This window comes from Apus apus, chromosome 4 (assembly GCF_020740795.1).
Source record: "Apus apus isolate bApuApu2 chromosome 4, bApuApu2.pri.cur, whole genome shotgun sequence".
Lineage (NCBI taxonomy): Eukaryota > Metazoa > Chordata > Aves > Apodiformes > Apodidae > Apus > Apus apus.
Window position 1 is genome coordinate 60,937,662 of NC_067285.1, and position 72,089 is coordinate 61,009,750.

General features: G+C 40.1%; 1 protein-coding gene across 1 annotated transcript; it reads right to left on the bottom strand.

Annotated features, from left to right (window-relative positions):
* Positions 1 to 9,627: 9,627 nt before the first annotated feature.
* On the bottom strand, positions 9,628 to 46,298 carry ENPEP (glutamyl aminopeptidase). The gene is made up of 20 exons (XM_051619017.1): positions 45,443 to 46,298; positions 40,397 to 40,538; positions 37,704 to 37,835; positions 33,531 to 33,651; positions 31,232 to 31,386; positions 30,493 to 30,606; positions 28,771 to 28,905; positions 24,493 to 24,558; positions 23,061 to 23,126; positions 21,613 to 21,761; positions 17,699 to 17,778; positions 15,869 to 15,996; positions 15,701 to 15,756; positions 14,715 to 14,865; positions 13,976 to 14,049; positions 13,777 to 13,878; positions 13,497 to 13,667; positions 11,416 to 11,556; positions 10,511 to 10,589; positions 9,628 to 10,281 (listed from the first exon to the last, which is right to left on the bottom strand). The coding sequence occupies exons 1-20, from the start codon at positions 46,054 to 46,056 to the stop codon at positions 10,132 to 10,134; spliced, it is 2,826 nt and encodes a 941-aa protein (XP_051474977.1). The 5' UTR covers positions 46,057 to 46,298; the 3' UTR covers positions 9,628 to 10,131.
* Positions 46,299 to 72,089: the final 25,791 nt, after the last annotated feature.

Sequence of the window (72,089 nt, forward strand, 5' to 3'; positions counted from 1 at the left end):
AACAAGTAGACCTTTTCAGCTCCTGTCCTGCAAATTATATCACACAGTTGGTGCTCTATAAAGAGAAGGCTCCTCTTTAGTGGACCAGATGGCAGGTTTAGGGCTTTTAAAGGCTGTATCCAAAACCCACCAGAGCAAACAGACTTGATCATTTTGCATCCAGCGACTCTGCTGAGCACATGAAACAAAGAGCTAGCTTCTTCACTCACATAGATGCACAAAGCTGATCATTTCGGCTTTGTGAGGAGGGATTAGTTCCTGGTGGCTGTGTCTTGCCTGTGGGACAGGGGTGCTCGGTATTACTGCACCTCTTGGAGGTCACTTGGGTTCCTTCCTAGCTCACAGACCCCCTTTCCTCCCTCCAGATCAGGCAGGGGGCAAAGCAGAGTGATTGCATTCCCACATTTCATCCCAACACAGAGCCAGGACATAGCTGAGGCAGACAGCAGGACCCAGGAGCTAAGCAGTACTCAGGGTCAGACTGCATAAACACAGTCAGTATTAAATCTGTATTATTTGCTTTTGCTGCAGTGCCTTGGGTCTCTGAGAACCTTTCTGTGCCAGGCACTGTACAAGTCCAGAACAAACTTACCCCGATATAGACTTTGAATAAGGACAGTATTGAACCATGACATATTTAGAACATAGCCTTTAAAGATATAATAAAAAATATTTAAAAACCTGGTTTTTTTTGAATAACACTACCCCCACCCCTTCAGAGGGGAGACCTTGTCAGGCACTAAATAAATGTTTACAGAAAGGTGTTTATGACTCAACATTAAATAATGATTTAAGATAGAAATGTTGACAGAGCTTGAATGCTAGCAATACTTCTAAGAATCCTGATGCATCAGGGAATTTTTATCCTTTTACAGACTATGATAAAAGAGAATAGCATTATCCATGTTTTAAAATAAAAGCAAAACTTCATATCAAGGGCCAATCAAAATTATCTGTAATCCCTGAAAGCAGAAACCTCTAGCAGAAACAAGGACAAAACCTCTACTGTAAATTTTTCAGCAGGAAAAACAACACCAAAAAATCATCTCCATATGTTGCATAGATTCCCTTTTCTGTTTATAACTCATTGTTTCAGAAATTAGGATTTCTACCTAGTGCTGTCTTTTCATTTTTCTGTCTTCCTTGTTTGTCTTTTTATCTTAAATTGTGTATTTGCTTCCGAAAATCATACTCATTTTGACCCACTGGTGGCCCGACTAAACGTTGAGCTAATATTGACTAATATTTCAAAATAAATTGCTCCCTCTAGTGAGATTGCAGCAGTACTGATGTCTAGCAGATGTGACTGAAAACCTCTTGAATGTGTTTTTCTATACCACTCGATTAAGTGGTTGGCTCATTATGGATTTGATTCTGCTCTCCTTACTCAGACAAAACTCCAGATGATCTCACAGAGGAGACTTGCTTGAGCAAGGAGTTCATGATAAGGCCTTCTGCATTTAAGATAGTATTATTTAGAAAGGCTTATGCCTCCTACACCATTAAAACCTTCCCTTAAACAATGCACCAATTAACTAGCAGACCTTTGGAGAAGCACACTAGCTCACAGAATGCTAAAGCCTTTGCCATGAATAAGTTTCATACAAACAATACTGTTATCAACATTTCATTTGTTTCTTTCAGCCCCAAGTTGTTTGGAAAAAAAAATAAATCCAGTTAAAGGTAGGCCTCAATTAAACATGAGCCAGATGCTTCACGATGCTCCTCTACATCCACTAGCTTTTAAAGTAAAACAAATATTAATATGGTATATTTGGTGGCATCTTCAAAAGTCTCCTGAGCAGAAATGTATTAAAAAGGATCAGCATTAGCATTCTTTTCAGCATACTCTATCATGTCAGCATGGTAGTATCAGAAGTAAAACATTTAATAGGGAAATCGGTGCCCCCTAGACCTACTCTGGGAACACTCTGGAATAACTCTTGGAGATGCAAGGACCAGAGTGCTGGGATCCTTCTCTGCTAATTCATGTGAGCTGCTCACTAGCAGCATTATCCTGAAGCTCACTACACAGTCACTGCAAGTGCTACAGACACCACCTCCCTCTCTGAGCATCTGTGCCATGTGTCCTGGGGAGGGGAGGCCATCGCCCAAGATGGCCCAGCCAGAGTGGCCTTCAGCAGCTCCTTGAGCACAACCATGCCAGCAGAGAAGCAGAAAAGCAGTAACTGGTGTCTCTTTATCAGTCATCCCCCCCTCAGCTCCCTGCTGTCTGCTGCACCGGGGCTGCTGCTGGCACAGGGCTTGAGCCTGTGCTGCCAGGGTGGCTGGCAGTGGACCCACCGCCTGTCCCCACTGGTGGGAGCAGGTCTGGGGGACCCTCGCAGAGGTTACCCACCAGCACAGCTGACCCAACCCTGTCGAGAACAGCAGCACTATGAAGCCAGGCTGGCTGCCACAGGGTGATTTCATTAGCAGCGCAGCCTGATTTAATTAGCAGGATGATTGGATTAGCATCCGATGAGTGGCTGTAACCAGAGCACTCCGGCCACCCGCCCTTGCCCTCCCTTACACGCCAGTGGTGTGGGGGACCCGATGTGCTAAAGGTCTGCATGTTGCCCAACCCTGTGGAGGGGGACAGGGCACTGCAGACCACACAGACTACCTTTCTTTTTCCCCTCACAGCCCTGCTGGCTATGTGGAGAAGAGGCAAACACTTGGCAGGCTACCAGGCCCCTGAGAGAGGTCTCCTTTGCGATGGTGGCCTCGGGAGGGCCAGGGACTCGTTGTGCCTGGGGAGGCCATCCCCTCCCTCTGGCTCAGATCATCTCCAGGCTCTGCCACCATCCACCACCGTGGTGAGAAGGCAGAGCAGGCTGTGGGTGACCCTGGTGGGGAGCCTATGAGGGGAGCTGAAGCAGATACATTTTTGAGGGTTGTGAAGGGACCTTACCTTCCAAGGGCTGGCATGAGGTGAAGCCAGAGCTGCCCTGGGTACTAATGGGAGTCCAGCCACAGGAGGTCACCATGCTGTGGGGAGGCCGAACTCAGTTGTCGACTGAGTCCCTGCCCATGCTCTCAGGGAGAGGCTTTTTACTCTGGAAGAGAAAAACAGCACCTTGACTGGCATCAGATGAATATCTCTAAGAGGCTTTACCTCCCTTGGACTGCTTAAGAGCAGGGCCACATCACCATATGAGGTAGGTGTGAGGGAAGGCAAGAGATATGCCTGGGTACAGGGACCTCATGCTCCAAGCCTTCATTTCTGTCAGGGTGAACTCTGCCCAACTGCTGGGCATGTGGTTTTGTTCACTGTAGCCTGTGGAAAGTCAGCAAGGGAGGCCTGTCCCTCTGGAAGCTTCTTCTCTGGCTCAGCAGCCTGAGGGAGAGGGACTGCACTACCTGTGCCAGTAGCCATCCTCCTGGCGCTGAGGGGGTCTGACACCTGGTGCCTGGCTGCTCTCCAGCCTGGGCCACCATTTCCTGGCCTATTGGTCTCCAGCCTCTCTTTTTAGTTCTATGAAAGTGTTGCTGAATTGCTGAAACTATAGACACAGTAGTGACCATGAGCCTGGGCCCGTTTTGTGAATGCAAAGTTTGACTGGTCCGAGCAGTTCTCTGAAGGTTCGAGTAGGGTGTGTGGGGGAGCAGCCACCATCGGAAATGGTGGATGAGTTGTTCTTCTGTAAATGAAGTAATGACTTAAAGGCCGTGCTACAGGTTCTTAAACAAGTATTTCCTAACTTCTTTTCAGCAAGGAATAAAAGAACATATGACTTTCAAAAGCAATGGATTAGAAAAAACAAACAGAAGCCCATTTTGGAAATGTTGAGGGCTTTGTTCTGAGGGCTTTGTTGTGGGCTACTGGCAAGCCCTGGCTGCCTCTGGAGGGAAGTGGCCCTGCAGCATGGCCCTGCCATTCCTGCCACACCGCTGGCAGTGACATCTCCTTCCCCACTGCATCAGGGGTCCTGCCATGGCCCCTCAGCATTTTGCTGAGCACAACGCGTTACCCAGCACGATTAGGGGCAGACGCTTGCTTCCACAATCCCTTGAAGCACAAGTGTGTGTGTGTTCATAAAGAAAAGCAAGTTTCCAAGGAAAGGTAGTGTTTTTTTAATGCCTTGGTTGCCATAGGTGAAAAAAGCTGATAAATACCTGCTAGTATAAGGGAGTTTATGGGCATTTATGATTGCTGAGGTGTTTTTTTACCCATACCAACAAGTTTTAGCCTTTATGATTGCCATTTAATCAGTTTAAGTGGCCTTATGTGATGCTACTTAGAAGCATCTGTGTGCTTAATGACTGGTGCTGTTTGTAAGATCTCTAAGGCAACTTTTTTTTTTTTTTAAGATGTATTACAAATAGTGAAGGAAGTGTTTCCTTAAGCATGCATACTTGTTTTAAAGCCGGTATAATTAAGTGTAATGGCGACAACCTGTCACTAGAGGCTGCTCTTAATACACCGTGAAGAAATAAAAATAGGGAAAACCTTCGCGCACGTCCTCCATCTCCCATAAAGGAGATTTTTTTTTTCTTTCTTTTCCAAGAGGAAAAGAAGTTCATCACCATGATGCATCTGCATGGTTACCCTGTTTAATTCAATTTCTAAACCATTTGTTTAAGCATAAAATCATTCTACTTAATGCAACCCTGTGAGATTAGGCAACACATGGACAAACAACATTTCCCAGACCATCAATATTCATTTTTTTTTTAAAGTGCACACAGAAAAAAATCCCAAAAAAGTAAAAAAGAAAAGTTGCATTTTAAGAAGTATTTGAGCAGTAGTTCCTAATTGTAGTAGGAAAATTATGTTTTACTTTAACGTATATTTTTTGAGCAAAATATTTCCTATAGTAAAAACTTAATGGTACTTCACTAGTACATTTTCTGATGCTTGCTTTTTTCTGTCCTTAATCTTCCCCATCTCGTTTGTCTATGACAAGTTGCATCCATCTCCTGTGTAAGGACTCTTAGCTAAAATAATAAAAATCTCTTTAATATTTTGCAAAGAACTCAAATATTTTGTGCAGAATTGTTAACATCTAAACCAGGTGTGTTTAAATAAGCAAAACACAGGCTGTTTGTGTCACTAGGACGTGTGTGTCACCCTGCTTTGGCAGCTTAATGACATGCCTGTTCCCCTGTCCTGCACATTGTTCCCCTGTTCTTTTGGACAAGCCCAGAAGGTACATAAAAAATGTTCTTTCAAAATGCAAAGATGGCCAAACCATCTCTTGCCCTGCTGTGGTCTCTTCTACATCTGCATACCTGATTTCCCCCTCCTTCAATCCAATCTGAGCTGTAGCTGACCTTCCCCTTGGTTGTGTGGTTTCAATGCTAATTACGCGTTGTTGGCTCTGCTGGAGGTTCCATTTTTGTAACACGTGGTGATTGACTCAATGTTTGTTAGAGCCAGTCCCTGCTCGCATCAGCCTTCCTTAAATTGCACAATTGTGTCCTTCTGTTTTGTGGCTAGGGCCATACCTGAGGTGTAGTTTGCTGTGGTTCACCCTCTAGTTTGTGTTCGTTCACTCTTGAGCCTGGAGCTTGTCTTTCCCCTGTTGCAGTCTGGCTGGGGAGCACAGCAGCCCATACATGAAGCCAACAGTCATGTTATTTTGGGAGCACATTTTTGTTTTTCTCCTGAACTAGGGAGAAGGGGAATGAGTTTGTGCAGCTTGAATTAAGCTTTGTTTTCTGCTGAGGAAATAAAAGCTGAAATTTTGTCTTGCCTGACACAGAAGTGTTCCCTCTCATAGGACTGAACCTTTTGATTTGGAGTGCTTGAGGTGGTAAAGTAAAAGAAGGGCTCCATTTACAAGAGCAGGGGAAAAGAGTAGCGCCCCTTAAGTGCAATGGTTGAATGTGCGGGATGTAGAAGACTTAGTGAATTACTGTTTCTACTGGAGAGAATCTTAAACCGTATGTCTGCCCTTTCCAGCTATTGTTCAAACCATTGTACTAGGGAATGGTGCTCCTCTAAATTTCTAATTACTTAGGGTCTATTAATGCAGATCGGAACTTATTAGCAGCCTCTGTTGAAGACATCCATCTTCAGTTAATAATAAAATACAAGGGTCTGAAATCCTGTGTTCTCTGGTGCTCCTATGAAGTACCAAACTAGAAAGTTACTAACTTGCTTTTGATCCTTGCTATTATTTAAGTACCATTGGAGAATTTGAAAGACCAGACCCAGTGTCCTGCCTTATGGAAGAGTTCACTTCCACTTTTGTGGAGGAGACAGAATTGAACTTTGATCTGCTTGCTTTCTTTGCAAGTGCTCCAGCCCAAGAAAAAGGGTGGTTGATCACTTTTCATCAGTGTGTTACTTCAGGTCCAAAGTGTTTTCTTCAGCTGAAGTTGCATAACAAACCTTGGTCGGCTATCATTTCGGTTTGCTGAAAGTGACTATTTGCTAAAATAAATTAATCAAATCAGTTTTTGGCTACTCACCAAACACCTGGAAAATCTGCTTCCTAGACTGCCACAGCAGCTCTTTTGGCTCATAAGAACTTGACCTACAGCTTAGCACCTTTTCTTTTTCTTTTTTTTTTTTTTTTTTTTTTGCCATAATATTGTGCAATGTTTTGCTCTGGCTAATAGCTGCATTAACTACCTTCCAGAAAGCAGTTGTTTGGTTTCAGGCTCCCTCTTTGTAAAAGACATTAAAAAATACTCCCGAGTTGCAGACCTGCTGTATGTATGAGCTCTGTAGCTCTGTGGTATGCTGTTCCTGGTTGGAGAGGCTTCTTTAATAACCTGCAGTGTGTGAATGCATTTGACAGCAGGCAATATAGAATGGGAATCCAAAATGATTGCAGACAAGAAATGACACTGATCATTGTGGGAAGACTGGAGGCATATTTCCAAATAATCCATAATCATATGTATAAGGTATTTTTTTTAACATCTGTGTGCTTTGTGCTGATCTTAGCTGCTGTTTTAGAAACCACCTCAGCTGGGGAGTTGTATTGCCTTGCTTTTTGCACTGGTGCTATTCATTTTTTGTTCTGTGCAGTAATACGATGTTTTCAGTTGTTTTTTCACCTGAGTCATCAAGATAAAGCATTTTTATGTGCCTATCAGTTTTACAGCTTCCTGGGGCCCATGGGCTCTGGCTCTATAGGACGTACAGCTGTAGCTGATATGAAAAAGATTTGCAGAGCTTGTGTAAGGCAGCACTGCAACAGTCACAAGTGGCCCTTCTTCAACTTCACCACATTGCACTTTGATTACTTGAAGCGTTTCTCTGCCTCACTGTGTGCAACAGTGGCACATTTTGCTGTGGCACAATAGGAGTAGCACAGCCTCAGAAAGCTGTATGGATCTAAGGAGCCAGCTGGTTCTGCACTCCCTCACTTGGCTTTATCAGTAGAAATTCCTTCTTCACTGATCGAATGACCGAGGGAAAATTATCTCCTTTTAAAACAGTTCACATTTCTTTGGATTCAGTTTCAAATTGGCATTCTTAACCTTATCACAGACCATTTGTAAATGCAGTAGTTCCGGACCGAAAGATTTAGCATGTACCAGATTTGTTATCCATCTAGGACAAACAGTCTGAAAGAGGCACATGCCATACAGTACATTCTCCATGAGCCATTTAAAGGTAGAAAGAGCGCTGTGTAATCTAGAGAACATTATTTAAAATTGACAGAACCTTTACCCTACCATAAAAGCAGCCTTCTTTTGGGGCTTTTGGGTTTACTTCCATGTTCACCTACCCACTTAAGACTGGTGTAGAAATCCAGCTAGCCTTTGTGTAACATCAAAAGTATCCAAGTATGAGCCAATTATCTCTATGATCCAGTGTGGCTCAGGCACAAAAGCTGCATATAGTCCCTTCCTAAACAGAGGAAGAATCAAGTGACAGTTGGCAATTGCTTGTTTCACTACTTTAAATCCCCTTCTCTCCTCCATTCACTCAGGGTCACAAGCCCAGTAGCTGTTCAAGCTTGTCCATGGCATCTTGCTCTCTCTTTGCCTCAGTGGTATTTTTCAGTTGCTATATCATTCCAGCCATATAGAAAATCTTCATTGTTTAAGTTTTCCTTGATGAAGGCCTACTACTATTGCTAACAATTTTGGCAAGTCCTCTGCCACTCAGTGGTAGTGGGGGCTACTTGTAGCAAAGGATAGAAATCTCTAACTATTTAATCATGTATCATTCCCATAGTACCCATACCTCAGACTTTTCTTCCTATGGCAAATTGTGGCAGAAGCATATGAATAGTTAGAGGATTAGTTTTTTTCTGCCAAATGTCATTAAATATTCTTTGAAAGGGGAAAAGAATGAGCTCTGTGCTTGAATACCTTCATATTTGTGTTGCATCATTGCATGGCCAGCTGTAGTTAAAAGCTGTCAATTAAAACATACAGCGCTGGCAGTGCAAAGAAAATTTTTCTGACCTGATCATAGTCTTGTATAGTCACAGTGATAGAACACACAGTCAGTATTACAGTGCAGTGCTGTCAAACCAGTTCATGACCCTGAAACCAAGAGAGCTTTTGTTTGCCTTCTGCTCCTTCATTCATCAAAAGTTTGAATCCTGAAGACAAGTTGATATGTGTCCTACTGTGCAGGGAGCTGCTGCTCAAGGACAGCTAACTCCCCATGTGCTGAGCTGCTGGTGGTTTGGGTGTGGACAGCGGCTTCGCTTACACTTCCAAGTGTGATTCTGACCAAGAAGAAAAACTGGAAGAAATTGCCTGGCCCTTTGTCTTCTCCTTTACCTTAAGAAGCAGCTGGTACCTGTAGCAAGTTGTAACTACTGTTAGTCAAAATTCTGTCATATTTTATTTGCATGAGGCAAAATGACTGATACTTTCCTTTGACAGGACAACTGGCTTGGTCACCAGATCTGCCTGGGCTTGTCACTGCTATTTGGGTATCTAGGGAGAGTCCCAAAACAGTACCAGCCCTGAATCTCCTGGGGGAGTGGGGTAAAGTTTTTCAATCAGGGACTATATAAGCTTCTCTTGAGTCCTCTGTACTGTAGCAAGGCCCAGAGGCAGACAGAGCCTGTACCCCAGGATTTCTGTACAGTAGAGCCATCTCCTCAACATCAGTATCTTTCCCTTTGAATAGCATTGCAGGATGAAGGGAAGTGCTTTTCCATGCTTCTGTCCTCCCATCTCTCTGCAGTTTCCCAACAGTTGTGCCTAATCTTTCCCTGAGCTACCTACTGTGAGATGCTCCATGGTCCTGCTCCCAGGGCATCCACGTAGGGACCAGTCTAACTGGTTCCCTTCTGCAGTGCTTTTCTGCTCAGGAGACAAATGAGAAGACAAGGAGGATGGGGCTGATGCTCACGTCTGCTGCCTGTACAGTGTCAGGACACAGTACATTGTAGGTGGGCGGTAGAGAGAGCAGTCCTGCTGCCTTCTGCAGCATCACAGCAGCAGAAGGGCATGGGGCAGAGAGTTGTTTCTTTGCTGCCTGCGCTTCTGCAGTAAACTGAATAACAGCAGTGGGACTCACCTACCCCCTCTGCCTGAATTTGCCATTTTAAAAGTTTTTTCTCAGAGGAGATAAAAGTATTTCCCGCACTCAAAAGTCACTGAAACAGTATGTACAGCATAGGTGGGCTATGTAACAGATGCTTTTCTGTATGCCAGGCAGTTTTACCACTTTATTAGGAGGAGACTGAGAGTTGCAGGTAGATTTTTAAATTTTATTTTTCCCTAAGAAAAGAGACAGTGAGTAGGGGATGATTTTCAGACAATGTTAACATTACTGTTTAATTCCCTTTCCTTCAGAAGAAAGCTCCTATGTGGTGTACTTGGAAAGAAATCCCTGAGTGTAGTAGATACACTTCATGAGAACCAAGAAACAGCTTTTCAGTGTGGTATGCAGAAGGAGTGAGACCAGTTTGATGAGCCTAGTTCTGCCATCGCTTCTGCCTTCAGTAACTGTGAACATTTGTACTGTTCAGGCAAACTAATCTCTCAAAATATAAAGCTATTCCTGCACACAAGTGCTGGCAGGATCTAGGATCAGCAACTGCACAAACATTGCTCTGGTAGTGGTCTCTTGAGTGTTTATAGAAAAAATATTAGGCCATGGTCCTCTAAGGTACCTAGGTGAGAAATCCACGTTGCTAAATACCTCTGATGATCTGAGTGCCCAGAATGAGTGTGTGGTATTTTTAACAAAGTAAGACTTTAGGAGCCTGGCCATGTTTCTAGCCACCTTCGTATTTCCTCCTTGTTTGCTTTTAGCCATTCAATATTGTTCTTCACCTGCTCAACTGACTGACTTCTGGGTGATTCTCCTGCCCCAGCATTAGGATATTTCTCAAAGAAGTTTTCCATCTGGAAAAGAGAGAGAAAAATAATTCACATGAAGCAAGTAAAGCTGCTATTGGGCAAGTAGCAAGTAATTGCTACTTTGCAATTTTGACTAGCTCAAGCTAGTAGCCCTGGGATAATTTTACAGTAATCCATAATTGCTTTATACATGTAGAGGATAAAAGTCAAGTTTCCTAGCTAATTGATTGTTAAATATATTGACTTAAACCCAAGAAAACTGCTATCACCATACCTGCCAAAGCTGGAGCTCAGTGTTGAAGGTTTGAGTAATAGTTACTATTCGACCAAGGTATCTGTCATTGATAGTGAATCTAGAAAAAAAGTTTAATCAATAATGTTTGATGCAAAACCATTAAAAAAGTAAAGGCACAAGTAATTACCTGAAACTTAAACTTCTAACTGCTGCAATAAAACAGATGCATTCAGATTTCAGCAGTTTTGGAAATACTTGAAAAATTGTACTCCTGTACAATATCTTTGCTGTTCTCAAATACGTTTACTAATGGAGTGATCTCTTCTGGGAGATTATATATATATATTTTTTTTTTAATTAATGACTTATTATGTCATGTTGGAAATTATGTGTATTGCTGCTCAAGAACACAAATGCTATTCACTTCACAGCTCTAGGCTTCTGGGTGTGCTTTGCTTCTGTGCTCTCACTAAGCTCTAAGAAAGGAGAAGGAAGGAGAAAGAAGTCTCAAATAGGGAGAAGCAAAGCTAAAAGGTTTGCTTTTCTTCCACTGCTCATATGTATACCTGCTGCTTGCTGTTACCCCTAGAAGGAACTGAAAATAATTCTATGCACTGTCTTCTTGTTATGAAGTCAATGGAAAGAGTAGACACATGACTGACTCCTTTCCATGCAATAACCAGATTTCCATGACCTTGGTAGAACTTTCTATACTTTTAAATCAGCATTTATTGGTAGCAGTCATTTAGGGAAAGAATGGTCTTCAAGTTAGCAGCAAGATACTTTTTCACAGCAGATGGATATAATTGTGTTGAATATGCTTTCAATTTTCATTGTAAAAAGGCCAGTGATTATAACTATGTAGTGAAAATATAGACAGTTATGGCATTTTAAACGTTAAACAGGTGGATGTAGACCTGATTTTTCCAAGTTCATTAGTGTACCTGTCAACTAAGAACTGCCAGTTAAGTCGTATCCAGTCCCAGGCCATCGTTTTCCCATAGGTGTTATATGAGATATATCTCAGGACTGTGAACACGTCTTGGCTTTTGATGAGGCTGGTGTTGTAAATATATCCCAGATACCTAAGGGAAATGCCAGAAGAATCAGTGAGAGTCTTTAGGGAAAGACCATGGAAAGCAAATAACAAGTTAACACTCTCAGTGACTGATGATTATGTGAAATAACGTAATGCTAATATCTGTATTTCTCAACTATTTGGCACTACAATCTACAGCCCATTTCCAAGCAGGAGTATTATTTTAGTGTACAGAATTTTAAAGGTGGAATACACTGATCTAAAACAAAAGTGTCTGTTGAAACTGTGTCAAGATATACTTGTATTGAAATTGAAGCAGTTAGTCATCTCTTTAGAAAATAAGTAAGATCTATGTCTCAAAGTTACTTGAAAACATCAGAACCCCATTATTATTCCTATATTTTGATCAAGTAGTGAAAACAAGATTGGATTGGTCAGCAGTCCATCCTGTTTGGATACCCAAGTGCCAAAAAAATAGTAGTCTAGGCTACGAAGATCTTATAGGGACCATGAGTATGCACACAGATGGCTCGCTCTTGCTGAAATCTGTGCTTTGTGTTCTGAAAACCCTTACTCACATAAAATCAAAGTTCAGTTGGGCATAGCATGCCTGCAAGTGCTGTAGTTATACTTCCAGTTACAGCACAAATTGTTTTGACTGACAGAGTGGAGGGATCCCTCAGCATGCACATTAGCAGGGAGAGGAATAGCATGAGTAACAGCAGCAGCTGCAGAAGAACACCCTTAAACTGTTACGTGCTGGGATGAAGGATTGTCTTCTTTTTTCCTATGTGTAAGGGACATTTTTCTCAATTTGTTTGCTCTTTTCCCCTTCCTTGTTATTTTAATAGTAAATTAAAAGAGAAGTTCTCCCTGCTTTGGGGGGGGGGGATTTTTTATTTTCTGCAAATACAGGTTTATCTAGCTAATTAATAAATGTCCTAATCATGTCTGCAATTGGTTATTTAATGGCTTCAGACTGTGGCTGTTGTGGTCATGAGAATTTAGAAGGACAGCTGTCTCCTACAGTTATTTTAATTATGCTAACTTTTATATTTACTCTTCCTGAACCTCCTTTACTTCCTTGTTTCATCTGATTTAAACCTGGAACTCTGCCAGGCAGAGGCTTCTTCATCTTGCGATATTTTGATAGCATTCCAACAAAGTAATGAATGGCCCTGGTGAAGATGTTTGCCTGCATCTCTGTGACATGCTAAAACTACATGCAAAGTTATCAGAAAAGCTCAAAGGAGCTGGTGTGTCTATGCAGAACAGCAGCCTGGGGAGATGCTTGCCTAGACTGACAGCTGGACCAGCCTGGGGTAGTATCGAGGCTACTCATCACTGTCATGGTGGCAGGGATATATAATTTCTGGTTCTAGCTCAAGTGCCTCTGCAGAGCACTTCAGGGAGCATTGCAACTTCACACGGATGCCTTCATAGGACTGTTAGTAACAATTGCTCAAAGTTGTTTCCCTAATTTTGGCAATTTAGAAGGTAGATATCCAGTCTAAGCAAATTCCCCCTGTAGCCAGTGGAGAGTGACTGGCAACACCCAAAAGCAATTATTCCACTTGATTTTAAATCCCTTTCCTGGTCTGGGATTAACGGTGCTCTGAAGGTCCTGCCCTTCCTTCCTCTCTTCACTGATTGTAGAGGAAACACAGAAGGCTAATTTTCTCCTGACACTTAACTATTAGGCAGCTAAAATTATACAGGGTGAAGGTAATGTTGGAAGAGCTGAAGGCTGTTGATTGTGTGCAGAAACTACCATGTGTTCAATATCTTTGCACTAAAGGAGCAAGGCTTTTTTGCTGCTAGTACAATCTTAGATTGGATGTTAGATAACTGGTCTTGAAAATGTGTTGCAGTCCTCATGCTATAATCTGACAAAAATGACAGCAGCAGGAGAGAGGAGAGGGGAATGAGCAAATGGTGACCAGTTGCTTCTGTAGGGAAAGAAACATCTTTGAGTGTTTCAATCACCTGTCCAAAAGGGTGATGTTCTTCACTGATGCCAGACCATACAGCAGCTTTTCCTTTTCTTGCGCTAATGAAGTTTCTTGGTATTTATTGAACATGTAATTCCATGATGACTCATCGCCTGAGCTCTGCATCCCATAGCGATATACTAGGAGTCGGAGATTTGCAGGAATACTAAAATAAAGAAACAGATAGTCAATATTCTTCCTGCTTTCCTGCTTGACATCTGTGACCAAGTCACATGCTGGGTTCTTCACCAGCCATGAAAGCCATGAACCCTCACGTTTTTCCTTGTAGCCATTCCTTGAATTCTTGAGAAGCACTTTTCAAACATTCTGCCTCATTCATACTGCAGGCAAAGTCTAGAACAGATGCACGAAGAAGCCTTTAAAAGAGAGGAAAAAAGATATTTTCTTACTGCTCAGCATTCTTTGCAGACATCAATAATATGAGAAAGAAAAAAAAAAAAAAGTTTATTTAACCTCTGCAAATGGCTTCCAGAATCATTCCACTGCAGTTCATCCACAATGGCTTTTACCAGGTAGCGAAAATATTCCTGAGGTAGAAAAAGGGTGTTGGTTGCTTGTGTAGATTTCTTTAAATAATAATATGTTTGCATTTATAGTTTCTAGTCCCTGTTTTTTTCCCAGAACTACAACATGCCAAGTGTGAATGCTTGCAATATGGATGTGCAGATAGGGCAAAGGCAACCTGCTTCTTTCCAACCTTGTCTGTGCTCCCAGATGGAGGTTGGGGTACAGAAAGGACACACTGCCACAACTGTTTTCCAAAGATAAAATCAAGTTCAGGACATAATTTAGTAACCATTAAATCACATTCAGCATGTTAGGTTGACTAACAAACCTGCTCACTGCCACATTGAGATATAGGCGTCCTTTGTGCTAAGGACAGGTGTCAGAGATTTTGCTGCCCTATACATTCTTCATTATTGGATGCAGGACTGCCTTGACTAACAAATATCTGTCCTGTGAGTTATGGTGATGGATTATAAGAAAATCAGGCATAATATCTTTCCCCCAAGTAATCCAGGTAATTGAGACATCAGTACTAAGCAGATTTCAGCACTTTTTATAAGAGTACAGTTAAAAAAAAAAAAAAGTAAATACGGATTGCTCAGCAACATTGAAAATCTTTTGAACTTCAATATTATTGCTGTCTGATCCAGTGGTCCCCTGAAGGAATGTTTTTTTGCGTCATCACCTGAAACCGGAGATAGAGATTTGTATCATCTTGAAGCATGTCTGTAAGGTAAGTTACAGATGATATAACTCTCTGCCAAGGTAAATAGTCTCTTTCATTTCTTAGGTACTTTGTGAGGTTCAGGAGAACAGAGTAATTAATGAGTCCAGCTCTGTGAAAGGAGAAAATATAACTTCTGTTACTCTAATGAATTTGAAGAACTTGCTTCTTTAAAGATATTAGAACACTGTTTCACTGTTTTCGTTCAACAGTTTGAAATAATTAATTTTGGGAGGGGGAAAATTGTCTGGAATGTAACTTGGGAGGTTTTTTCCAAAGAGACCACTGAGGATTACTGTCAGTCAACACCCAAGTGCAGGGGCTCTCACTGCTGTGAGGAGGCTGCTAACATTGTGCAGCAGCCCAGTATGCCCGGAAGTGGGTAAACCTCAGCTGACCGCATTAACTCCTGTCCCACAACAAGGAATTACTAGTTCTGGAGACAACCTGAAAGGCTGAGGAGAGTAAGACCTAAAGGCTGTCACAGAAGGTCACCTCAAGTTTATCTGTCATCATGGTTGGGTACAAGAGTTAGAAGTTTCCAAGCAAGTTTCTATACAAGATAGCTGAAGTGGTAACTTCCGAATGCCATGCTATGCATTGTAGGCATGCCTTTGATTTTCTGGATACCTTACTTCTTCTGGAACGCACCTACCATTGTTACTTACATGGAAAAAATGCCCCTTTCTAAATCCTGTCCAATTACAGCCCTCTTTTTTCTGCCACTGAACTGAAGGGAAGCGTTTCTCTTGACTGCATTGGTACTGCAATTTGCCAATGTACACTTGAATTTGCCCCTTTTGGAGGACAACACAAGCCAATACACAATTAAGACTCAAAACCAATTCAGAAATTTTCTTTCAACCACCTGAGTTGCATTAATTATAATTAATAGGCAATGGAAAGTGAAGAACTTATATTGAAATCTCTGCAGGGAATTTGTTTACCTTGCTAGAGAAAAGGCATCATCCAAAATCCCTGCACGGTCAGCAGCTGAAAAATCCTGCATGAAAAGAATAAAAGAGTGATCAAAAATATATAGATTGTGTGCAGAAAATAAAGCCTCTACAAACCTCTTTAAGAGACCCACCAGACAAGTTTGTCATGACACTCACTTCATGGTTGCGGACCAGAAGACTGATTAACCTGTCCCAGTTTTGGCTATCATAGTTCACACGATAGAATCCAACGTGGTCTGGATTAATGTTTGCAAAAGAATCAGGAGGCTTTGCTATCATAATACCTGCAAAACAAACAAACAAACAGGGATCAGTTTGTGCATCTTGCATGACACAGAACTCACTGGGGATTCTTTGATGCCAAAAGTAATATTTGGTTTTAATGAATATCAAAATAAGATACAAATAATAACTTTATTTAGGTTTTGTTTTGGTTTTTGGTTTTGTTTTGGATTTTTTTGTTTGTTTTTTTGTTTGTTTGTTTGTTTGTTTTTTAAATGGCCAGGAGTAAAGATAAATTGTTATAGACTTTGATGAATGCCAGCACTTTCATAGAATAGTGAATTGTGATAATTAGTTGGACCAGCTGGTTTGTTAAATTTAAAATGGAGAACATTGTAGCTAAGGTAAGGATGGTGAAAATTAATGCCGTTGTATAAAGTAAAAATATTGCAAAGAAACAGTTCTTGCGAATATGTATTTTAAAAGGTTTTTCACCCTGCTGATTACTCTTAGTTTTAAATTTCTCATATTTTATCCTCTGTTTATTCCATTTTTCAGTTTATTTCAGCTAACATTTTAAGGGTTTCCTTCCCTGTACTGTTTCCGCATATGTTGCTATAGAGAAAGGAATTACAAAATAGTCTGAGATTTTACTCAAGCACTCATGTTTAAGGAATTTCCCATTTAAAATGAATCACTGAAAAATGTTCCTTTCTCAGAAGTTTTACTGGGTCCAGTTGGTGCTGGTAGTTATGAAATTTTATGAAATTATATCAAGTTTTTCTGTTGCCCATTGAAAGCAGTGGTCTGTAGTTTCAGAGTGGCTGGATTTAAAAGCAGTTTCCATTTGGATGACCCATACAAAGTATTTCAAAAGACAGTTTGTTGCTACAGTTGCAGTTTGTCTGACTAGCCAAGATTTTTACAGATGTAAAAGTAAGCATCTAATCATGCCTTTGCAGACTTTGCCAAGTTAATAGCTATGTTCATCCTATCATAATGTCACATGGAATTTAGAGAAGGAAAATTTCTTTGTGTTATCGTTTACTTGTATATTGACATAAGACATTTTGGTTTGCATGGATACTAAAAGCAACTAGGTTAAAAAAAAAAAAAAAACAGAACAAAAGACAAATTACATTTTGAGTAGGTAACAGTCAAACTAGTACAAGAAGAGAAGAGCTGAAATTCCAATGTGTGATGAAATTAAAAAACTCAAAAAATCCGTAATTTTTTTTCTTTTTCATCCCATTTTTGGCCATTAGAGTTATAGAATGAGAAATTCAGATTTGACTGCATAAAAGAAAAATAATAAAAAATACCCATGTATTTCTTCATTCCTGAAATCAGCATTAGAGAACATGTTTGATAACTTGTAGCTCTTTATTGGGACTCAGATTTCCAGTTTACCATGCCACAGATGGGTTCATCAGCCTCCAATTTTAACTTTTTTCTTAGATTCCACAAAGGGCAGATCTAAGTCCCATTGTCTAAGCCCATTTTAATGAAGTGTATGCTTAGATGCTTCCTTGAATAGGGCTGGATTTAAACATGTGCTTATGCACTTTACTGAATTGGGCCTAAATTGACATTGTGTGTCAATCATTTTATTGCAGAAATTAATACTAACTTCAGCACAACTAAGCTGTGTGTGGGTTCCCAGATATGAAAACTGAAAAGCATGAAAGTTAATTCTGTATTTTATTTCTTGTTAAGGACATTGAAAAGCTTTATCCATTCATTTCCCTTAAAAGAGAAGTTTACCTGCAGAATCTGATGAGTTGTAGAATGTATAATTTGTCAAATTCCCAAGTCTCCATTTCACTGGTATATTCCACTTGTAACTGAAATTATTTGAAGGGAAGGAGAATCAAATTACTTTTGAAACCAAATGCTAAAAATAAAACACCAATGTGTTTTTTTATTTTCTTTAATGCTTACGTCTTTTTTATGAAACCTACTGTGTGCTTAGGTACATGTACATTTACAAAATATCCCTTGTAACAGAACACAACGTTGTACCATTACTTTTCAGTGTTGTAAAGATGTTTCTGTGCTACGATACTCTATTCAAGCAACAAAATATCAGCCACTGGTGTGGTAGGATTCTGGCAGTTATATTCCCTGAAAGGCAAAATTCCCTGAAGTTTCTGAGCATGTTCATGCTCTAAAGATGGGGAATAGCAATAGCTCCTCTTACTCCTTTGTATGTGTCAATAGTTCTCAAAATGTATCTGGTGGACTGAGCAAGGGAGTGGAGTAAGATTTTGACCAGTGTCCAAAGTTGATATATTAGGCATGTTAAAATGGTGCTGTGTTAATTATGTGCCTAAAGTTAAGTCTGAAGACTGCACAATTTATCTGGGCTTTTTTTGTTTGTTTCTTTTGAAAAATCAGTGGAACTGCTAGGCTCATGTCCTTCTGAATGCAATCTGCACCTCTTGGTGATTCCATGTGCTGGAGAGGGTAATAATTACTCATAATCAGAGAGAGATCACATTAATTAATTTCCATTGTGCTATACTGTGGAGCTTATGGCCGCTGCTCTGGAATATGCTGCCCTGCTAAACAGTATCTTCATGTCATCTCAGGTAATAATATAGCAGGGTACAAAGCAATTTAGTAAAAGATGTTTTTATGTGGATGGTCGGTGTCAGTGTTGATGTGTCTAGAGCTTTGTGCAGACACCAGTTAATCTTTGCAATACTGACCTAAGTGGTTAAGTATTATGAAAACTTTTTTACAGATGGAAAAACTGAAAGAGCTTAAACAACCACTGTGATACAGTCAGTAGGACCTCTTGCCTTTTCAAGCCTATCTTCCTTCTTCAAGACAACTCTATTTCCTCCCATTATAAAGCACTGGAAGCCAAATGTAACCTTACCTCTTCCACTTCAATTCCTTGAATACCTTCAGTGGGTAGGTGCAGGCTCCTCAGTCTGGGGCATGCCCAGGATGAAGCTGAGCATTTGGGCTGAAAGGGAGCCACAGCACAGCCTAACCAAGGTGGTGACCAGGCAGTTAGGGAAGCAGGGTGGGAGAGGATGCTGTGAGTATACCTGCACTGCCCCCTGCATAAGGCTGTTAAAATTATTAAGCTCTTCTGAGCAGGCAGCTGCTGTTCCATGTTAGCACATTACAGTCCATCCCAGGGAGATTTTTATTCCATCCTAAATTCCCTGATGACAAGTGGTACAGGAACACCTGAGTCCTGAATTAAGTCAGTGGTCATTAATTTACAGAAAACACCAAAATGAAGGCTATGGTATCTCCTGCTGCCTCCAGGAAGAAAGATCAGCTATTGTGTTGCATCTTCTAAACAAAAATATCTTACCAGATGTAAACACCTCTAGATTTTTCTAGTTATTTTTTCTGGCTTACTGGCACGGAATTTAGAGAGGTTATTTTTTGGCCAGAAGTCCCAGTATTGTGTTTCCCCAAGGGAAAGCCTATAAAAGATACATTAAAAAAAATAATGCTGGTTTTGTAAATGCATCTAATGAGTGGGATTTTATTTCGTTTTCTTTATATGCTCCTGAGATTATGTACATAAATACTTTTCCTGAGCATAAGATACAATAGTTGTGTCCTTTTAACTGTGCGTATTGAGAATATGTTCCTGACATGCTATGCTGTAGCTACATATTTGCCCAGCAGTACTATTTTAAGAGCTCAAGTTTTTAAACTTCTATTTCTTATTAGTTTCACATGCAGAAGAAGACTCTTTCAAGCCAAACAAACTAGAAACAAGCACACAGCTCAGAAGACTACCCCTGCAGGGTTCAGGGAGTAAAGCATACACAAGGCCTAGAGTTGTGACTGCTTAAATCAAAAACCTGCATCTGGACATGTAATAGGTCAGGCTTATCGGGGGTGGGATCCCTTCAGGAGATTACTCATCCCCATCTGTGAGACTGGAATGAGGTATTCATTTCCAGTGGGTTGACTTTTAAGCAAGGGAGTAAGTCTGTCTCAGGATAGATGATATTGGCATTATGGTAGGGATTTCTGCATTTTATTTTAAAGTAATTTATAAAAACTACACATTCAGAAACAAATTACCCTCTCACTTTGTGAATAGAATCGTAGAATCATAGAATCATTAAGGTTGGAAGGGACCTTAAAGATCATCAAGATTCAGTCACCCTGCCATGAGCAGGGAACCCTACCACTAGATCAGGTTGCACAAAACCTCATCCAAAATGGCCTTAAAATAGCTGTGGCAGCACACAGCTCAGCTTCTTGAGAGGTTAAAGTAGAAACAGTGCTGGGATTTCTACCCAAGAAATGACAAATGGCAATGTATTGTAAATCTTGGAAGTCAAGCAAAAAGAAGATTCCTGAGTATGCTGCCTCAGAGCATAGTGCAATAAATAACAGTTTTTAATGGAAAGAAGTATTTTTGCCTGAATAGCTTGTAGCACCACTCTTCAGATGACACAGTGCTGTAATTTGCATCTAGAATGGCTTCAAAAGCCTGCACGCTTTTCTGCTTATGTTGGGAAACATACAGCGTTGCAGATACGTGGGTAATTATCTCATGGCATCTCTCCTGATCCAAAACTGCCAATACCATGAGCCTTCTCATTCATCAAACTTTTTCTTTTTAATGAAATAAAGTGGCCACAACTGCTTCTTCATTTTCTCCTTGTTCTTGCTCTTTGTATTAAAATAACTAGTAGAAGCTAGTGGAAAATTGTATTTGGGTAGATTTAGTTCTAGTTCATAAAGGCATGTTTTACTGGTTTAGTTGCACTGGACTAGTTCAAGGAAAGAAACCTTCCTAATATGCGTGAAGTTGAATCTGTTTCTCAGAAATATTAGCAGAGTTCTGTTGACTTGGGGCTGGCTAAGAATATACACAATGCCAGCTCTGAGCACTTATTCAGCTGGTTAATATGATGATGCAGCTGAGCTGCTTTTCTGTACAGGTCCACTAACCCAAAGGTAGGGTTTATCTCCCATTAGGTTAGTAATCTGTTAATTAACAGGTATTCTCCTGTGTGCTATCCCATCTGTCTTGAATAGAGTAGATGAATGTCTGCAGCTGACTGTCTGGCCACATAAGAGCCCAAGATGGCTAATTTTGACTAGATAACTATCTTTCAGATGGATAAAATCAAGCAATACCGACCTAAGTTAAGTACGAAAAAATAGCTCTTGATGAGGATTAATAACATTTATACATGACTAGCTGTTTCATAATAATTCATGGTTTTAAGACATGTAGAGAAGACCCTGTGATGTATTATAGATCCTATACCATGTAGGAAAAGGAATATATAATAATGGTATAAAGTTTCTGGATCATGGTATCTGATTCTGGCCAGAATCAATTTCATGTCAGTGTTTCTTAGTGTAGCAAATTGTAATTTGCAGTGGTTGAACAGATTACTTCAGTGATCACCTGAGGTGTTTTCAGAATCATAAGATCTTCTGAGACACCCCATGCAATTTTACTTGGCTGTTTGAAAATGAAACCCTGAGACAATGGGCTGATGCTGTCCTAATTTTGAAATACTTGTATCTAACTTCCTGCTGGTTTCTTTTTAAAACAAAATACTATGAGTAAGCTTAGCAAAAATGGGTGTAACACTGTCTACGTGTATGCCAGTCAGAGAGAGTATCTGTACAGTATTTCTACCTGTTTTAGATAGACATTTACAGCAGGAACTTACCCAAGATCAGGAGGATGAGAAGCATCTGCATTGGGATCCAAGAGAAAACGTTTCTGTATGAATACTGAATTATCTCCCATCTCTAAAACAGGGTAGCCCGTCTGCCTAGTCCATGTGTCCATGACTTCCCTCACAGGTTTATTACTTGCCTATGAACAATAGGATAAGGCTGCAGTGAAAAAGCAAATTCAGTCCAAGGAGGGAAAAAAATTTAAAAATCTCTGATATTGAGAGGAAGGAGAGCAGAAAGGGGAAGAGAAAAGAGCAAGTTCAGTACAAAAAATACTCCGTAATATCGTTTTACGGTGTGTGTCATTGAAAGAAGGAATGAGCTGGAAAGCTGAATATAGAGGAAATGAGAAGCATGTGGGCAGGAGACTGTCCAATAACATGGACAAGGAATACTGAGGAACTTTGAGGCCCCTTGCCTGCTCTGAGATCTCGCTAGTTGTTTTGGTTTTTGTTTGTTTGTTTGTTTGTTTGTTTAGGAATTAACCAAACAAGACAGCAAGAACATAAAGAGACTTTTCAAAGCCAGAAGTCTCCTTGCAGTGTGCTGGTTTTGAGTGTGAAGGAGGAGCCAGTATTAACCACCAGCAGCTGCACTAATATAAAGTTTGATCCATTCTGTGGACCATGAACTTCTATCCTAGAGACAGGAGCTGAAGAAAGCTGCCACTGCTTCTCCAGACTGCCAACTGTGAGGGGTGTGAGCTAGAATCACTATTTCCTTCTTCTGATGAGGTAGATGATGTGAAGATGCAGAGCACCAGAGAGAGCAGGAAAAAGTCTGGCACCAAGTAGATCATGGGGACTTGAAAGAACACACAAAATGTAACTGGGGCTGTGTTAGTTTCCACAGTGGTGGAAGGAAAGGAAATATCATCAGGGGATGAACCTGGTAATACGCAGGTGGGCTTCTGGAGGTAATGAGACAGATGGAAAGAAACGGCCCAGCCACAAGGAAAAGGAAAGAACATAAAATGGCATAGAGAATAATCCAACTGGAAATCAGAAGCTAGAGACAGAGATAACCACCAAAATTACTTGCAAATAAAAACTGTTGAGATCTTCCAAACAGCTGAACCTTGGTACAGGTAAGGGAGAGCATGGAGTGCATGTGTATGGTTGACAAGGGGCCTTTTCACCCATGAAATGAGCGGGGGGAATGTTTCAGTAGCAGGCTGGTTTTTAGCAAGGCCTCCTTTCTTGTTTCTAATTCCACTCCCACAGTCTTATGCCAAAAAAAAAAAAAGAAAAAAAAAAGAAAAAAGAGGAAATAATATATATTTGCTAGAAATAAGATGTCTTGGAAAATACTGGGAGGCTACCTAGCTTGTGGTCTCTCTCTGGCAGAAGAGGTAGAGAATATAAACATTTTGGGAAACTGAAATCAGCACAGCAGATATGAAACATTTCTTAGCAAGGGTTTGGGTTGTAAAACATACCTCTTCTAGGGCTTCCCAAAAGTGTTGTGTTTTGGCATTCTGAAATTGGTATTTCTTCAAATACGCCTAGAGAGAAGTAGAAGACTGTGAAAATGCTACCAGGTCTTTCTTCTTTGCCTATGAAAATAACACACATGTTCAAACAGAACTAGTTGTACAGCATATCTACCCATGAGTGGTAGTATTGTGAGTAGGAGGTTAAATGGATCAATATTCAGCTGATGAACTTCCTTTGTTTTCCAGTGTACCCTGTAATGCTAGAAGTCAGCACTTTCCAGTGTGACTTGTTACTATGAAATACGTTTGTTCTTGAAGAGTTATTATTATTTTGTTTGAGTGGACATCAGCATACCATTTGCAAAGTTCTGTCTAATGTAAGATGTTTTTAGGAAAAGGAAGTTTTTTCAGATTTCACTAGCTGTGAACTCAGAATGGAAGTAAGAAAGTCTGGTCACCTCTAAGTTGCGATCAAAATTACTATTACGAGGAATAACAGTATTTGGCTAAGTGCTTGCACTTCATTAACATTATTCCTCTACTGTGTTTTACCATCCTGCTTAACGAGTGCTTTCCTATCCTATTATCTGGATCCTGGTAATGTCTAGTCAGTAGATGGTGCTGTTTGTTTCACTGCTAGCCACAGCTAACTATAATGTTCTTGAAAGCTCTGAGGGGAATAATCAGACTCTTACAGCCAAGATGGCTGTCTTTTCCCATCTTGTGGACCTGTCCTGATTGAATATATGAAAGGAAAAATAAAGGAAAGAAAAACTGTCTTGTAGTGGCCCATAAATTGCTTTCCTGGAGAAAAGGGGGGTAACAACAATTGTGCTAAATCTGCTCTATGACTCTTCAGAGATGACAGATGTTGGCTCAGAGGAAAGGACAGATAACCTTCCTCTTTCTGGAAGGGTTCCTTTCTTGCATTTTTTCTTTCCATAGTTTTGTAGTGTCACATATTTTCATCCATGAGAAAGGACTATGAACAATGAAACATCTCTCTTTTCTACTCCCCATTATCGTGGCCCTCTAGGACTGAGTGCCCCAGCATCAAGACTCATGACATGGAGGAGTTTGTAAGATTTAAGATTGTCCCTGCATAGCAGGCTTGAATGGGTTGGAAGACTGTGGCCACATGAAGCTTCACAGAACTGAATGAAGAAACCTAGATGACGATACAGTAGCAGCAGGGTGGAGGTTTCTCCACTAAAAGCTATCATGAATATAGGTCCTCGCTGGCAGGCTATCAAATCTTCATGCAGCTCACATTCCTGCTTCTGTGCAAGTGTGAAACTTCTTCTAGATATTGCCCAGTCAGTACTGAAATTAATGAAATACTTTTGCTACCAATACCAGAATCTCTGATATTCACTTTGTGAATAATGGCTTTGCTACTGGCTACATGTGTGGCATGCTTTGTTGCCACCATTACCTGGCAGCCTTTCTGGAAGAGTTCTGGTGTAATCCAGTCTTGAATCATTCGGAGGATCGATGCACCCTGAGGACAAAGGAAAAGGGGGGAACATCATTTCACACTGCTCCAACACTGGATTTCTGTTAATCTAAAAAGCAATACGTCAATGAATATTTTATAAGGCAAAAATAGACACCATCCGTCTGACTAAGGAAATGTTTTTTTCTAGTTCCTTTGTGGCATGGCATGCCTGCTTGCTGGAGCTTAAAGGATGTGAGAGTTGGTCTTTAAGCTGTGATCAGATGCCTGTTTCCAAGTTCAGCTGTGCCTGCTGAGCCCTGCTGCTGGGGGTTACTGTCTGGCTCTGCCAGTCCATGTAAGCGGGGATCCCTGTGTCACTTTTGAACAGGGCTGAGAGCAGCTGGGGAACTAGCCCTGTTCAGCAGCACAGCCTGATAGAGAAAGTGACTTCTGCTGAATGCCCAACAGGTAGGGAACTCCAAAAATGCTGCAAGTCTGGGGCTTTGCATTTTGGGGATGACATTGCAAGTTTCAGAATGAGCTTTGCTGAGGACTGGTGTAAGAGCTTTGGCCTCTGAAGCAGTGTAGAATTCGGAGCAGAGAAGTTACTTACTCAGGTGTCACAGAAGAAGAAAAGCATAAGTTAGGACCATGAAAGAAGAAAGAAACAAAGGGAAGACAGGTGAGAGAAGTAGAAGAGTCATGTGGAACAAAGAACAGATTGGGCACAAAATGATGAAAAACAAAAGCAGTGCAAACCCAATCTAAAACACAAAATACGATTTTAGGATTAGCATGTTTTCATTTTCTGAACTAAATCAAAGGGCAGCTGAGATTCTAATGCTATGAATGGTTTAAAAATCCAGTTGTCCCATGAAAATAAGAATTATATCTATAGCCTCAGGAAATACTGTCTCCCCTATTTATGTGTCTGAGAATAACAACTTGACTGTGTAAGTCATGGCAGAGGGACTGATATGCCTCAGACTGCTTTCCAGATTTTGCTACAGAGTGAAGGTGGTCAACAGATTATTCTTCTCTGATGCAGTAATTTAATGTCTTTGCCATGAAATATCTCAAAAATGATTGAGTAAAATTTGTAATAGACGTCCATTAGTGGTAATCATAAGGCTGCTTATGATTAATAGTGATCGTAAGGCTACTTGTACGTAGTAGGGTACCTCAGTTCCTCAATTTTGTCTATTATTCAGCCACTTTTGCGCTATATTGCTGCTCAGAGACCATCCCCTCACATTTATGTTGAAAGTCAGAGTAGAGATATGCACTTGTGCATGCATTTGGGAACAGCAAAGATTTCTTTTGCTTTAAACTGCAATGTACAGTTAGCCCCTTACATCTTCCACTACTGCTTTTCAGTCTCTTTCCTGTACTCTCATTGCTTCAATGTAGTCCATGATGGAGTGCATTTGAGAAAACCTCATCCTGAAAAAATCAGTGGTTATAGGAACTCCACTGTTTTCATACCTTTCATACCTTTCCTTTCTTTCAGCTGTTTGGGGAGGTTCAGGAAAGTGGCCTTGATGTGAATAGCTGGCCTTGTCTGATGGTGATGTGGGGGCGAGTCTTTTATCAACACCCACATAACTTCTAGAGAGTTGTAGTAATTGCCAAGTATATGACAGTATTGTATGTGGTAGAATATGGAATGTTTAATCCAAAAATGTGGGGGTCCAAGAGCAAATTTCTAGCAGAACTTATCTATGTTCTCTGACAAGGTAATCAATGTTTGAACTCCAAAGACAAAAAATCTCATTGCTGCTTTAATACAATCTTTCAAACTAAGAGAGGAGATTAAACTGGAAAAGAGGTGAGATGCAATTACTTTTTAAGAGCAGATTAAAAAAATTATATACATTCATTGTGTAGTCACCAGGTCTACTCTAGTACAGCTTTCCTAGGTGCATAATGCCTTACTGATCATACGGCAATTAGAGGTTCCCTTACAGAAAACATTGCAATGACTCCACAGAACCCCAGGCAATTCATTAGAGTTTTAGGATTGGGTAAGCCCTGTTATTGTTCTGGTAAAACAAATGGAGAGTATTCCCAATTATGCTTTGTTTAGTGATTAATATTATCACAAAGCTATTGTTTTTATAAGAAAAATGCAAAAGAGAAGGCAAAATAAAGCCAAAAAGAAACAAGTTGATTTTGTTCCACATTTGTATGTAAATGTCAACAATAATTTGAGCTAAATCTATGCAAAGACTTTCTCATTCAAGCCAGATTATATCCCAAGCCAAATTATATCTCAAGCATACTGTTCTCAAACAATACACAAGTCCTCAAGTGTTTTCACTTAAAAAAAAAAAAATTAGTTCATGTAGCAACTATCTAGGCACAAAGAAATTAGTAAAGCTAGGATTTTTTTTCTCCATTGTTTTTTGAGACTGTGGAAAAGTGTCTCTTGCTTAGCTCACCACTAAAATACATTTTGGCTCAAAGTATTTGATTTAGTTTTTTTTAATTTATTTTATTTTTGTTAGCTTGATTTAAGAACAGTGGTGCACAATTCAGGTTTTCCCATGGTTTATGATTAGACTGTGAGGCACTTCTGATGCATGAAATACTGGTCATATTGCTGGACAGAGGATTTAACAGTTGAAAACAGAAAACTGATGGAAATGGATGTATCGGGTCTACCTAATAAAAGTAATATCTATGGCTACAGACTCTAGCATAGCTAAAGTCAATGCAATACATAATTTATGTTTAGCTGATAATGGGAGGTTGGAGGGAAAGCAACAAGCAGGAATTAATAATGGCAGATTTTGTGTGTTCAGAGGAAACTTATTATGGCATTAGATAGGAAGCACTGACAGAGTCATACAGGAAGCTGTCAACACAAACATGGTGTATCAAGGTCAGAAGCAACATGGGAGATGGCTGGTTAAAGAAAGAGTGAGCGAAGTCCCAGTTCCTCCTTCACCTTGGTGGCATATATGGTGGTAAAAGAGAAGAGGGACAGGGTTGTTCCCTCCTGTACTTCTTCAAACTTGTCTCTTAATGCACTGAAAAAAATAACTAGAAACCACAGTGCTGTGAGGGCACTTGAGTCAATAGACACCCTGGTTAGATACTGGAAAGTCTGGGAGAGATCTGCTTTGTTCCTTGTCTAATGGTTGTCTAAGGACAAGATGACTTAGGCTATATCTGATGTGGAGAGACAGGAGCTGTCTTCTGCCTCTTAGCCTGGATCCTGATGAACACATCAGTGGCGACCCTCTGCTGGCCTCTCTAATGCTCTGGACCTCAAAGCACTTTTCCACAAGTGCTGAGCTCCTGGCTGCTGCCCCAGACAGCTAATACTTTCAGAGGCCGTGGGTTCAGGAAGGCCTTTGTGCCCCCTGGTTACAACAGCAGCTGGTTGGCACCAGCATCCCAGCATCCTTCTGCTAAAACAGACCCAGTATATTCTTCCAGTCAGTTCCAGCTGGCTCCTTAGCCTTTGTAGGCACAGAACCCACCATCACTCACAGAGAGAGCCCCAGGATGAGCAAAATCCTTGTCAAATATCTAATGGGATGTCTTCTACCACCTCCTGGACTATAGACTACTGTACTCCAAGTTTGTCCTGAGCTCTCCAGCTCTCAGTGAAATCTAGAGCTGACTTATCTTCCAGTTTAGGGGCAATGCCAGTAGAAGCTGGTATAGCCCATTTTTGCTAAGATGGCTGGGATACTGTGAGCAACATGAGACAAAAGTTACTTTCTCATTTTTACTGCTTGGTCCCCTTCCTTGCTTCCTCAAAATAGGAGTTTTGAGGAAGCCCCAAAAGTGTGACGGAGAAACGAGAGAGAGGATGCCTGGACATCTACCCTAGTATCATCTGCCCTTGCATTAAATTATGAGGCTTGATATAACTGTGCTGTATCAGCACATGAGGTGGTGGAAGAGGGATGTACTTAGTATCTGGTTTAGCATAATTTTAAAACTGTCAACTCTGGTGGCAGAAGCTGCTGGCACTGTGACTTCCCTGCATCTCTGCATGCCATGAGCAGGTTTGCATGGCACACAGTGGCTGGCTGAAGGTCTGGCTGCACTGCTTCTCTCACAGTCACTTTTGACTAATTCATCACTGACAACAGTTGGGAATGTCCCAGACTGGGAATGTCCCAGAAAAAAGATGCACACAGACACAGCCCAAGTGGGTTAGGATTTATGATTATGAGCTCCCATAACTTTTATCTACTCTCCCTAGCCTTTGCACTCCACTGTATTTGCATCCAAAGTCACAACAGGAGGAGGTCCTACCTTACTGTAGGATATCCCATCAAACACAGAGGTTATTTCAGCTGGAGATGACACGCTGACCACAATTGGGTGGGAAGACAGCAGAGAGTCATCTTTCATTACAGGAAGCACATCCTCAATTAAAACCTGTTCAAGCTGAGAAAGAGAAGAAGTTAGAATAGAAACAAAGGCAAGCCTATCACAGAATAAGTGGCTTGAGCTGCAGCTTACTTTATGTCTGAGAGGTGAGGGATACATTTTTTCCCTAACTAAGATAAATTGTCTTTTGCTAATCCTGTTTTCCCATGTGTATCATAGCAGAAAGCCCCCATGTTAAGCAAAAAAAGAAGCCTTTGTTACCAGTTTCAGCAGTGTGACAATATCTGCAATGCATTATGGACTCTTCTTGCAAAAATGGAGCTGGAGAGGAAGAGAAGGAGGGAGGGAGGCGGCAGGGTTCCCCATAGAGAGGTTTATAATTTTTTTAAAGTGATCATAATTTAAAAAAAAAGATTAAGTCAAAATCCCCATATTTCCTACTCAATATTGACCAAAAAAGACTAAATTTCTATTTATCTTTTCTCTTCTAATACTCACTAGGATGATAACACTGAAATAGCTCTAGATTTTAAATGAACATGTTGTCTAGATACAAAAAAATATAGATTAAATTTTAGGATCAGTAATTAAATTTTTTCTTATGGAGTTAGCGCAACAGATCCTCTACTTCAAAGCATAGAAGATGTGACTCAGGAATGATTTTTTTTCTCAGCCTCACATAACATGGATGAAAAGAGATATTTATGAGGAGCAGGGAGGGAGGCAGAGGAGGCACCAAATAAGCACTGCCTGCTTCTAAAGTCACTAGTCTCAGAGGATAGTTTGACAACAGGTTCAGCCTATGCAAAACTCACCCTGCTTCCTTCCGCTGGCATATGTTATATATTTTCTGGTAGCCAGAATCTCATTACACCTGGAGAGCTGGGGGAAATATGTGTGCTATGCACCACTTCTCTTTGGGAGAGGAGGAAGGAGAAAGCAAGAAACCTTCCTTTGTTCACACACTGTTGTCATTTCTCAGAGTGTATTGGATATTTATGGCTACCCTCTTTGTAACCCCCTAAAGTGGCTCGAGTTGGTTTTGCTGCATAATTACTGCTCTTGACTATCCACTATCACTACCTATTTTTACACTGTGCAGAATAGAGATGGTCTGACTTGGAACATTTGAAATGACACCCACAATGTCAGCTGAATGGGGGATCTGACACATAGCTCAAGCTGTGGAGACAGGCCTAGGTTCCAAACCCTCACTAGGTCAGATGATGTTCCTAAGACAAGTCCGGTATAGAGACACTACAACCTAACTAGATAAAGAAAGTCGAATCTCCAACTTCCAGAGCCAGACCTTTAAACAAACTCGCAAAATCTCTAGGGCTCTGTCCAGAATCCACATAGGTTTTAATTGCCATTATAATAACCAAACACTTAACTAATTTCTAAAAAAAAAAGAATTACTCTTCTTTGCAGAGTAAACCTTTACAAAGTTTACTTTAACTAGTTGCAGACTATAAAATAGGTAGGTGAAAAAGCTTAAACCACCTTTTTCTTTATGTTGCACTGCACTATGTTATTTTTTTTTATGTATATACTTTAAGTCTTTATTGTCCTTGTTTAATTTTAGTTTTGAAAGAAGATACTCCCCCCAACCCCACCTACCCTCCACAAGACAAAAATAATTACCATTTGCCAATCTGGTTCTGTAGCATTTACTCCCAGGAACTCAAAATAACTGGCAAACCCTTCATTTAACCACAAGTCATCCCACCAGTCCATGGTCACAGTATTTCCAAACCACTGCAATTATAAACATTGAAAAATGCAATGTTAGCTAAATGGTAAAGGTATATCTCAGTATGTCACATCTCCACACAGAACATGCATCTGTTTCTTCCTCTTGCTAGACGAAGATTATTCTAATTCTGGAGTTTAAATAGGAATTTGGGCCTTGTGTTAAAACATCACTTTTATAATAAAATTACACATTACTAGGAAGATTGCTAATGATTGCTAATCATGTGCCACTGAAAATATTATTAGTTTCTTCCTCTCAATTTGATGATTTGTGCTTGTAAGGATGTGTTTTCAGTCTGCCTTCCACAGTGTATAGTTGTCCCTATTTGCTTGCCCAAAAGAGACATCTGCACATGCAAATAAGCTCCTTTAAGACATTTCAGACAGATTTTCATAAGCTGGCTCACAGTCTGGACCCAAGCATCTAACTTCCTGAGAAAAATTCAAAGACAGTAGTTTTGGTACTTTAAAGATCGAATGGGGAACTTTTTAACAGCATGTTTTGCAACCAGATTATGAGCACACTTTGAAGATGCCAAGACAGAGTTAGTGGCAGTATTTTCAAGATAAAAATGTTTCAACTACACATTTGAAACACTGTAAAAATGAATCATGTGCTAAAACGTACCTGATGAACGAGCTCATGGGCTACCACAGCAGCTACTCTCTGTTTGTTGGAAGTGGCTGACTCATTGGGATCATACAGCAGGTTTGTTTCTCTGTACGTGATCAGCCCCCAGTTTTCCATAGCACCTGTCCCAAAATCTGGAATCGCTATTTTATCTGCATTGAAAGAAAGAGCATGGTTACCACTGTATCCTTTAAGCCACTTAGCTTGTCCTCTTTCTGCATATTCACAATCTGTTTCGCTTACTGGTTTTGGCCCTGGGTTAGTGCTGTGCACTGCAGTCTGTAACCTGTGTTTAAGAAGCAGGAGACTGGCCTACAGCAGCTGACAGCAGGTGCTCTGGCTCTGCGGAGATTGATAGTGCTAGTAGGATCAGTTGCACTAGCTGAGGATCTGTCCTGCGAGGTGATGTTATGCCACCTCCTGGGAGTATGTGTATTATACGTTACTTTGGCTCCAGAATTTAATAGTATTGTCTGGGGATGTGCTGTACGCAGTAAACCTCCTGAAACTATCTGTAGCATAATGAGGCATGTCATTGTTTGTCACACTGCTGTATTCAAAATATTTATTGACAATGTTAACTGAAGTAAATCCCCTGTGCAGTGAACAGCATCTGCCTCTACTCCTGGCAATTTGTGGCGGTCACTCATTTATGGTCAGTAATCAATATGGCTTTAAATGAAAATTGCAGACTCAATTGGACTGGCATTTTCTTCTGCAAATAACTACAGCCTTTGTATGTGGGTTAGTGAAAAAGTACAGATGGACTTAAAACTGAATAGAACAAACAACCCTCACTTCACCCTAACAGAAGACAGGAATTACTTCTTTTAATTTAAACAACTTGATTACAGAATCAAAGCTGATAGTCTGGCAAGGGCTTCACTGACAGTCAAAATGAGGATCACAAGGAGAACTGCAAAGCCAGAAGCCATAAATCAATGTGAAATACAAAATTAAAAAAAACCCAAAACATTTATGTAGAAATGTGTTTTATTCATCAGGTTTGATCTAGATTATTTCGAATACTGAAGGAACAACATAGTAAGTCAAGATTTGTGATTCAACAAATAGACAGTATAAAATCTAAAAGAGCATCTGCTCTTTGATACTGCTGTGCTGGGGTTACCAGTCCACCCTGTAGCACAGACAGGCCCCTATCCATACACTGATGTGGTGAAGTCGTCAGGCTTATGTGGAAATGAAAGTTTGAATATAAAGCATTAGTGAAATATAGTCCCAATTATTATTGAAGACCAGTGTGTGAACATATTGTACTGGTTTCCCTGATTCACTTGTCATTGAAAATGCAAACAAATCTATATAGTAAACTTAGATGATGTTTTGAAAGGAGGAGGTAAAAATCTGTTGTTGAAGTAATACAGGCTGGCTTGATAAGTCCATGTATGAATAGCCAATAAAAGGTTTGCGTAACACTGTTAATCGTGTTCAAACTTTCGGGTTTGTTTGTTTGTTTTTTTAACCCTGTTACGTTGCCTTAACTTGTTTGTAGTTAATGTTTTTCCATCCTTTTAAGTTAATGAACCTAACTGAACTACCTATTTGGAGACCTTAGGAGGGAGCATTTCCAAAATTCTGATTACATTCCCAAATTTATTAGTTCAAACTGCACAAATCAGATCCAGAGTCCAGATGGCCCAAGCTAAAGGTTACCCAACTGCACTACTTTTTCTTTGTTTTGTAACCATGGGCTAAATTTGATAGCGTGCCCACTCTTGTTTAGCTCTGAGTCTTTATTTAGCCCAGCAGTAGAAACTACAAATTATATGCTGGAGCACATTCATCTTTCTAAAAAGTGGACATATACCCACTTTGCACTAAGGTTAAGAAATAGTATGACACTCCCTGGCAGTTTACATCTTCACTTATCTCACTGCTGACTTTTGTCCAGAAGTTCCCATGGAAGTGATACATATTTTTCTCAAACATCTTCTGGCTCTATTTAACTCATGATGTTCCTTTATTGATGACACCAGTGCTTCCTCTTTTTTTTCACAAGACACTTGAAAATAACCATCCCAGGACCAGTACTTCTGTTCAGCAAACTGAACTGTGAGATCTGATAACTTAATGGTTACTGAGACCACCCCTCCTATGCTGACATTTAAACACATCTTGGACTACACTGGTACATTTTTAAATCATCCTGACATAGTATCAGTGGTTAGCAACAAATGTTTTGATGATGTTTTCCATCAAAGCACAGAGACCTGTACAAGAAACATAACCATGACAGTGAATTAACAACATGAAAAATATAAGTATAAATAATCACCTAGTTTTGGAAGAGGATAGCTCAAATTAAAGTAATCTTCAAAGAAGTCAAATACAATTTTTGTTACATTTGCTGCATATATCGCCGTGTCTTTTTGCTGGGGCTGGGCATAAACTCTCAGCTGTAAAATAGAGAGAGACAATTAGGGCAGACTTCAGTTTAAAGAAATTAGAAGGTGGCAAGTGTTGAAAAGTCATTTAAGATACTGACCTATAGCACTGCAGGTTTTCTCTAAGAGGCTGTTTGGAACACTGAATTTTGTTCCCTAACACATTTATTCAACAAAGTTTTTCAAATGTTATACATAAAGGAGACCAACTTAGCATAACCTGTGCATGTTTTCCACAATATGCCTAAATTGTAAAACTAGCCAGGTCCATGTCCAGAAGCTCACAGTGGCCAAGCTTGGAGTGGGGCCCAGATACAATCCAGTGTCTCTTTCCCCAGGGCCTGGTTTTCCCAAGGAAGCCTGGGTAAGCACAACCAAAGGGAAATTATTTTTCTTCTGAGCAGCTCATTGATCTGGACTGATCCCATCAGGACAATCTTTAGGAACACATCTGTCCTGACGTTTGTCTGAAGCCCAGAATGCCTTAGTTTCTTAAATTTCTTCCTAACTTAACTACTGTCATCATAATTTCATCTAGTTCTTGTATGTTTGAAGATCTCAAAACCACCTCTGAAGACAGTGGTTTTACTATATCTGTAACTCTTTCCAGACATGCTAGCCTATGCAAGTTGAGTGGCCAGTTGCCCAGGACCTCTGGCCATACAGGCATCCAGTCACAGCTGTGGTGCCTGATGGGCTGCTGTACCTGTGGAAATCCCAATCAAAAATCAGCTCTCTCTCTTCCCACCAGGCAGGTCCAGGAAAACTGGCATGTTTTGCAGCCCTGTGTATGATGAGTGACCATTTCTGTGTTCTACTTTCAGCATTTTTTTTCCTTGAATGCAAAAAACAGTGCCTTAGTGCTGACCTTTCCACCCCTAAGGCTTGGTGCCTGGGACTGCTTTGTCTCTTACTGTCAAGCAACAGGAAACCTCAAGTCCTGGAGGACTAGAGGCACCCATAACCATAATGAGGTGGCCTATAGCTTGAAAAATCCTTTTGGAATGTTATTTCTGCGCTCTGAAGACAAAGTTTGCCTTAAGAATTTATGGAATCTTTCAAGGGTCTTTCCCTTGATCTCTTTGTCCCAAAGCTCACACAAATCTCTGCCCCAGGGCAGAGCCATGGTGCTGGAATGTCCACTGGCAGGAACTGTAGGCTGCTTTCTTCACTATCCCCCAAAATCTCCAGTGTGGAAGGTAAGAGATCTTTACATGGAATGAAGTTCCTGGCTTCAGGAAAACCAGTCCATCTCATTTTGCAGGCTGTGCTTCTCCTGTGAATGGTCCACATTCTTCTGGCTGTGTTGGTGTGGCTTGTTTACTCCTCAATGCTGTATTACAGCCAGGAGTTTAGGGTCACAACTGAGCAAAGGAGCCAGCCTACTCTAAGAGCCCTCTTGGAGCCTGATAATGCATTTATTTCAATACCATGAAATTATACTTCCTCCAATGAGAGGGGAGGATGGGAAAGTGGTCAGAAATAAAGCTGGAATGAAAAAAAAACAAAACAAGAAAAGCTTATGAAATTCAATTGAGAATCCATTCCAGCCAGGGCATTTCCCTCAGGGTCAGTATGCAATTACAGTCTGCAATTTCCACTTCAGTAAGCTCTTTACCCAATTTAGCAGTCTTTGGTCCCCTAGCTGATCCATATTAATGGTTTCCAAAACCTCCAGCATGCACTAGAACTGACTTTGGGTTTAATCTGTAAAATCTCCTCTGCAATTTTCCAAACCAGACACTTGGTGCCTGACAGGTAGTCAGCTCAGGAGCATCATTTCCAGCTGCAGGTGCATTTCCCACTATTCCTTCCATTAATGCCTTTGTTAGGGCAATGGTTTTCAGAGTGAATGACAGTTTTTTAAACAATTTTCCATGTCATGTGAGCTGTACTGTGTTGCTGCTGTTTAAGAAAGCAATATATAGCTCAGACGGATACTTTATGTTGAATGAGGGATTCATTGCTAGCAATATATACAACAAACTATGGAATGTTCTTTTCAGCAGTCAGTGAATCTAAATATCTCCTTGCTTGGCTGGGCTTCAAAGCTTTTGGAAAGAAACTGGTTAATTAGGAGAAGGACTTCTAAATGTCTGATTAAAAACTCTAAAGATAGCCTTATTTTCCTGGGGAAAAGGTAATTTGTAGTGATGGAGTTATGTGGCTCCCTGAATTTAAAACAGTCTTATACATATAGTTTATATTGGTTAAACAATGGCCATGCTGAGAAAAAAGGAAACAGTTATGATTTTAACCTCACTTAACCAAGTTTTCCAGTGCAGGCAAGCCCTCAGACATTGTGTACTGAATAGCATTAATAAAATAGGTAGTAATCAAGGTCTGAATTAGTTTCTTCAAGCAAATTCTGCACTGACATGAGTACCCCTGCTTCTACAAACACGCACACTTATTAGCACATTTCAGTGAACACTTGCTTCTATTTAGAAAAGCTACAGTCAGGATCATTTTGTGCTTTAGTGTTTTGCTTGGGGGAAAAAACCCTAGTGTCCTTAGAGCCATACTCTGGAGTGTGCCATGGACAACAGAGAATGTTAACTTTTGCATCTAGAACACAGAGCTTTTTTTTTTCCTACCACACAATGTTCTACAAAAGAGGCATAAATTCCAACTCTTAAAATAACTAAACTCTAGAGAATATCTATCGAGGCCAAATAACCAAAGTCCTGTCCCTGATAATGAAAGGAGCAGCTGCACTGGAGAGCATCTGGTTGACAAAATTGTGTGGCTGAGTGGCCTAAAACACTCTTCTGTTTTGCAAATTACTCAGCCAAACAGCAGGGATCTAAGAATTGCCGTGTCAACCTGGGCTCCATTTGCTTGGCTAAGTGTAATTTAGCCTTAGTTATTTGTCAAGAAATAATCTAAGCATACAGTGTGACACTAGCAAGGGCGTAGGAGAAGGGGGCCTCAGCACGGCGCTACACCAGGAAGTCTTTGCTGATAATTGGGATCAGCACTTTGGGGATCTATACAAGGCAGATTTTCACATCAGTGGATAGCCATAGGTAGGGAAGGATTTGCAAAGTTTTTTTCAGATAGAAAAGCTCAGGAGGAGCTTCCTTGCTAGAGGACCAGTGGTTCAGCTGGGGCTTTGCTCTGGATTCCCTGTCCATTGGTGGAAGGGGAAGCAGCAAGATCACACTGGGTTCATCCTCTGTCTCAGATGAAAAAAAGATGTAAACCAATTAAAATTAACAGTGGGTTGAGCAACCCAGACTAGTTTTAGACTAAATAAGGCATTTATGTTGGGGGACAAATTGTTTTCAGGCTTTCAGGTTGTGATTCAGCATAATGTCTTGTGGTCTTCATATGCCTGGTCAGCTGCACCTTCAGGAGGTCTGTATCTAAGTGAGAACTGGATTGAACTGCCTGTTGCATCTAAACAAAGGAGCTATTTTAATTTTATGGATTCAGATTCAAACATACTCACTTTATTAGGGCACCTACCAAATATCCAGCTGTTTCCAGCCTGTGATGCAGGCACTTTCACTTCTACACTTATTTATAAAGAACTTACACTCAGCAGTTATCTTTAGCCACTGTCATAAAATAATGAGTATTAGAGCCAATACATAATGGCACATAGTATTGTAGTCCTACTTTTCCATGACTATAAATAGGAAGACATCAAGTGCACAGATTAACACCTTTTAACCCACAGAAAATTGCTAAGTATTTGTAACCATGGCCTGTGAATCATTTGTACCTCTGAACTTACAGTTTCCCTCAGACTCTGGACCTCAGGTCAGGGGTGAGGTTGGAGAAATAGTGCTCCTTCCTTACCCATGTGCCTCTATGAGAGGTACTGACTGGGATCTCACCAAGATAGGGGGCAGGGAAGTACTGTGAAACACTGAGTGTAGTCAAGGTCAGAAGGACCACTGTGAGCACCTATTCTGATAAAGTAAGCTGCATAAACTAGGCTATAGGAAAAGGAAAAATATGTTCCTGTTTGTATTATAAAGAGATATCTTTTTTAAAAAATGCAAATCACTGTACATCTGTAATCTGAACCATGTTTAGGCTACAACAGGACTTACAGGCTTTCCACTAGCAGATATTCTCTCTATTGGCTGAAACTGGTGCACTGCAAAGCATACCAAGTAGGTGCTCATGGGAACTGACTTCTCAAAAGTTGTCCGATTCCAGCCATCACCCAGCTGTACAGTTTGCTGCAGAAAGAGAAAAATAATTAATTTGATTTTTGGAATTGTAAACACATGCAGAAGAGGGTACAATATTTCTTGAAGCCTACAACTACACAGAAATGATAAATTATCTCTCCAGGTTCACCTCTTCTGGCATCCCCTTGCTGATGGCAAGAGAACAGACAAAATGTTTTTTTCTGCAATACTGCAATACATTAAATAGGACTTTGTTTTTCTGCACTAAAGAAGTTTACCTGGTTTTAATTTTGCATCAAGGATTTGAAAGCCTTCACATACATAGGAATTTTGCCAACAGGAATTTTTCCATGTATAATAGTGTATTTTGTTGTTGAAATAGTAGCATAAAATAACATCACTTTGGACAGACCAGAGAAGAGAATGGATACACTGCTTTCTTAAATACATGCATCATAGAGGAGTCAGGGATTGCAGAGATGTGGTTTAGGATAAAGACCAGCCTAATTAATCTATCCTGAACTCATTCAGATATGAATTAGCACTGCTAATTGGTAGATTGTTTAAATGTACATCATGATTTAGTGCTGATCATAGTTTTATTTAACAAATTTCCCAAATGTCCTGAACTCTTAATTGAACTGTATGACCAAACTTGACACTTGTTTTATGTGACTCGTCCTCTATTTATTTCTGCTATTCATTATCTGTATTGCCATTCTGATAATGTTTTGGACTTTTTACTGGATTACTAACTTGAATAGGACAAAAGCAAGCAGCATATAAAAGACACTAACCTCCTAGAAATGCAATACTTCAAAAGATTTGTTTGATATAAATACAGTGTAAAAAAAGCACAGATAGTGAATGTTGCAGGTAATAAGATTCCAGGAGCAAAAAACGCTTTTCACAGATATATTCTCAAACTCCTTTTCACAGAGATATTTGCAATCTACTTTTCTATTATTTTATTCATTTTGAAGATATTTTGATATCTTTTGTTTTTTCAATTAAGTTAGAGCTTCAGTGAAAAAAAAAAAGGTAAAAAAATTCAGTGAAAAATGCAAATTAAATGTACAAATTTCCAATTTTGCTGAGTTGATTTTGCCAAGTTGATTATAAAGCTCTACACCACCAAAACTATTACACACTTGTAACACACAACGTACCTTGCATTTACAAACTGTTACATTTCCATCCATTGAAAAGATTTCCCAGAGATCTTTCACTACTAAGAACAGAGGTAGTGACCTTGTGAACATATCAGATGAAAAAGTGCCCTGCTATCATCCTCTAGTAAAACCTGAATATGAACACAGCATAGTCTACATTTCCCCACCTATACTTGGATTTTAGCAATTAATTAACAAGTGATAGTTAGCCCTTTGAAAGCTTATTTCTTGTATGTCCATACTAGAGGCAAGGTCCACATGGAAAAGTGTAAAGTAAATCTGAGAACCCACTAAATCTTGATAACATCTAGTCTCATTCCCTCACCTTCCTTGCCAGTATCTTCACTTACCTAAGGTGTGTGAGGAAAGATATAGCAAACACTCTTCTTTCATGAGTTTTTCATCGAAATGCCCAGTGCTCTTTGATATACAGAAATATTTTTAGTAAGAACAGGTCAGAGCTTTACATTTGCAAAGTGTCTAAGAGGCAACTGGTAACAGTTGTCTCAGCTGTATTGCTAGGGGATAGTTAAGGTTTGGGGAATTCTTTAAATAAAACAATACGCAGTAAAGCAGACCTTTGCTTTCCGGGTGAGGGAGTGACTGGAAAGATGCAAATGTCAACAGCCTGGAGGCTGGATGCTCTTTTTTTTCTTCTTTTTTTTTTTTTTTTTTTTAACTTGGCACTTAATCTCCCACTTCAGAACATATTCATTAGAAATTATACGTTGCACTACACATTCAGTTAAACTATTTATTAGAAGCTCTCTCAGCTGAATGCCATTCCATTTTCCTCCAGAGGGCCCAGAGATAGATAATTAATGCCACTGAATTTCCTATAAAACTTGAAAATTGACCCACTAGGTCCAGAAATAGATTATTTCGGAAATTACAGTCATGGTGAACTGACAAGTGCCCACACCCATGAGCTCAGAGATGGGCTTTCAGACCCTGTATTATTAAAAATAATAAACCTAGACTTTTTTTGCCATTAGATTGTAGTCAGCAGGCTTTTGCTTTGGAGCATTATATAGTTTCAGTGATTATTTTATACTTCTCATCTGGGAATCAGCTGTCTTCCAGAGTAGTCCTTCTTATAGTCCTCTTTGTTTGACTTAAGAGCCTGCCCTTACCTATTTATAGTTAGTAGAGGATACTTATCTAGAATATTTGAATAGAGGGCCAGCTTGTTAAAGACAAAAGAGACGTTTCATTTCTGCTTTGGATTTGGCTCTGAATTGCCATGTTGTGCACTGGTGGACCACTGGGAGTTCTAAACAACTGACCAGTCCTGTTTTATAGAGTATTTATTAAGCATTAGATTTGCAGTGTCTGGGTGGTAGAGTCTGAATGCACAAGGACCTTGAAATCCATGGTATCTTTCCAGTGACTTTACAGAACCATTCCACTTAGGCAGAAATGTTGGGAAATACATACCTGTACTGGCATGTTTGAGAGTACTTGGTACGTGTCTTGATGGATGAGAGTTATGGTGTAAGTTGCCTTTTTGTTGGGCTCATCAAAGCAAGGAAATGATTTCCGTGCATCTGTTGGCTCATGATCGGTAGCTGCGATGCTCCTTAAACAAACAACACATTGGCAAGCCTTCATTATATACAACTTTTAAATCTTATCTGCAATTTCTAAGCTTTTTTTTTTTTTTTCAATTTCACAAACTAAAGACAACTACAAATATTTGTGTGTACTTGTCCATTCATAAAAGTAGATTACATCAGAAATGCACAACCTGACATCATATAGGCATGTGTTACCTGAAAGTCTGCAAACTTCTAGGTTCCAGAGCAAACTAAAGCCATATTTTTAGAAGCCAGGCAATAAGATATGTGACCCCTCATGGATGGTAAAAATTTTGCTCACCTTTCTGATGAGGCTTCCCTTTTACTTTTGTGCCTAAAATAAACTACTGATGGAAGGAATTCTACAAGGAAATTAAGGTTCTGGTGTATGGATATTTACTTAAGTCACTCCATGTGTTCTTTACCCGCTAGAGCATATCTGGGGATTAGAGTCTTGAATGTCTCCTGAGAAGACACCTTGGAATTGCCTAAGTGCTCCCAAAGTCTCATCCTGCTTGTGTGTTTCTATTTCTGCTGTTACCACATAGTTTTCTGCTGGTGCTGTTATGGTCCCCTGACTCCATTAAGGAAACTGCTGGAAAAAGTATTGAAAGTGCAGGTTAACATCCTAGTACATAACTGATGCTATGCTAGCCATTTGGGGGGGGGTTAGAAAGTCATCTCAGTTATGCAAAAATGACTGGAGGAACTAGACAATAGGGGTCAGATAAAAAAAATAAGGTGAAGGTTGTGAATATTTGTATTATGTGCGCACTTCTCACAGTGACTTCGGACTCCCCCATTAATGAACCATACAGTGGCAGAACATATTCTCCAGTGATTGATGGTGAAAGGGGGATCACAGATGCTTCTTCAATTAATCTGGAATGTTGAGCATTTTCTGACAGCACTTCTACAGCTGCTCCAACTATATTAAGGTTTTCTTTCCAAAAAGTAATTAAAAGTGTACATCATAAATTACAGGTCTGCAGCAATCCTACAAGCTCACTTGACAACCAGTTTTTCAGTGTTTCTCTTGGCCTTGGCATTTCCCTGTGGTGCTTAAATACTAAACTGGTCATTAAGAACTTGTAGCAGCAGCAAGGGTCATTTACAAGCCTGATGGAGGTAATACGTCTGGGTTCTTACCATTCATGTTCACTGGAAAAGTAACTCAAAAGTTCATGGGCAGAAGGCATAATGAACATTCACCTTAACATAGCTTCAGGCTTAATAGTTTCTTTTGCTTGGTAAATTGTTTGATGTCACTCTCTACTTTTTGCAGGATTTGAAAGCTGTTTCACAATTAAGTTAACTTCAAGTCCTGAGGGCAACACTTCACGGCTATGTATAAAAAATTTGCTATATATTTTGACACATTTTTGTCTTGTTCCTATAGACTGATAACACCGTGATATCTTTGTTGATTTATAAGGTAATAAACCATCTATCCTCATATATTTATGGAGTCAGACAGACTGCAGCAGTGCAAAACCTGCAAAAATGCAACTACCATTCCTATGGGGTAGACGATGAGAACTCCAGGTAATGGCATGGGTAGAAGTGGCACTAGAAATGTGAAATGGTGTAATTTCATTTCAAGTGTATCATGTAGTTTTAAGAGAAGATTTTCTTCACTGCTTGGAGGATTCTGCCCTTCTGCTGGCTGTTCATGTCCAGACCTTTAAATGTGAACTAGAGGTGACAGTTGTAAATATAGTAATAAGAAGTAAAGATCTGACTGAGGCTGCATCTAGCTGTTGTTCCCAAAATAAAATAGGGCTGTGTTTAGGAGCACAATGAATTCCCCTCATCTCCCCCCTTTTTTTTCCTTCTCCCAAAGCACAGGGAGTTAGGGCAAAAATCTTCCCTCATGAACTAATCAAAGCATTTTTCTCTCAGTCTTTCCCTAAATTCAGATTTATTGCTTCTTCTAAGACAATTTTTTCCTTGAGGAAGAAATCCAGAACTGCTACTTCTGTACACTAAAGAATATTTTGCCTTTTCCTAATCACTAAAATCCTTGCATAGTCTCCCTGTTAGGGATGTTCCCATCTAAGTATCTTTTTAAGCTTCTTGTTCTCCTCTTATAGAGAACAGAGATAATTTCTATAAAAGGGAAGCAATACCTTGTCACTAATAGTAGTGCAAAATGAAAAAAGCTGCTGTGACATGTTTGTACTTTATTTTAAGAAAAAAATAAAAGGGAATTTTAGTACATTCCTTGAGAGGAACTAATGAGTTAAAAGAAAACATTACATCAGGCAAGGACTCTTGTTATGCTTCCTTTCCTAATATCTGCAGATAACACAATTGTAACATATTTATGCAACGTGCAAAGTAGGGAAAGAGTGTTATTCCCCTTTTATCAATGGAGAAAGGAAATGTGCAGAGAGAGGAATAGCTTTTCTAAAAGACTTTGGTTCTTACACTGGGTTCAGGCACTCACAGATCTGTTTAAAATCAGCATTCTCAAAGTTCCTGCTTTCCTGCTCCCTACCAGCACACACATGCCAATTTAAATACTTGTGTTCCCAAGGTATCTCAAGATCCACTTCTGGGCATGTCCAAAAGAACCTTTGTCCTAACAGTGTGTGATCTGTCTGAACAGGATTCCCAAATGAGGCATTCTTCTCCCTAAGCCTCCTAAGGATCCCAGATTTGCAGGCATGTTCAGCACGTCTACCTGTTTCCCACAAAACGTGGTGGGAGATTTGAATCTAAGCAACAGCAGAGCCTGGACTTGTGCCCAGTTTGTAAACAAAAGGCATTCTAGCAAACCTTTGCCCTCGCAAATAGACAGCTGGGGAGCAGCTCAGCGCTGGGAGCTGACTTTCCAGTGTTACTAATTCTCTCCAAAGGTCCTGCTGCTTCTAACACTGACCAGAAGGGATGGGAGATTATATTAATTACATCTTGGCTCATATTTTCACTCAGCCCCCTTCACTCTAACATCCGTTATTAATAGACTTGCTTGACTTTTGCTACTACCTGATTCAATTTGTATTTACTTAGAACATCACATAAAAGGAACTATCTAGGTTGAAACTGTCCAAGGGTGATGTTTGTACCAGGCAAAGGCAAAATAAAAAAACTAATCCTAGCCAGTATTGGTTTTGAGTAGAAAGCCAGGGGGAAATGCTGTTCTAGTAATAAAACCCTTCCCTCACCATCCTCCCTCATCCCATCCTGTCACCTACCCTCATTCTGCATAGCACCAATTTGCTGGGTGGTTGCTTTCATTTCAGAGCTGTACTTACCACTATCCTATACATCGCCTCTTCCACCCCCACAAACAATCTGCCCAAACTTAACCACACAAAAAGCATTTCAGAAATCATCATTCACTCATTCTTATTAAAGCCTTTCTCAAGCCTAACAAACAAACTCATGCTCAAGTTCCTTTCTGTATTGAGGATTTTCAGACTGCTGGCTAGGATCATCTTTGCAACTGTAACTTCTAGCATTCAAATCAAGAAGTGGGAACCCTCAAGGTGAGTTCACATTTTAAGATATCTTTATCTTACAAAGTTCTCCTTTCTTCATGATGTCAGATACTTGTCCTTCTACACTGTCTGGATCTACGGGATGGCACTCACCACTCCTGCTCTGTGACTCAGGAAATCTGCATTTTGGTCCTGCTTTTCTGGTGTTGTAAGAAACCTGGGACAATTAATTTAATATCTATATATCCTTCACCAATAAAAAGGACGTAACACACCTCAACTTAAAAATATGCTAAAAGGTTACTAGAACTGCTTCAGGGATGTCAGATGCTCAAAATATAAAACCAAAGCACCTTCAAATTCAGAGCAGTGCTGGGCTGATAGATGGAAGAAAACTAGGGAAAGAGCTGGCTAGGTTTTGAACAGTTCTCTAAATGGCTTCTTCCCAGATCAGGTAACTATGTTTAAGTATGAAAAATCAATGCTTGTTTTTTCCTCTGCCTCTTGGTTTTGCTCCTGGTGGTGCCTGTTGCTAGTGCTACTCCTGGCATTGTCAGTCAGAAGCTGAGTGGAGCTGATGTGCCTCTCTCTCATGACACCATTGTCCCAGTAGGGCAAACGGGCTGTGAAAACACACCAGTGTTTGTCTCCGTATTCCTGTTATGGGTCCTTGGAAAAGCCTAGCCAAGTTTATCTTATAGCTGTAAAGGCTAGAATGTGTCACTTCAGAAACATAAATATTGGACAATTCATGAGTGTCCACTCCATATGTTAACTGTGAAGAAATACTTCTTAGCTGAGGGCAATGGCTTTTTCAAGCTTCCACCTTGAAGCAATGCAAGCCTGGGAAGTGGAATGGGTTAAATGAACTGGCAGAGGCTTGGTAATCTTTCAATAACTATAGATGTATTAAAAGGGAAGAACTGCAACACAACCTTCATTGTTTGGACTTTCCTACCCATAATTTAAATCAGATGCAGGAGGGACAAGGAAGTTCTGGTATGCATATTCCTCAGGTTTACAACATCAAGAAGGCATGGTGTCAGGAAAACTATCACAGGGGCATTTTAGACTGAAACTGTTACCTTGGGGAGTGACAGGAGGGAGGAGTGAGAGCTACATGCTATTTATTGTACTACAGAGATAAAACGAGGCCTCAATCCCTCCAGCTCTCTAAGGAAGCCATTCCTAAAGCTCAAAGGTAACCTGGGACCAGCAGAGTTTGAAAAGTTTTTCAGAATAACAACAACAAACCATCTCTCCAGACCACTTTCACTTGTCAACAGCCAAAGGATTTTGAATATTGCATCATCTTAGGGGAATGAGAAAATGAAAGAACAGCCCAGAAATGTCAGCAAGTTGGTGAGAGACAAGACTGAAAATCTGAAACAGGAATAGAGCAGACCTGAGGAAGAAAAATAGAGAAGAAGGTTTAATAAACAAGACAAAAAATGCTTTACTTGATCTGTCCATTCTCAGTGTAGGTGGTCCTATAAAACCCAACCAGGGAACCATTCAGCCAGCCTTGAAACTTCAGGGTGAGTATATAGGGATCACTTTCATCAGTGACAGAGAGGTCTGCTTCTGCCTTCATCACTATGTACTCTTGTGGCTGATACCCAAAGCAGTCGGTCAGAGCAATCTGTTGACCTGAGGATTTCCGGAGTGTGGGCATTTCTGTAATCTTGGTCTCTCGCAGGTGGAGCCACAGGTGGCTGGTAGATTTTTCCAAAGCAATGGAAATACTGACTGTCCCAGTGTAAAAGTCTTCCTCCATTTCAGGCTTCATTTCCAGATCGTAGTGAAGAGGCTTGACATAAGTGGGTAGCCTAAAATGTCTCCAGTCTCCAGTCTCATCAGTTTTAGGAGGACAGGGACTCAAATCCACTGCGGGAGGAGGGTTTGTTGGCTCATCTGTTTCCTCTGAAGGTTGTTGAGATTTAGGTCTGCTCAATCCCACGCCAAGCCCCACAGCAAGACCTACAACGACCACAACGCCACAGATGACAGCCACATGCTTTGTCTTCATGCAGTACCTCTTGGACTTCTCATCCTCAAAATGCATGCCCTCCATCTCTGCTCCCAGGTCTGTTCTCAGAGCAAAACATTAACCGTAAAAAAGCTTATTTGTCACTTCAGCGCTTGCACTTAGTAAACTCAGCAGACTTGGTTTGTGTTTTAATTGTGTGACTGTAGCTCTTCTCTGCCCGTCTCCCCCACCTCGCTTTCCGCAAGACACGCAATTAATTAAAGACAACATGCATTTGGAGGAAATGTGAATGATCAAAAGGAGCGCAGCTGGCCTGTGAGACAGAGGGAACCGACACAGAAGAACATTGTTCCTGCTGTGCTCCCCTTATAAGCAGCACAACCCCACCCCCAGCCCCTCCTGCACTGGCCTGAGTTAAATATAAAACAGTGCTATGTTAATCAGCAGTTAGGAGATGATCAGATGCCAAAGCTCTGTCAGCAGCTTTCAGAAGGAGTTTGCAAATAGAGGTGTAACTGCTTCAAACCCTCAATCTCTGCCACTACCTCTTCTTTTTTTCCCCCCACTGTGTCTTGTTTGGGTTTTTGAGGTTTACATTTTTTTAACTTTTTCCTCTTACTAGAAAAGATTTCCTTGAACTTTCACCCTATAGTTTGTGAAATGACATCTCCAAAGTCTCAAAAATCCAGCAAAAATCACATACATCTTTCAAGGCCTTTTCATCTGTTTCCCCTCCTTCCTAGACTCATTTACCTTTGCCAAGTAATTTGAGGCAGTTATGGGCAGAAGAATGCACAGTGGAACAATAAATTTTTATCCCTGACTTCCAACTTTTAAACATGTCTAATTCCTTTCCCACTCTTATAGGGCTACTTTTCCAGGAGATTGCTCATAACCAAGCATGCAAGCTGGTAGCCTGGGGTACCATTGCCTTAGTATTATTCCAGTGCTGCCTGTGAACCCTTGCTGTGAAGGACAGTTTTAAATATGCAGTTACATAATTCACAAACTAAAAATCTAATTTAGCATTTACTGTATGTCATAATGAAATTGTGTATTGTATTAGAAATAATGCGACCAGCAGAAGCAGTGAGGTGATTGTCCCCCTGTACTGAGCACTGGTGAGGCCACACCTGGAGTATTGTGTCCAGTTTTGGGCACCTCAATTCAAGAGAGATATTGAGGAGCTGGAGCAAGTACAGGGGAGGGCAGCGAGGCTGGTGAAGGGCCTAGAGAATAAATCTTATGAAGAATGCTTGAAGGAGCTGGGAATGTTTAGTTTGAGGAAGAGGAGGGTGAGGGGAGACCTCATCAGGCTCTGCAACTACCTGAAAGGTCATTGTAGAGAGGTTGGTTCTAGTCTCTTCTCACAGCTAATTAGCAACAGAACAAGAGGCAATGGCTTCAAGCTGCAACAGGGGAGGTTTAGACTGGACATTAGGAATATTTTTTTCACAGAAAGAGGGGTTAGACACTGGAATAGGTTGCCCAGGGGGTGGTTGAGTCACCTTCCCTGGATGTGTTTAAGGGTTGTTTGGATGTGGTGTTGGTGGATATGGTTTAGGGGAGAACTTTGTAGAGTAGGGATGATGGTTGGACTTGGTGATCCCGAGGGTCTTTTCCAACCTGAATGGTTTTATGATTCCATGAAGTGGTGCTTCATTGAAAGTAATTAGCTGACTAGAGCCTGATTCTGCTTGGGGAAACTTACTTTAAGTAAGGCCTTGCTAAGCCTGAAAGCAAGCTGTTACTAATGCATTATGAAACTGAGTAGAGCAGCAGTCTTGACTTTGTTTGATGCAGAACTAAATAAAAATAGTTTAGAATTGAAACGCTAGTCATGGATCTCTTAACCCTTTTTCTCCACCTATGGAGCACCCAGTTTTAGCATATTAGGATACAGATTAACTTCACTCTTCACATCAGTTACAACTCTTTGATTACTTAGCCCTTTTTTTCTTTTTCTTTTTTTTTGAGATGGATGAAGTTTCACCCAGATGGATTGACTTAGGCCCTAGAATCAGTCAACATATGCTCCAAATGAGATGCATTAGAACAGAGAAGGAGCTTTTCCAGGACAGACTTCATCTAGGGTGTTTAGAAATGGATCTGCTCACAAGCTTTATAAGTCTCCCTTTGAAATATCACCAGCCGTGCTAGCTGCCCAATCCACATCAGCACTCTTACAGCACACTACTATTTATATAGCGTCTTGTTTTAAAGGCAAAGTTTTTCAGCAGGAACTGAGAAAAGGTCTTTTTGCAGAGCATCACCTTAACTCTTACTCAGATATTTTCAAAAGTGAAGAATTAATGAAAAAAAAAAATCAAGCAGAAAGCTGAAAATCTGTTTTATATTATGTCTGTTTTTATTGTTTTCTATTTCTTTGCTCTGATCAAAACTAGATATGACATGGGAAACCAGTGCCCTTTAATGGATTGGGTAAGAGTTTAACTTCTAGCAACAGAGCCAGCATTGAAGATCATAGTCTTAACACTTAAAAACATTTCAGCCTTTCTTTTATTCTGATTAGACAAAGCAAAGAAAAAGAGCAAGAATAGATTTTATATAAGACATCTTAAGCCAGAGCAGGCTATAAGTGATGAGACAGTAAATGTGTCTTGATTTCAGGCATGCTTTTTGCATCAGTCTTGTTTTCATTCTCCTTAGCCATGAGGTTTTCTATTACATTTTTAATCTGAAGATGAAAAATGCTGTTTGAGCTTATAGATGCAGAACAGGTTATTTGCTGCAGTTATTAAGAGAATAGCAGATTTCTTCACTGGTAACAGTTACTTCCTTCTGGAAGAGCTGGAGAACATGTGGATGAGCTGGTCCTAAAAAGCAAAAATATATGTATTTCTTATCCTAAGCCCTAAAAACAGCACCAGCAGTAAAAGCTATTACAAGCTAATGAGGAGTGATGAAGTAGCAGGACTTACGGGTATCTTCTGCCAGTCAAGAGAAATAGGGCAGGTATATGCAAGCTTTAGCATTGATCTCTTTATAAAAACTGAGGTCCAAGCCTAGTTGCAGGCAAAAATAGAGATAATAGTGGTAGATATGAACAGTCTTATCTCTCCCATATCAGAAATATGCTTTCTTCCCTAGCTGACATGACTCAGGTCAGCTAGCAGTACTAAGAAGCTGAATAGCTGCCAAGACAGCTAGGGACCAAAGATCCAATATACAAGTCCAAGGATAAGACGGGGCTCAAACTATTAATTCCTCTACACAGGAACAATAAAAGAGGGCAGAGCTCCCAAAGACAATGCCAGTGCTCTCTCTGCTTGGCCATCTCCAGGTAGAAAGGGGCAGGGAACAGGATCTGCCTCCTCAGAGAGGGTTGCATTATGGCCTTCATCAAGAAGATACAAATATTTTCTCTGCCCTCTCCCCACAGGCATAAGATGATTAAACCCTGTATGGGCAGTCCAAGAAAGCTCATCCCAACCTGCTCCAGCATGCACTGGAAGTGCTGGCCAAGCTTGGAGGGATTTAAATTGCTTTAGTTTAATTTGTATAAAGCTGAAAAGAGAATAAAACAATCTTATCAGTCACCTGGACAATGTGAATACCTGCTATCATATGTTTGGTGTTGATTCTTAATTGAAGCAATTTCACCTTAAGTTGGGATTTATTTCTCAGTCTGCACTAGATTTACCGCACTAGTTTAACCCTGCCTCTTTGTCTACTTAAAAATGGAGGGGGGTATGAAGTCACCCTGCTCTGTCATGACGTTGCTGGTGGGGACCTGTACATTCCTGTAGGAGCAAAATCCAGATATCTTTTCAGACAACTATCAGGAATATAAACAAATCCTAATTTTTATCCCAATATTGTCAGCCATTAATTTCCAATATAATTTCCAATTTTAAGTTAAAAAAATGGAATAAAATTTCCTCAAGTGACAGCCAGGACTAGCACTATCAAAGGCCTGCTGTAGGCATCCAGGGAAAAGTCACATAGTCCTTGGAAATCCTTAACTGAAGCTGACAATGAGAAAAGAGCTACTCTGGAAAGCATCAAAAACATGGGGATAAACGAAGTATATTTAAAAAGCAAAACAAAAACCTGAAAAAAGGAAAAAAAATCAAACTCCACTGCACCTTATAACAAATGAAACTTCCTTCTGTTCTCTGAGCTGTCCCTGCCACAAGATATAAGAATACGATAATAAATAGAGCATCTCTGCCTCCATCAGGAGGAATTTGGCTCTCTTTATGCTAAACTAACACTTCTCATTACACTTGTCATTGCAAAAAAAAAAAAAAAAAAGAAGGCATGAAGCAATCCATTGTAGTGACTGCTTTCTGGCAGAGCTGCACCTGTAGATTTCTCGCATGTGGCCCTCTACCAAAAAAACTTTTAGAACATTATTTTGAGAAATGTGAAACTGATTTGTAGTGCTCCACTAGCTCACAAATGAACTGTGTCAGAAATCGTTCCCTTATCCAGTGTTTTCCTGTGTTTGTAAATACTGATTTTGTCTTCGTCTTTGGCTTTGAACATCCTCTAGCAATCATTAATCCTCTAGAGGTCACAAGTCGTATTAATTACTGGCTTGCTGTGGTCCTTCCACTCACAATCTTTTCTATGACAGTTTTTATCTACAAAACAAGACCTTTTGGGCATGTGCTGTTTGGAAATGGAAATGTTTTGAACTGATTTGAGAAAGTCAGAGTTTCTTCAGTCATGAATTATTCCCTACTTAGGTCTTTGAAACCTGGCCCTGGCTGTTGGATACTATCAGCTGCCATGCTTCAGGAAGACCGTGTTATTTCCTGCTGCAGACTGATAAGCTGCATCTATAACACACTGGTTGAAGCACAGGGCATTCCTACCACCTATTCTGGGTACTGCAGTCCCCCAGCAGGCCAGTGCTGGATGCTTTATTTATCACCAGGGTCAAGGCTGAAGGGAATTACCTCAGAGCCTCTTCACGAGGAAGTACTGTGCGTCACCTTCAGTAGAGACTTCATTTCCTTTCTTTTTTTCCTGTTTCAAATTCCTGGATGTAGATTCTGTGCCTCAAAATGTAAATGTTATCTCATACTATTTGCATAAACAAGCCAAGTCAACTGTATTTGTTAGCTTCACTATATCATATAATATCACATTACATTACATCATATCATATCATCTTGCACTGCATTGTTACCAAGATGAGCTTACTTGGATTATTTAATTCTAATAATTAATCTTTAGTACAAAACCAGAATAATAGTCTGGATCCTGGTGAATACAGTATAACTTTCCAATTCTAATGTGGCTCATTATTTTTACATTTTAGTATCCTATTTCTTGTCAACATTGTTCATGATAATATTTACAATTTATGGCTCTGCACTTCAAAGTTTAGCTTCCAATATGAAATTTCCTTTTTGTCTTTAAAAATATGCTAGAAAAGAGTTTCTACAGTATCAACAAAATACAATTTAACTTCTGTGGACATTTCTTCAAGCTCACTCAACATACATTTTTTTAAACAACTTCCTAAGCAAAAATTAGAAAAGCAACAAGCTTTTACAGTGTAACCTCTGGGATATGTTGGGATACCAGAAGGCCTACAGAAAAGAACAGATATTGCAGTTTAGAAATTCAGTGGGAAATTCCTTTATGAACTTCTGGAGGTATTTTATCCTCTTAGAATGAAAAACTTGTTTTCCATTCTCTTAGTTTTCTTGAAAGTGAGGGTGATAAGTTAGAAGACCTCCTCTTTCGTCTTGCAACTCAGGGCACGGCTTTTAATCTGTTCAATATGAATTGCAGTTTCCTGAAGTGCAACCTCTGCCCTTGAGCACTGCTGTGTCATTTGTTGTGCAGTTTTATTGATTTGTTTCTACATCTAGATAGCAGGGCTTGAGAAGAAAAACATTTTGATGGAGGAGAGATATAAAATTTCCTTCCTACCTTGACTGACCTTAGCCTAAAACTGATAACCTTGAGAGCAGGCTTATATGCAGCACTTTCTTCTTTAGAAGCAGGAGGAAGTTCAGAAGTTCCCTTGACCTGCTGGCCACACTTCTTTTGATGCAGCCCAGGACGTGGTTGGCTTTCTGGGCTGCAAGCACACATTGCCAGCTCATGTTGAGCTTCTCATCCACAGCCACACTCAAGTCCTTCTCTTCAGGGCTGTTACTGATCCATTCTCTACCCAACCTATATTTGTGCTTGGGATTGCCCCAAGCCAGGTGCAGGACGTTGTACTTGGCCTTGCTGAACTTCATGCAGTTTACACAAGCCCACCTCTGAAGCCTGCCAAGGTCCTTCTGGATAGCATCCCTTCCCTCCAGCATGTTGACCTCACCACACAGCTTGATATTGTTGGCATATTTGTTGAGGGTGCACTCAATTCCACTGTCCATGTGGCCAACAAATGTTAGACAGTACCAAGCCCTGGGGAACACCACTCATCACTGGTGTCCATCTGGACATGGAGCCATCAATCACAATTCTTTCAGGGTGACCATCCAGCCAGTTACTTATCCAGTGAGTGGTCCATCCATCAAATCCACATTGTTCCAGTTTGGATACCAGGATGTCATGTGGAACAGTGTCAAATGCTTTGCACAGGTCCAGGTAGGTGATGTCAGTTGCTTTTACTTGTCCCCCGATGCCGTGACCCCACTGTAGAAGGCCACCACATTAGTCAGGCAGGACTTGCCCTTAGTGAAGCTGTGGTGGCTGTCACCAATCACCGCTTTGTGTTCTACATGCCTTAGCAGAGCCTTCAGGAGGATCTGCACCATAATCTCCCTGGGCACAGAGGTGAGACTGTGGGGCTTGTAGTTACCCAAGTCTTCCTTTTTTTCTGCTTTTGAGAACAAGAGTTATGTTTCCTTTTTTCCAGTCAGTGGGAACTTCACCAGACTGCCAAAGCTTTTCAAATGTGATGGACAGTGCCTTTGCAACTGAATTGGCCAGTTCCTTCAGGAGCCATGGATGAATCCCTATATGTCCCATGGATTTATGCACATTCAAATCCTTCATGTGGTCTCAGACCTGCTCTTCTTCTACAGTGGGGGGATCCTCCTTTTCCCAGTCCTTGCCTTTGTCTTCTCTAACTTGGGATAGTGTGACCAGCATCATTGCCAGTGAAGACTGAGGCAAAGTATTAAGTATCTCAGCATTCTCTATGACCTGCATGACCAGGTCTCCAGTTTCCTTCTGGAGTGGGCCCACATTTTCCCTAGCCTTCCTCTCATCGCTGACATACCTGTGGAAACTTTTGTTGTTTGTGACAACTTGTCTGTACTCCCCCCAGGATACCTGTCCCTGCTTCTACTCTCTGTGGACCTTGTTTTTACATTTAACTGTGTCCAGGAGCTCCTTGCTCATCCATACAGGCCTTCTGAACTCCAGCCTGCCTTCCTGTTAGTTGGAATACATTGCATCTGGGCATAGAGCAGGTGATCCTTGAATATGGCTTTCCTGGGCTTTCCTCCTCCATAGCTTTGTCCCACAGTACCCTACCAAGTAGATCCTTGAAGAGACCAAAGTCTGCTCTTTTGTAATCAAGGGTAATGAGCTTGCTTTGCACCTTCCTTACTACTTAAGAGTCACATCCTTTTAATCACTAAAAGAGATTAAGACACTGAATCTTGCTCTCTTACAACTGTGTATACAGGGAACAATTCCCTAATAATTGATAGCAAAGTCCTTGACAAACTGAAAAAAGAGCAATAGGATATGATAACAATGTAATAATAGTGGTTAACTTTGATTATGATAGTTTACCTATCCCATAATATAATAGCAAGGAAACTCATAGAGCTTTCAAAGGCAGTAAATTTGATACAGACTAGAAGAAAACCTTTCATGTTCATCTCACGTGTATCACATCTGTGGCATTCACAGTAAGGGACCATAGATGCTGTTTATGAAGCATCTAATACAAGCCAGTGAGAAGCCAAATAGTGGACTGAGAAGATTTCTGATCTGTTCTCTTATATACATTTATGCAGTCCTTTGCTGCTGAAGGTGCATCAGAATTCATGCCAAGTCAGAGAAAAATAATTGCTCACGTATTTTCCAGCACTAGAAAAGTCCGATAAAAGAAACCAAGTTAATGGAAGAGGACACAACAGCTAAACATTTTTGCTCAGTTGCACATGTAATCTCAGGGGAACTGTCTGTCAGTATGTACTTAGGTTACTTCCAGGTCTGCATTTGCCCTTGGTTTCATTTTCTTGGCCAGAATAATGAAGCCGATAAAAGAGAAAACAATTGCAGTGGCATAAACCATTTTATTTACTATTAGAGAAAAAAAAATCTTTTTTTTCTCCCTTTGTAAACAGGGTTATAGCTATATTAAGGCTTTTGAAAATTAATCGAGAGATTGGGGATGAAAGAAAGTTGACAATTACAGATCTGGTTTCCTTCCTTCTCTCCCCCCATTTGAATCTATTTGCCTGCAAAATGGAAATAAAACAAGCTATGTCTTTTATACTTCAACCACATTTACTTCATCTGTTTTGCTGTGCATGGATTATCTCTCCCTTTCTAGATTTTTTTTCGTCAGCTCTTACCTACCCTGAGCAACTGCCAACAGCTGCTGCACTGGTTGGGTAGAGCATGAGATAGACAGAGATCAGTCAATGGATTGCTAGGCAAGTTCCTAAATAATTTACAGCACACAATTTCACAAACAGGTCTGTATGTGAGGAGTGGTGAGGTATATGCACTGGAGTACCAGCTAGCAAGTTTGCCTGAAAGGGGATGTCACACTAGGAGGAGGGCTGTGATACCAGTATTTTTTATCTTATTTGGGAGTCATGTCCTTCAGAGCAACAACCAGCCTGTTGTTTTCACACAGAAATAATTCTATAAAATATTTCTCTCTATATTAGCAAACCCAATCTGATCTGGGAGTACAATTTTATTTTTTTTTTGCCAACAGTAAATCCTCATAGTGAAATTAATTTTTATTATGAGCAGCAGCAACAAAAATGGTAGATGTTTCTACACAAGGTGAGGACGTCTTTATTCTTCAGGCATATAACATTATTTTGAGCTTGTATGCAGCAGTACAAGTTGCCAAAACCATAAATGAACAGACCAGCAAAATTTAGCACTTCTTTAGGATTGCACTGAAGAAAAAGCAGCACAAGCAAAATCAAAGAAACACTTGAATTTCAGATCTCAGAGATAATCAAAGGAATATTTCCCCTTCCTTTTAAAATGAGCTATGGAGTCACATGCTTTATATCCTACAACAAATGGCGCCAAAGAGGCTTAGAGTTGGGGAGATAATCAAATAGTGTCTTGGGCTATCTGTATCCAATTCAAGGTTTTAACCCCTTGACTAGGACCTTCTCCACAGATAATCAGATGTCAAATAAAATTGGATCTTATGCACTGATACACTTTTAAATGTGTACTATTGCTGCCTCTGCTGTCCCTGGAGAAGTTTAAGCACCAGTGTTTTACAGGATAAGTTACAGGATGGGATATTGTTGTACAACCACATATTTTCCGCACAGCCTTATTTCCCTTGACACTTTAATTAACTTTTTCTTTTCCAATGACAGACTTTAGCAGGAACCTTCGTTTACTAAAAAGAACTTTCTTCTGAATGCTTCTGGCAATAGAATCCACAAAAAAATGCCAACAAACCTACTAAATGAAAATGAATATACAAGTTGACTATTTAGCCTCTGTCCTAATGTCTCTTAGAAACATTTACTACAACTTGTATATGCTATTTTCAGGCTATTTCTGGTTCCTTCTGAAGTCAGTAATGTTTCCCTTCACCACAGAGAGACCAAGAAGTAAATCAGAGAAGTGCATTTATTGCTGCATCTGAGGGGGATACTTAGACATAGGATGTAGATACTTCTTCCTTGCAGAATTTTTTTCTATTTATATACTTACATTCAATAGTAGCCTATTGGTTTTAGGTGGGCTAGGGGCTTGGTCCTTGCCCAGACAGTAAATATGCTGGTATTACACAGAAAAAAAACACTAGGGCATGGAAAAATGGAAAAAGTGGCTAAAATGAAGAGATAGGACGGTTATATCAGTGCAGGCATACAGGCAGGTAGGTACATGCTATTCATTTTGCTTATTTGTAATCAAGCATGTATAATTCAAATTACATGAAATTCATATTACATGACAGGCTCTCATTCTGTTGGCTTGCTTCTGATGATGACACAGGACTTCAAATTAAGTTCTTTTAAATTGAGTAATTCCATAAAAATACCTGCTGAGCCAAGAAGAGCACTTAACTGGACTCTCAGACAAAGCAATCTCCAGCTAAACTATCAGAACTCATATCTATGGTGCAATCAACGCTGTTTTTCAATTCTTGTGAGTCAGTCTAAAGATTAGAAAGTCAAAGGACAAATTGTGCAGCATAGTTTTACAATTATCTTACCTTATTTTTCCAAGAAAAGAAAGTTATTTCTGAAGCATATACTTAGGGTAACAGTAAAGCAAAGTGCCATCTGTTTAACTCCCCCTCATACCTTTAAGTTCCATGTGGTTTTTAGAATGGAAATAAGATAAATTTCTTTTAGGAAGATACACTACTGCTGTAATACACAGCAATAAAAAGCTTTCTTAGAGATGGAACTTTAATAATCTCCCTAAGTTTATATAAAATTTGTGCATCAGGTTGACTATAACATAAGGAAATCTTGGTAAGAGATTCAAGTCTGTCTATTCCAGTTGGAGCATCTGCTTTGTTTTTTTTCCAGAAGCTGTACCACCCTCTTCCTTCCATCTAGTTTGGTCTGTGATATCTCTATTATTGACAGAGATGTTCACATCTTCAGACATGGCCAGCAGGAGGGAAAAAAACTGGAAAAGGAGCTAAAGCTAATCACAAATTATAGAGAAGATTAAAACAATACTGTCTTTGTAGTCCCTCCAGTCCTTCCTGCCTACTATTCTAATTGTCTGCTACCCCAGATCAGGACAGATACCTGAATTTCTGATATTCTGGGAATATTTTGCCTAGATTGCAAAGGAATTTTTCTGACTATGTGGAACATTTTAACAGTGCTGTTTTAACAATACCGGGTAAAAAAAAACCCTGAATGTTCTAGATAGAGAAACAGAAAAGGCTTTTTCTGCTTTGCCAATGTGGGGTTTAATTTTCTTAACCATCTGAACCTTTACTGCTATAGAGAAAGCAGAGTTCATAGCCTTGCCTTCAGGCAAACTCACTACAGTTTAACATGCTGCACAAGCTGCTTGTTATTGTCCTGTGGCAATATTTTGGCACACAGTCAGCTGAGATTCCCAGATTCACATGAAGCATTTAAACAAGTGGCCTAGTTTTTCAAGTGCCTCATAGTAAACTTAAGCATCCAATTTAAGTCTAAAACTTAATGAAAATTAAATAAACAAACAAACAAACAAATGAACAAAATTGTAATTTAGTTTAATATTTTGTGAAGAGAAGCAAGAAAGAATATAAGCAGAAAAAAAAGAAATCAGCACCTTCTTTCCAAGGTTATCCTGAAAGCTTATATGTATTACATGCTGCAGGTCTGTGCTCCTAAAATCCTACCAAAAACAGTGTTGTATCCAAAATATATCTAAACTTGCAGGGAGAAATTCAGCATAATTTTAACAAAAAGATGAGTTCTGGTTATGTTTGTCTGATCTCTTGGATAATTGCCATCGCCATATTAAGCTGGGTGTCTGTGGTCACATGGTGCCTGCCCTTCTCTCCAGCACAGCAAGACTCCAGAATTTCTGTCTCCTGCAATATACTGAAAAAGACTCCCAGAGAGGAAAGTTGTTATGTTGCTTCAGGCCATGCACGTGAACAGCAATGGGGTCCAAACACATTTTTACTATGGCCTATTAGTGCCTTTTATCTGGTGAGTGTAGGGCTCTCAGGGCTCAGAGGAGGACTCTGATATCTGGCTCTGTCATTCCACCAGGAAATAAAATTCAGCACTAATCCCAGAGCCTCACCCAGGGCAATGCACCCAGTGTGGCAGGGATAGAGCCTTTTTCCCGAGCGGTGCTGATCCCACATTCAGGCCTGTAACACAGCCTCTCACAGTAGCCAAATGGGATGCTGTCTGTCCCAAGAAGAGATACTGTCTTTCCATACGCTCTGATAACCAGAAATCCTTGCAAACTAGCTCAATTCAGACAGATCATAATTTCTACTCTCTCTGATCCATTTCTACAGCTCTAATTACCGTGTCTCCTCGAAGCCTTTGCATTCCTCTTTTGGAGTCAGTAAAGACCCTCACACATTAATGCCTTTTGCCAGGTGAAAATTCTGAAATTCATTTTCTCAGGTATTTTCCAGCACACATCCACAGCATTAGGAGCATCAGAAATTGTAAAAAGGGAAAGAAAGTGCTTTTTGTACTAAAGCCATCTCCCCCCTGGGAACAGCATGAACTAGTCTCTTAAATACAGTTCCAAATCCCTTGATCTGCTGGGATTTATGACCTCACCCAGAAAGCAAGGGGTGAAGCCAGGCAATGACCAGGGAGCAGGGAAAATGGTCTCAACTGCTCTGAATTAAAGGGCTGGAAAGAGAAAGGGCAAAGTATATAGTGGCTAAAGGAACTTGCTTTCTAAGGTGAGACCTGATGAAGTGAATGAGATTTCTGTATATCTGCTATGGAAGATGCATATACATAAAAATATTTTCCTGGATGAGCAGTTAATGAAGCAACCTGGTTGGTTTTGATTGGTTTAGTTCTGACACCTGTGTGACTCAATGGCAGATGTATAACACTTCAGATTCAGCTCCCTCATGCTAATGTTACAGCGCAGCATCTCATGTCCATCTCCTGTCAATGTAAGAGCAACTAGGACCAGGCCTGTGTTTATGCAGGGGCCCAAGGCTATGCAGTTATTTCTATAATTTAGATAATTGAATTCCAAAAGCTGTGAGCTAAATGACCTGTCAGCCATGGAATTGTGGCTCTGAGAGATTTTTTTTGTCATTTTGATTATGATTTACTTTCCTATTCCAGCAAGCGGAAACCCAGGCTGCTTTCCTGAGCTGCTTGTCTTGAAAAGGTATTTTTACTGTTCTCAGGAAGGCAAGCTTCCATTGTCTTACTCTGTGGCAACTTCATTGCTCATTTATAAATAGGAACAGATGTTTCACTCACATACCAATGAAGGACAGGTGTGGAGAATAAAATTACTTCCTCCTGATTTAGTATTTTTTCCCTTTCTTCACATTAGCTTCTCTGTGAACATAATCTGCTCCCTGTTGGTCAGCTGCTTAGCCTGAAAAGGAAGAGCAAAGCTGTGCTCACTCCTATGCGTGCTCTCCCAAGAACATCTGGGTTTAACACTCCTTCTCTTCACTGCTTAGAAGTACAAACCAGATGAATTTTTGCAGCTATATGAAGGTGGCAACGAGGGGACCTGAATCAATATGCCTGATTATGCAAGTGGTGTAAAGGTACTGTCCTGTTTTAGACCTATGCTGATTGATTTGCAGTATTTTGAGTATAGGTAGCCACAGCTGTTGGCTCCAAGAGCAGCATGTACTTAAATGGAAACTGGGTATTCATTTTCAGAGGGATTTCTGTGCTATAGTACTGCCGTTAGTTTTCTAGTTAATCAGGTTAATAGTTTACTGAGGAGTCACCAGTATGTTTTGAAATGCTAGAAATGGCTCTAGCTTATTACATCTTGGACTTCATTCTTTCACTGGGGGTAGCTTTAATGGTTGTCAAATTATAAAGAAATAGTATCCATGACCTTCCGTATAGCAAGTGGAGCAAGTATAAAAAATAGACTGATATGAATGTTTATTACCACAGAAAGATTTTTAAAAGTCACCTGCAGCTAAATAACATCAAAGTCATATGAACAAGGTCCTAAGTTTCAAATGCTATTTTGTTCAGGAGATTATCCAGCATGTGACTGTTAACTTCTATGCTTCAGGTGAATCCTTCACTGATTGTTTTTGTTAAAAAGAAACCAACAGCATAAAAGGACAGGCTCTTACTGCATCTATAGTACCTTGCTTTACTAAAGTAAACAGCAGAATGATGTTTCCCTGCTATCTCATTCTAAAGTTAGATATTTAATATTGCTAATACTTAAGGTGCACTCAGTCACTATGGTTCTGAGATGTATTTTTACAAAGTAAATTGTGTTGCTTCTTTTTACAACTCAGGTGTTTTTAGAGCCAGACTCCAACATTTCATTACGACGTAACTTAAACCACACTGTTGCTTGTGCATGATAGATTTAAGTTACTTCTCTGGATTGAAACAGGAACCTACTCCATTAAAAAGCTCGAAGTGTTGACATACACAGGACTCATTTACAAGACAATATACAGGCACCCAACTGTTCAGATGTTCAGATCCTTCATACTTATTCTGGTGTCATTCAAGAGAGGTGCTGTACTTTCTAGAATATACTGCAAGGTCTCAGTTCACACTGTGCTGATGCTATTCCTGTTGTGGTCATTTTTCCAGAGTGGTGAGAGGTACACTCAGGTCATCTGCTTTCTCATCTCAACTGAAGTTGTTCTCCTCATCTCCATTATGCTATGACTGTCTTTGCTCACCCCTCTGAGTCCCAGTCAACAATATACCTGTATAGTACTTATTGTCAAGGTCCTAATTTCGTCTTCCTTGGTATTTTCCAGTAGGCAATGTTAAAGATTTTTTCAAAAGTTTTCAGGAGGGAGCACTTGCAGAAAAGAAATGTTTAGTGGGGATACTTTCTCCATTCACAGGGATAAAATACTGTCTTTAGAGGCAGTGTCTGTGTGGTGTACAGTAAAATGGTAAAACATATTCTTTCGGGAGGAGTTAGCAGGAAAACCAAAAAACCATAGAATCACAGAATGGTTTGATTTGGAAGGGACCTTAAAGATCATCTAGTTCCAACCCCCCTGCATGGCAGGAACACCTCCCACTAGACTAGGTTGTTCAAAGTCCCATCCAACTTGGCCTTGAACACTTCCAGGGATGGAGCATCTATGACTTCCGTCAGCAAAATGTCTCACCACCCTCATAGTGAAGAATTTCTTCCTAAAGTCTAAAAAATTTCTCCCTAATGTTTAAGGCTTTTCATATCAGAATACATAGCAGGTTGTACTGCCTACCCTGCCATGAAATGCTGGGGTCCAAGCTGGCAAGGCATGCTGGTACCCTGGGTAAGTGAATCAGAAACATCATAAGTAGCTCAAATTTCTTCTGGGTGGAAGAAAGACGTTGAATGAAGAAATGTTGTTTGCATTGACAAGCTCATACGATACTGAATGAGAGTAAAATATGAGCAAGGGGAAGGAAAGAGTGCTGTGAACAAAGGCAATGTGCCTTTCATAGGAGCAACATGAGACCTCTTCCTTGATACTGCTTAAAAAAATAATGAAGTTACTTGACATACTGTTTGTTCTAAAGTTAATGATGATTAGCACAGTGCTTACTTTGCATATTCTGGAAGTTTCAGTGCAAAAATAAATAAATCAGTTTACTGTAGGTATATTGACAGTTATAAAAGAAACATTCGCAATTCAGGAGACCTGAATACAGTAACCTCTTAGTAAAAATAAAATCCAATGCTCCTGTAAGATATTCTCATGTCATTACTATGTGTGGGTGCAAGACAGATGTTACAAGATTTCAGATTCCATGGTCAGAAAGTTTCTAGATTAGTATTTAATCCAGACCCTTCACTGCCTTACTTTCTGTCAGAAAGACGTGCACAGTCTCCCATTAACATTATGAACAGAAGAGCCAACATCCTTTGAGCAACTTGTAACCTTGGTACAATGATGTGACTTTTAAGTTAACCTTTCCAGTGTATGTGTTGCAATATCATGAGATATTACACCCATTGCTGGTAGTTTACAACTCAGCACATGAAGGCTTCTACTGAGATAAGACATTTTTATGCAAGATACTTAAAAACAAACAAACCAGTGACAGCACTGTTGTGGTTTAGCACCAGGCAGCAATTAAGCCCCACACAGCCAGGACAGCTGACCCCAACTGACAAAAGGAATATTCCTCACCATAAAACATCATGCTCAGCATATAAAGCTGAGGGAAGAAGAAGGAAGGGGAATAATTTGAAGTGATGGTGTTTGTTTTCCCAAGTAACTGTTATGCATGATGGAGCTCTGCTCTCCTGGAGATGGCTGAACACCTGGCTGCCAATGTGGAGTAGTGAAGGAAGTCCTTGTTTTACTTTGCTTGCACTCACAGCTTTTGTTTTACCTGTTAAACTGACTTTCATGGCCACAAAACAGGTATTTGGCATATTTCAGGCCTGGCAGTTTTTTCTTAAACTGTAAATATTTCTTTGGCTCCAGTTTTGGGCTTCAGATTAGACTACTTTTGATGTCTAGGAAGCTGTCTTTCCTCAGTGGGAAAGTCACAGACTTCCTGATCTTAGCACCAAAAATTTAGCATCCCTTGAGAAAAGTCCCCACCCTTAAAAGTGAGATTTCTGACAGGGCACCAGGAGACCACATGGTTTCCACAATGATGAGGTAAAGCTGGGGTCTAGTTGGGAAGACAGTCCATAGTGTGAGAGTCACACTATGGCAGAGCTTGAAGAAGGGAGTAAAAGCCCAACCTGATCCTAAATGGGTCCCCCAATAGGTAGGAGTGCGGGTATGGGTCCCAGGTGCGTCTGGTCAGGGCCATAAAGTCCTGATGCAGAGGAGAAAAAATAGCTTTTATTTCTTGCAAAGCATTGCAGTAGCTGGTGTGTATTGGGAGAGGGGAGTGGGTGTGAAATTCAGTGTTACCAACAGTACTTAGACATCTTGAACACTGACTTTGTTGAGGACTTTTTTATAAGGACCAAAAAGGGAAGCTTTGCTGAAGTGCTGATTACCACAATCAGCAGCAATGACTTCAGAAGAAGGAAGGAAAAAAATGAATTTACTTGTTCAGCAGCAAATACAAAAGCAAATACAAAAGTGCTTAGCAGGAGATTCCTTTAAGAAATGCATAGTACCTTGAGCCAGGCAGCACCTGCCAAGGTCTATATTACAACTGAGACAAGCACAAGAGATAAGAAAAATGAAGGTTAGTGAGAGACACAATGTGCAAGTTACTTCAGTAACTATTTGAAAAGTTTATGATAGTTACAGCAATTTCTGCATGGCTGTTGTATATGCAGAACAGCATTACAGAAGGATTCAACTCTGTAGTGGCACAGTGAATCGGGAACCTAGCATTCCCACTTTACTGGTAACTTGTGGTGGGTTGGACGATACAGCACTGCACAGAGCCACTTAAGCCAGTTCTGAATGACCTGGTAGGCAAAGTCACCTACCTAATATGCTGAACTGTTCCTGTTTCAAATGAACAATCTCAATTATCTGTCTGTATGGCAGAACATTGCAGACAGGAGAGATGTGTCAGAGTGGGAAAAAGAATTTAGGATTCCTTCTTTGTAGCCTTGAGATCTCTGAAGATCTAGAAATCACCACAAAGTGTGCTTTTGCTTTTGTACTGCAGGATAAGTAGAAAGAGTTGGGTACAACTGTTCCAGGGAAGAAAAAATTTCTAAGCTCTAGAGTGTGTTAGTACTTTGGGGCCACAAGAAGATAATGTGCACAGGTGTAGTAGGACCTGTTAAATTCCAAGTGTGGGACACACCTTTGGAGGGATCTATATGGCATACACTGTATTAGCAACGTGACCTGGAGAGGGAGGGACTTGTTCAGCTCTTGGTACCTGCAGGAAGAAAGGACTGCATGGATCATTCCTTTCAAAGGGGCTCTCTGGGGGTTGTCTTTCTGACACCCAAATGCAGCAGCTGCAGGAGGAGGAGGAAAAAGGGTACTTATTTGACCTCTGCTGCGTGCCTAAGAATGGAATTGGGTGCTTCATTTCCACCTTGGATGTAGGAATGGTTCTTTCTCGAGTTCAGTGCTGGGAATAGCTAAATGGGCATTGGAACAGAATCACCAAAGGAGGGAAGAGTCTTTCTGTGCATCCTCACTTGCTTGCTCACCTGGCAGCTAGGAATAGCTTGGCCTTTGATACCTGTCTTCTTAAACAGAAAGGTAGAGCTAGCAGTTAACAGTGAGCATGAATACAGGCTAGGTCAGCTCTAACCTTAACAAAAAGATTGGACATGTTTTCCATTGTTAGATAGCTCTTTCAAAGGAGCCTAGCTGCTCACATCACTCTCAATTAGAAATTAAGTAAGTGAAACAGCTGGTTTCCAAGGACACTAGACTTCGTTGACTTTTTGCATTCTGGAGGCTCTTTCTTCCTTTTTTATTACTCATGCCACCTGCATCGCATTTCCCTTGTTTCAGCACTGGACTCAAAAGTTCCAAAGTGTTTTTTGGGTTATACTTGATTTGTGCACTCAAATGTTTATACAGTCTCCTCTACTAAAATCATTAGTGCTCATTCTCTCTTCTGCTTTTTTTTTTTTTTTTTTTCTCATCAGAACTATCTTATAAGGTGGAGTAATCAAGCCTAGTTTCATTAAGTCTACAACCAAGGCTTTTGTTTCAGTACCTGTACCTCTCTTACTGAAAGGGCAAGGATGCATTGGAAGTCAAATGCTGGTTCTTTGCTTTGGTTTCAGGGCTTCTGAGCAACATGTTTCAACAAGAGTGGTGTTCTGCCACATCAGTGAGAGCTGGTTTTGTTATTCTGAAAGGGCTGGTATCAGGGGATGCCTGTCATTTGTTCCTAGAGCCAAAGTCCTTTTCTTACAGCGTGAACAGAAGCCCACATTTTCTCCTTGTGCCTCTCTTATTCTAACCTTGAAGATATATGCAGGAAAGAAAATGAAGCTTACATTTAATTAGTTATCTGATTTCAAGATTTTAATTATTTTCCTTGGGAGTAATAATAATCTATAACTATGCAAACTAAATTACTGCCATCTTAGTCTCTTAAATACTACAGTGACAAATCTATTACAGCATTACTAGGTTAGGCACATCTATATTCAAAATAAATATTGAGCATTTTATTTGCCTAATAAATGGCAGTACTTCAATGGCCTCAAGATTTAGACTGTCAATTCTATGCACCTTAACTTGTAATTGATACTTTCTGTTGCTGGACTTATGGAAAGTTCCAGTGAATGGGAAAATGAGATGGGTAGGGAAAGCATGGTCCATTCTTAAGGGTAAAATTATGGATGAACCTAAAAAGGTCTTCATTATATAAGCTGTTCAGCCAAAGACCTCCTTTGAGCTTGCACAAATTGCAGAACATCTCAACCTTTCAGGCCTTCAGCAATGTCTAAATTTTCTATGGAAATCTGTCAGACAAACATACGTGGACCTACTGGTATGACTATAAGTGATGTAATGTTTTGCCGTGGTGTAGATTTGTGGCTTGGATAATAGTAATCAGGCTGATAAGACAGACATTTGGTTAAGATATTGCTCTTTCTATACCACTTTTTTGGTGGCAAGTAAGTGCAGTTAATTGCACTGTGTGTACAAGCTCATTTGAGCAAGGAAAATGCAGTTTATTGCATATTTGCATGCATGAGCTTCTGTGTGCATAAAAGCATTTTCTTTGAAGCTGCTCTGCCAACTTGTTACCAGGTCCTCTCTTTGCAATGAGTTTGACAAGCAAAGACTCATTTACTAGTGCTCAGCTACCTTAGAATTGTGCTGGGATATTACAATTGTAACTCTCTGTCTTGGAAAATTATAGCAACGGGATTCTTCCTGGTCCACATCTAAGGAAAAATTCTTGGCTTTATACTACCCTCACCCTTTGGTTCTTGGATTTTAAAATAGGAAGTTCCTAGGTAGACACCTGTGTATTTGCAATATCTGTTTTCATATTATGTTGTCTATTATTTAAATACTTAAATACTTATTTAAATTCAGTGCCTTCCCATACTCGCTTCCAAAGTGAGTGGCAAGAAATCTTCCCTTCTCATTCAGCTCTCAGCTCTCCTTTGGCTGGAGAAGGACTTCGCTATGGTAGGATGATGTAGTCCTGCTGCTGGCAATCTGAGCCTGGGGCAGAAAATGAGCACTGGGTACCATTTGCTTGTGTGGCTGATATGGGGCTGGGGCAGACTCCTTACCAGTGCAGGTCACTGTTAAAGGTGAAAAAGGGGCTCTTTCAAGAGATCAGGGCATCTCATTGCCCTTGACTGTATTTTATGTTCCTCTTGAACCCTCTCTCCTCTGCTGTTGACTAGCTGAGGGACATGTTAACTCTGGTTCCAAATGCAAGGGCAGAAAAGCTTATGGTCGAAGAAGTTTGTATTCGTACAGTTGTTGCCACACTAAAGCTTTGATGCTTATTGTTAGATTCTTTAGACGCTCCTGCAGCACAATAAATACAGAGAGATTTGCAGGTTCATAAAGATTTTTTCCTACATGTTGCTAAGTACGTATATACTTACAGCATCAAAAAAAGTTTCTGTACTGCCTAAACCAAGTACAATTCATATAGTACAAATTTATATCAGAAAATTCTATTTATTCTCTGATACTTTAAAGAGGTGTTGTCAAGGTTTAAAAGATGCAATGATGTTTAATTTAGTCCTGCTCTTTCTTAGATATCCTTGTGTTGAAGATTAGTATTATTAGCTAATACAGGTTAGTCTTACAAAACTTAAAGGTAGTCATAAAATCTTTACATAAGTCCAGGAAGTTCAGCTCAGGAATAGCCTCTACTATTGCAACACTAAGAAATATAGAGGGAATTATGAGATCAGAACAGAAAATAGAAATTTTACCTGTTCTGTAATTTGTTGCTGACACTAGTTCACAGGGAGATAATAATTAACAGTATCAATGCAGTAAAGATTATACCATCTTTATGATCTTTATTTTCTTCCCCTAGCATGACAACCTTTAACCAACTTTCCATGATGAAGAACAATTTAGATAATAGAGGAGGATTACAGAAAGTATTCTGAGGCAAGGGTCTATTTCTTTGTCAATCCACTTCTCCCTGATCTCTGTTTTTGCAATCTAAGGGCTCACACGAGCTGCATTCACATCACACTCACAGTACACAGCTGCTTCCTTGTGGTAATGGCCTGGTACAGGGGCAAGGTTTATTATCAATTGTGGATTGATCTAAAAAGCTGAAAGCCTGATCATAGTGGTATGAAAGGGTCAGAGAACAAATTACAGGTAAATATTCTTGTTTGTGTTTCCAGGGACATCAGTGAAAAACATTCTCCTTATCTTCAAACGGGTTATTAGCAGCTGCTTAGCTTCCACATTTTCAGTAGGTATCCCAGATATAATGGACGCATAGGGATCTTGTTGGAACAAGCACTGCTGTTTGTTTGGACCTTGCTAGGAAAGAACCAGATCCTCTAAATATTGGAATCAGCAACTAATGGTATACTGTCACTGACTTTTTTTTTTGAGATTGCCAAAAATTCAGTGTCAACAGTCCTATTGACTTTAGGAGAGTCAAGAAACCCTTGTTCAAAGAGGTCTGTGTCACAAGTACTAAATCAACTGGGGGAGCCCTGTGTGTCTGAAACTTGTGTGTATCTCCTACAAAGAATTTTAGCACCATTAGAACCTTGGTTCTTCTTCTGTCACTAGTCAAGTTCAAACACAATGCAAGCAATTTTCTTCTTCTCATGTATGTGGAAAGACGTCTTGGTAAACAAGATCCAGTACTGCTTTAATGTCTCCTCACAGGACTGAACAGAGAACGATCTGGACAGCAAATGGTGTTTTAAAGTCCTGTGAATTCTTCCCAAACTGGAATGTAAGGGCTATTTTGACCTCATTTTTCCTTTTTTACCTTGTTTGTTCTTCTGTGATTCCACTGAATTTTCTTCTCATGAGATCTTTTCCTTATTGTGTCTTAACCTCTGGTCCATTAACCAGAATATTTTATTATAGTCTAATGAGGTTTTTAAAAGATTCAAATATTTTAATAATTACCAAAATATTCCATTCTTGCAACAAATTTTACAAACAGGCATTTTCTAATATATTCAGAAAACTTCAGTGGGATTTAATCATAGGCCAGCTAACTGGGGTGTATGCCTAACGAGTTCTCTTAGCCTTCAGGCTGGGGCAGGATCCATAATAATTCTCATTCTTGCTAATAATGATGACCCAGTTCAGTTACTTGAGAATAAAGGGACTAATTGCTACCTCAGAGCACCATCTCATGGTAGTGGAGATGGCTCTGTTCATGTGTTTGATTCCTTGCTGTAACATGGGTTATACTCTACCACCTGGAAACAGGCCTTCATTGAAACAAAAATTATGACCTGTCCAGAAGGTATTTTTGTTACTGTTAAAATGCCAAGAATCCTTCATTCTGCCAAGGGTCCTTGTCACAAGGGGCTGAGCAGAGTTCTTGTGTAGCCCTGCGTAGGGTGGGTGTCAGGAGGATGGGACCAATGTCTTTTCAGCAGTGTTCAATGACAGGACAAGAGGCAATGGGCACAAAGTGGAGCACAGGAGTTTGAAGTTAAACATACAGAAAAACCTTTACTTGTGAGAGTGACAGAGCACTGGAACAGCCTGCCCAGAGAGGTTTTGAAGTCTCCTTCTCCGGAGCCATTCAAAACCCATTTAGATGTATTTCTGTGTGACCTACTTACTGTAGGGGTGTTGGACCAGATGATCTTAAGAGGTCCCTTTCAACCCCGGCCAGTTTGTGTGTCTGTGTGTAGGGTCTGAAACTGGGTTTCCCAAAAGTGCAGAGGCAGAAGTGGTTTATGCTGTGCCCAATACCAACCTACACCTGGTAGTCATGTAAGATATGACTGTCTAAAAGAGTGACTCTAAAAGGTCTACTATTATAAGAAGAGAAATGTTGCATTTCTAACACTCAGACTGTCACCCTCCATAGTGGACTGGCCTTTAGATATGAAATTCCTTTGAAGACAATAAATGCTATTAATCTGCATCCATACAAGTGAGATGAGAGTTTTCTTGAGAACTCCTGCATGAGTTGTACATGAGCAGGCAACATGTGCTTGCAGCCCAGAAAGCCATCTGTGTCATAGGCTGCATCAAAAGAAGTGTGGCCAGTAGGTCAAGGGAGGTGATTCTACCCCTCTAACTCTCTTTTGGTGAGACCCCACCTGGAATACTGTGTCCAGATCTGGAGTTCTCAGCACAAGACACACATGGAGTTGTTGGAGAGGGTCCAGAGGAAGGCCACAAAGATGATCCAAGGACCGGAGCACCTTTCCTATGGAGACAGGCTGAGAGAATTGGGGTTGTTCAGCCTGGAGAAGAGAAGGCTCCAGGGAGACCTTAGAGCAGCCTTCCAGTACCTGAAGGGGGCTTATAAGAAAGATGGAGACAGACTTTTTCGCAGGACTTGAAGCTATAGAACAAAGGCTAATGGTTTTAAACTAAAAGGGTAGATATAGACTAGATACAAGGAAGAAATTTTTTTTCAGTGAGGGTGGTGAAACACTAGAACTGGTTGCCCAGAGAGGGGACAGAAGCCCAGTCCATGGGTATATTCAAAGTCAGGCTGGTTCAGAATCTGAGCAACCTGATCTTGTTGAAGATATCCCTGCTCATCACAGGGGATTTGGATTAGATGACCTTTAAAGGTCCCTTCCAATCCAAGCTATTCTATGATTCTATGAATTCTGAAAGGCCCAGAAAAAGCAGGATACTCTCATCACAGGTAACGCCTTTTTCTTCAGGTTATGACAGAAAGCGTCCTCAAGGAACTCTGTATGGTGCACAGTAGTGGTGACATAGTGACATATTCTGGCAGTCTACACTGCAGTACATACTAGAGCTGTTGGAGCTCTTGTGGATGGACTGCACTGCTCTGGAGGCAGGTTAATAAGAATGATTTGTAATAATCATTGTGGCCACAACTATGAAGGACGGCACTGACTTTTCCCTTCCTGGTCACACAGTATAGAGCTGTTGTAGACATTTTATGGTCAGTACACTTGGTGTAACATAAATATTCCCACACGAATATTTAAGAAACTGCTTCCTTTGGTATCATATGGTATTTGCATATTTATCACTGAAATTTGTGGCAGATTCAAACTCTGAAGCCTGTTTGCAGTGCAGTGGACAAGTATTTACTGATCCATACAAATTTCAAATTTGCATGTATAACAGAAAACACATACCTCTTCATGATGAGGTATATAATACCTCATCATAATGAGAAAAATTATACATCTGGTTAAAGAAACTTTGTTAGAGGCAGACCTGGCATTTCCTACATCCCTTTAATGTATGGATACACTTTCCCCCCTGGAATTTCAGTCAACTGTGAGAACATGTTGAGGAAATTAAGTGGTGCCTGAATTTGTATGAAGTATTAAATCCTAGGCTTCTCAGCCATTGACTTATAATAGTCACAGTATCATTTTGCTGGCCAAGTAACAAGTACAGCATTAATATAGGATTTAAAACTAGAAGAACAAAATAAATGGAACATTGTCCTGTTCTTTAAAGGGCTGAACATTTGAGACTTCAAAAACAGTCTCTGAGAGTGGAGGTGCTGAGCACCTGACAGGATTTAGCACGACGACACTCAGCTCTCTATTGCTGTTACACTGGATGCAAAACTGCCATCAGACTCTGTGCCAAGCCACTCACATCCAGTTAGGTTTATTAGATTAGCCTAAACAGAGATCAAATAAAGCAGCACTGGTCAACAGCTGGCTTTCATGGACCAGAACACTGAGCCTCAGGGAACATGACTGAGCTATGCCCAAAGGGTTCTTCAGAAGTCAGAACAAGTCGAGATGGATTTGGTATGTCTGGGTTGGAGCTGGTCATGCTGTGTCTCAGCTGGTTTCCTGCAGAGCAATTCAGTATCTTTGGCCTGTGTTTTTGTGTGAACTGCACAGGCGAAGAAATCAGACATCTTGGCTCCCTATCACTCCAAAGAGTGGAGTGCTGGCTGCAACTCAGTCTTGTCCTGATGGATGCACAAGGAAAATGAATTGTAGCAGTCTTCTGCATTGCAAAAAGAAACCAAATTGCAAGAATTAACCTCAAGAGACAAGCATTCAAATATCAGGGTTCAGGTTCCAACCAATATTGAGTCTGGCTTTTTCTAAGAACTTAACTTCTAGATGTACTTGATGGAATTCCAAATTTTTCACTTGAATTAAAAAAACTACAATTTTTTTTGTCACACAACTGAACTTGACATTCCTGTTAGCAGGAGCTGGGGGGCTAAGTAATGCATCAGTATCTGTAAGACTTGAAATAAAAACACCCTTCAGAACTGATGACCCTGTATAGTCCAAGGCTTCTTGCTCTAATGGTTGCCTTGACACATTTATATGAGATCTTTAGATGAATAGGTAAAAGATCGTTATCAAAATGCCTTGCTCTGTTAATACAGGAGATGTGAATCAGCTTTTAATCAGAAATGCTTTTTTGGCATTAAGGTACTTAAGAAAAATATTTTTCTTTAGATCTAGGGTTTTATTTTTTATCAACAAAGGAAAGCTGAGATGCTTAATCATTTCACTATAACTCTCTATACATTTAAAATGATGCTCCAAAGTATTTTTCCCTATTTATAACAGTGGTCTTTAAAGTAACAATTACATCAAAATATCCAAGAAATGAATAAACGAACTGTGAAAAATTTCTTTGTATTAAATACATAGAAGGATGAGGCTGCCCCTTGCTTCCAAACACTTACTAAGTTCTTTCCTTTCATTATTCTTTCCTTTACTCAATGCAGATACCTCATTCTAGCCATTAAAAGCCTAAATGAATCATTAGTTCTTTTCTATACAAAAAATATATTTGCCTTACACTGTTGTTTTTATTACCTGTGGAAAATCCCAAATTGTCTTTCTTCCTTTCTTGGGTAATAGGCTTTTTCGTGCTCTTGTCACTTGCACACTACACCACTATATTTTTATCTTTAAATGGTGCCCATGACATTGCATATCATTCATAAGAATTGCCTCCAAAACATTTCTCTGGGATTAAGGCATTTCTCGTTTATGGGCATATTCACACTTGGAGACTGTTTTACTGATGTTTTTTTATATCTTCCTTTGGAACTGATTTTTTCGTAATACAGGTGCTGTTTGCATCTGTATTTGCCAGTGGCCTAGGGCTTCTCTAATTTGGACAAGTGTTTAAGCTAGAAAATTGACATAACCTTTAAAAGACAGAGTTTAACAATTTTTTTAAGAGGGATGTAGTGTTTTGCGTTGTGTCCTCTGTAGTTCAAATCGAACCTTCACAATGTTAG

Excerpts from the sequence above, each read along its gene's own strand:
- ENPEP (XM_051619017.1), bottom strand. The coding sequence starts at position 46,056 with ATGGAGGGCATGCATTTTGAGGATGAGAAGTCCAAGAGGTACTGCATG. Across the intron at positions 14,050-14,714 it reads ATCTCTATCTCCGGTTTCAG|GAATATTTTCGCTACCTGGT; the intron begins GTGATGACGCAA and ends TTTCTACCTCAG. Across the intron at positions 10,590-11,415 it reads TGGCAGTTCTTAGTTGACAG|ATTCACTATCAATGACAGAT; the intron begins GTACACTAATGA and ends CTTTTTTTCTAG.